The sequence below is a fragment of the Dermacentor variabilis genome, chromosome 6 (genome assembly GCF_050947875.1).
Source record: "Dermacentor variabilis isolate Ectoservices chromosome 6, ASM5094787v1, whole genome shotgun sequence".
Classification (NCBI taxonomy): Eukaryota; Metazoa; Arthropoda; class Arachnida; order Ixodida; family Ixodidae; genus Dermacentor; species Dermacentor variabilis.
In genome coordinates, this window is record NC_134573.1 from 158,113,894 (window position 1) to 158,185,982 (window position 72,089).

At 45.8% G+C, this 72,089-nt stretch overlaps 1 protein-coding gene across 1 annotated transcript; it reads right to left on the reverse strand.

Moving 5' to 3' along the window:
- Positions 1 to 876: 876 nt before the first annotated feature.
- LOC142585560 (uncharacterized) lies at positions 877 to 7,017 on the reverse strand. Its single transcript, XM_075696401.1, has 3 exons — positions 6,641 to 7,017; positions 4,534 to 4,715; positions 877 to 3,264 (listed from the first exon to the last, which is right to left on the reverse strand). Exons 1-3 carry the CDS (start codon positions 6,908 to 6,910, stop codon positions 2,550 to 2,552), a joined length of 1,167 nt encoding a protein of 388 aa, XP_075552516.1. The 5' UTR covers positions 6,911 to 7,017; the 3' UTR covers positions 877 to 2,549.
- Positions 7,018 to 72,089: the final 65,072 nt, after the last annotated feature.

Here is a 72,089-nt window from a genome sequence, read left to right on the forward strand (position 1 = left end):
TGCGCTTTTCAGCCCATTCCTGTAACCGACGACTTCGGAAAGCAGGTCCATTGTCGGAGACAATTACTTTTACATTGTCAACAGTCACAGAAGGAGACCGTTGGAACCGAAGGAGAAAAAGGAACCACAACCTTCGCATGCGAAGGTTGTGGGTTCGGTTCCCACCGGCGGCAAGCTGCTTTTTCATCCACTTTAATTTCCATTAATTTATCATTTCTTTATTTCATTTATTAATCACAAGTAATTTCCCCTATGTTGTCCTTGGCGTCAGTGTTTGTTGGCTTCCTATTATATGACTAATAAAAATCTGGACCCTCAGTTAACGCCTCCCTTCTCGTTCACAATATAGTATATAACTCATGCGAAATTTCAAATCACCGCAGCACAAGTCTCCTATAACAGACTTAACAAGTTAAACTGATTTTACTGTTCTCACAGACATATCTTTATATAGGACTTGCGATTTAACCTCCTAAACAATTAAGGTACACATACCATATAAAAAGGGCTACACTGATGTAAAAAGCAGACCCATATAATGAAGGGCAATAAAAACAATATTCCAGCTTAGACGCTTGCTGGAAGCAACTGGTTGGCAATCAATAATCCAATTTAACACTAAAAACAGCTGTCTTACCTTATGATACTCTTGTTGGCGCTTTCCCAACAGAATTCGTGCATTTTTCTTAGCTTGAGGTGAAAATTGATTTAAAAACGCCACATTAAAAAGTTGTGCATCAATTTTATTCCTTCATACAATGTGCAACAGTGCATAAAAACTTCATAACTGATGATATTACAAAAATGCGGATATATATATATATATATATATATATATATATATATATATATATATATATATATATATATATATATATATATATATATATATATACCAATTGTTTTATTTATGTTGATAAACACATATCTTTAAGGTTATGAATAATAGCTGACAGTGACAATTTGACAGATTGCAATAAGCACTAACACAAAACTTGCCGTAAAGCAAACACGCTGACAAAATATGCAGCATAGGTAGCTGTATTTTGTTACGGCAAATATAGTGCACGAATGATGAGGAGAAGAACCGAAGCAGCACAGGTGATAGCTACACCCAACTACACAAACACAGCTGTAACAATACACATGCTGCATAAAGAGCCAAAAGACGCAAAGTGGAAGACCTGAGGAAGGCTTCTTTTACTCATCACAACTCATCCTGTAAGAGTAGATTATGTACCAGCTTTACTCCAGCCTCAGTAAATAGATGAATATGTAAAACAAGATGCCACATTTACACATCACTCGATCATATTAAGTTCTGATTTTACTAGTTCTGGTTTTTAAATAAGCAAGCACTTACGCAAAGATTTCCTATGGCTTGGCACATAAACTGAAAGAAGTGTTTCTATAAATAATGGAGGTCACCGAATGTTGAGTGACACATAATTTGTTTTGTCTTCGTTTTTGTGATTATTTACCACAGTAGTCTTTTGTACAGGCAAACACATCCACACAATGCACTGAGGGCCACCAAGTGTGAATGCCTGTTCTTGATTTCTACCTTTCTCTGGTGTCCCGTTAAGGTAACATTGGGACAAAAGCTTGACTTCGCATTGTATGTGTTTCCACACAACAGGAGCCGATGATAAGTCACATTAATGGTGTGTGAAATGAAACATTTTCTGTGCTTAACCTTCCACTGCCGCTCCAATCTAGAGTGACTTTTTGTTTTGCTTTGTTATGTACTCTAGCGCAGGTGCTACGCAGTTCACTTGGTGCCCAAAACAACTGTCCTGGAAAGATCTGTCCTGGAACGCCGGCTATGCAGTCGTCACACCATAAGTCGGTCAAGGCACTCTTGAAATATTTGGGTTCGAGTGGCCTATTAGAGAGACTATGGTTCTCACGGACTTTCCCACCCTCCTCAAATTATTTTTACTGCACTTGCTTTTTTTTCTCCGCTGTTCTTTTCCGTCTTTTCTTTCCCCTTACCCTATCCCAAGTGCAGGGTAGCAAACCAGGATCTGTTCCGGTTAACCACCCTGCCTTTCCCACCCCGTTTATCTCTGTCTCTCTTGGCGGGGAGAACTGAATATTATTCACAGGTCGATGCGATTCCGCGTCTCACTATCGTGAATAGCTTTCTGAGGATCTTTCTAGAGCACGTGCTAAACGACAAATGTTTTGCAGGTGTGTGCTATCTAGAGGCTTGCAAAAAAAAAAAGAAAGAACACGGTGCCCGTGACCCGCAGACTTATTTCTGCGTGAATTTTCCTAGGCATTATACAAAGAATTTGCGACCACAAAGTCTTATCATACATTCTCCACACTCAATTATTCAACGTGTTTTTTTTTTTGTCACCCTGCTTGGAGCCAGCGCCGCACACACGTGGCAGTCAGACGCGAAAAGCGGTAACGAGAGCTGCCAAATCTTGCCAGATGCATCTCATTACGTGGCCACCGAGCTGCTGTGTTGCGCCTTACGGTCGTTCACTCACGCCTTTGTATCAGTTGCTGGAGTCGCGGCCCAACCGCCTGGTGCACAATCACTCTGTCGCAGAGGGCCCTTTCTTCATCTGGTCTTCGAGCAGCCTGCCTCTGCGGACCTCGTTGCGCACCTGCTCCTTCAGCAACTTTGCCTCCATTCTTAGCACGGTGGAAAGCTGCTCATAAATAGCTACTCGGAGCTTCTGCTCGGCGCATGCGCACGAGGTGGACATCGTTTCCAGCGCTTGCACGGATTTCGCGGGACTCCCGATGGTCTGACCACCGCATCTCAAACTCGAACGCAAATGCCCCTCGGCCTCGTTGTGTTCGTCGTCACCTCTTTTCGAGCGTCGATCGTCCTCGTCCGATGCGTCATCGTCGCTGTCAACGTGAAATGACTCAACCATGTCGGCTTCCTCGACACACGTGGCTGCCGCACGAGGTTTCTCTGGTCCGCTGGTCTGTTTCTGACTGCCGAACAGGCTCCGGACATGTTGTGATGGGCCTACGTCCACCTCTGGTACTCCAGCTACTTCTGCATCCGATTTAGTGGCACTCACATTAACGGCTGCCGATGATGCTCGAGGGCGAGGCGGATACTCTTCACACAAGATAACATCGGGGGTATACAATGACAAATATTCTGCATGCTCGGTCGCATTGTCGCTGGGCTGCTCCCGTTGGTGGTCACTAGCACCTATGCTGGTACCTTTCGCACCCGGGCTTAGATCTGCAGGCGTGTGTTGACTCGAGAGAGGTTTGTCGTGCGGCGTCCTGCAAAAGAGAGATATTTTACCCCTCGCGTCCGAGTGGATGGAGCCCTCAACAACTCGATGGCGCTAACGAAATCTGACAGGCCGTCACAGAGAGGAATGCGAAACAGGAAATCTTTGAAGTGATTCGTTTACTGCTCACAACTGCTGCGTACGTATAACTTATTTGCGCCTTACTGCCAGCGTCGTTTTGTAACCAAATGTTATATAGGTCAGGCCTAGGTTTGTTTCTGGCTAGTCAGTCTGTCTTAAACGGTCAGCCTGTGTGCTGTCTATCGTACGTGTCCATACTCCTCAGCGCACCATAATAGCTAGTCGTACGAATATATAAAAATTACTGCGTTTCGTACACATACATGGCGCTTTCTTAATTGAAGCCCTCACAATAAATGCAAGTACAGGATTCCCTATTGCCGCCTGCATAGTCAAGAATACTGCGTCACTCTAGCGGGGGACTTTTACTAGACCGCATCATTACAGTTAGTGCTTACCATTTCAGCGCAATGATAGCAGCTTTCTCTCAGAATGTTCCCAAGTTTACGTCTCGCTTCAGAAGCCATTGCATTTTACCTTTCGATACGGATGCATCCGAGATGGACACCGGCAATCATTAAAAAACCTCTTTGAATGCTGAAGTAGTCCCACTGCAGTGGATAAACAGAAGATAAGCATGTCGCTGGTGTAAATACATTTTTTCCCGCTTGTTGCTGCAACATTTCGATTGTTCAGGTCGCGCACGTTGGAGAGATCCATCAAACCGGGTCTTGGATCCCATACGCAGCACTAAATCATTCTTTGACTGCCATTGGCGATGCGTTATGTGAGAGTCGTAGGGGAAACGCATCACGGAATATGTTATCCGGGCCCGTGCACGCCTGAAGAAGTTTGAGGTCACAATACAACTGCTGATGTCAGCTGCACTTGTAAGCGAGCGATCGAGAGATAAATTGTTGCCGCTACAAAGGTGGAAGCTTGTCGAAAAAAGCTTGTCGCAAGCTTGCCGATTCCTTAAAAGCCTTTGGATTGCTAGCTCCTTTTTTTTTTCTTCTTTCTTTACCTCTTGCCTCGCGTACTCGCTGACTAGGTTGCTCCATCTCCGCTCGCTTCTGGAAGTGTTTTGCCATCAGGGGTTTTACAATTTATTCATTCTCGTTTAGATGAGACGAACGAACTGTGCTCTTATCGTGTGTGTGCATAAACTCCCACTATTCAGGCAAATTCCTAGCGTCGCTCAACGTTTGCCCTTATCCAGAGGACAGGAGCAACGCACCTGGCTAGCTCTTCCCGGGCAAATGACTGGCACGTGTGTGTCGTTGGCCCGTGCAGCAGCTGTTCGCCGTCGAGGCTGGTGCGGCACCGTCCAGGGCAGCTGACGTACCGGCAGCGCCAGCACTTGATGTCGCCGACAGTCCTCTCCGGCACGTACAGGAATTCGCCGACCTTTTTCATTACCTGCACGGACACGCGATATAGCTCGGCACTTATGTATCGAGCGCAGAAAGGCGCGCGCATGTAAGCACAGACACACCACCACCACCACCACCACTACAATAATAATAATAATAATAATAATAATAATAATAATAATAATAATAATAATAATAATAATAATAATAATAATAATAATAATAATAATAATCATTATTATTATCATCATCATCAACAACAACAACAACAACAACAAGAACGATCGTCGATTAAGAGGAAGCGTTAGCTCGGGCCCAACTCCAACGCGACCGATTGAAATATTTGTAAAACGCAAAAACGTTTTTCTTACATAACCCCTGGACCGATTTTAACGAAAGTTGTTGCATTTGAAAGAGAAAGGTTAAATTCTGGTGTTTGTTTGAAGCGAAATTTCGATTTTAGGCCTGAATTTTGTTTAAAAGATATTCAAAAATTCTAAAATGTGAGAAATAAAGTAGCACGAAGTTTACAAGTTAATAGCTCTGTTTCAATAACAGAGATCACGGTTATTTAAATCGCATCCATTAGATCTCGCAAAGCGGACAAATGCTATATATCAATTCATACCTTACGTGAAATTGTTAAGTTGTGTACAGGGGTTCTGCAAAAGTTGTATTTCCATATTAGTGATGTTTTCTAGATTCATGTGTAACATATCAATTTTGTCCGCTTTAGATCTACTATCAGATGCAATTCGCAAAATTGTCATATCGTTTTACCTTGCTGAGTTACGGAGTTGTAAATTTCATAGTTTCGTTTTCATAAAATTTTAGATATCCGCCAATTTTTAATAAAATGTTAACTACCTAAATAATATATTCCAAAGCAACAGTCAGTAGATTTTAAGTGTTTCTTTTAAATGCAACAAACCTCGTCAGATTTACTGCAGGGGTTTCCGAGAAAAACGAGTTCTCCTTTTACATGTATTCAGATAGGAGCACCCGAGCTAAAGCTTCCTCTTAAAGAGTCATCGGATGAACGAAAGCAAACTGATCACAACAACCAAAAAAGACAAGACCGGCAGTCATGTGACCAACGGCGACTTCAACGTGACGCATGTGAGATGTGAGTTTTGTTATCCTAAATTGAGTCTCACGAGGACAAGCAGTAAACCCAAAAATTATTAGCAGTCGTTCAAACAGACTGGTAACGATAAGCATACGTTGATTTTCGTGGAATTTGCCACTGTTTGCTGAAGAAGCTTATCTTTCTTTATAGTTCTTTGTGGTTCACTTGTACTGCATGGCACATTCGCAACATTGAGCGCTTTATGTTTACAACTGATCAGTATTATCATGTACTACCTAGAGCGCGTAAATAAGCCTCAACACTTGCTATGATGAGTGTCGCCTAATATAGATTGGGCAATAACAGCAGTTTAGGTATTCTGAGCAATTGTTATCGCTTCTCTGTGACATTCTTTTAAAAAGTTTAATGGTAGAAATCTAATGCGAAATGTTGAACATGCAGCAAAAAATTTGCTTCTTGAAGCTTAGTACGAGCATACCAAACTAACGCTTTTGTTCGAATGAAGAACGACGAAGTTTTGGCTAAGTGAAGCACTGCACATTCTTCCCGCTGAAACGCTGCACTTGTGGCGAACACAGACGATAGAGCCACGTGTAAATATAGTATTCTTAGTATGCTAGTATCATATCCACGTATTCTTTACCGCAATGAGAAACACTGTCGTCAGGCATAAATGCTGCAGTGTCATACATAGTTTCGTTTTGCCGTAGAGGTAGATTAACGTTTAGCAATTTAGTATAAAAAATATATTCGCGCTTTGATCGCGTCGTCCTAGAACTCGACATGTTTTTGCGCAATGGCCAAAAATTTATACATCATTCAAAGTTATTTGGCATTAACGTGTTAGTTTATATGGATCGATATTCCACCTGCGCACTTACCTCACTTCTGAAAGATTTATCGGAGTGCCTCCTTTCTTCGGCAGCGCGGTGTTCATCCTCATCGTGATCCTTGAAGCTGTACAGCACATGCTTCTCACCGAACTTGTCGGTCATGAGTCGCGATGAGCATCTAGACACCGTACAGCGCCACCGATAACGCGTGGAGTCCACGCTCATAAGTCGGAACCGTCGGCGGCGGTAGATGGCTTTGGGCCTGATGCGGTCGCCCTGCACCACTTCGACGTGGTCGACGCCTTTGCTGGAAGCCATGGAGCCGGGTGTCACTCCTCGTTCCGTCGTCGGTTCAGTCGAACAAACTGAGGCGCCGATTAACGTTGGCTACGCTTCGGGCGGGACACCGTGTCGACTGACGAAACGCGCTCGTCGGTTGCGAGTACGCACGTGATGTCCGCCCTTCGCATGTCGCTACGTAATGCATGCACGGAGGAAAGAGTGTTTCCGTTCCTTCACGATAGTCTGTGAATACAACTTCCGTTTTTCGCGGCTCTTCGCGTCTGCCACGACGGCGCGACAGCGCTGCGAGTGGTGTCACCAAACGCGAAGGTCGCGTGTGTCGTCTGCTATACGCATCAGGAGCAGGTGCAAAGACGGCAAGTACTTCCGTTCGTTCCTGCTTGCGAAGCTTTGCTACTGCTCAGGGGTAAGGGTCAGAGTTATCAGGGGTCATGAGTTTTAAGAAGTTCAATTCAAACTGAAATGTGGTGGGCCACTTGGAAAACGTTTTTTTTTTATGGAGTTTTACGTGCCAAAACCACTTTCTGATTATGAGGCACGCCGTAGTGGAGGACTCTGGAAATTTCGACCACCTGGGGTTCTTTAACGTGCACCTAAATCTAAGTACACGGGTGTTTTCGGATTTCGCCTCCATCGAAATGCATCGAAATGCAATATATACAGTGAAGTAGACGCACGTATGAAGCGGTTTATTGACGTTTCGGCCGGGGTCCGGCCTTCGTCAGATTGACCCCGGCCGAAACGTCAATAAACCGTTTCATACGTGCGTCTACTTCACTGTGAATATTTACCCGGACCCAGAACTGCTTTTGTTCTGGTATATATATATATATATATATATATCTTGTTCAGCGAAGGCGCGCTTGAGAGAGCAGCATGATACCACTGCGCAGCGCTCTGTTACGTGGCTTTTTCCAGAATTCATATAACTGAATTATTTATTTAGTTATGGGGAAAACGAAAAATTGCCTGAGTTTCTATAGGCTATTGCGAATAGTATGCGTTTGGTTCAACACGCGTATATATATATATATATATATATATATATATATATATATATATATATATATATATATATATATATATATATATATATATATATATATATATATATATATATATATATATATATATATATATATGTTGTAATAAACACAGACTCCATTTTGTTCTCTCTCACTTCTTTATTCCCTTTTCTACCCCTGCCCCTTGTCTTGTTTAAACTTCGTCTATTTGCAGGCCGTCGTAGGAGTGCTTTATTCACCCCAGCATTGTTTGCATCCCTCGGGGGATGACGCTCTAATATGTTCCCAATAGCAGCGGATTCCATGGTGTCATTGGGACCAATGTACCACATGGTCTTTAAGTCTCCTTGTTGACTTGCCGTCTTGACCACACGAAATGGTCCTTCATATAGGCCGTGTTCAGACTTGGACCTCTTTTTACCAGCACGAAGTCATCGGCGTCGAGTGTTGGTATTTTGCCTCTCATCGAAATTTCTCTTCATTCTTTCACGATACCTTGATCTACTATCTTCAGTTCTTGCTGCTGCTGTGAGCTTTCTGTTCTTGTCAATGCCGAGGCTTATGTCCGCAGGCAGATAAGGTGGTCTCCCAGTTGCAGCGAATAGAGGAAAAGCATCCCAGGCCAGTTGTATACGAGCGGTTGTGGTGAGCTACTGCCGCTTCCAGACAACGCTTCCAACCACCATGGAATGCTGGATACACGCTGTATTGAATGATGTCCCTGATAGCCCTTTCAGCTAGCCCATTTGCTGCGGGATGCTATGGCGCTGTGAACCGTAACATTATGTTACGCTTTTCAGCCCATTCCTATAGCCGACGACTTCGGAAAGCAGGTCGATTGTTGGAGACAATTACTTTTACATTGGCAAACATTTTCGTGTTCAAAAAGAAAATTACGCTTTTAGCATCGTCTTCACCAGGTCTCGCTGCAATCATCCTGGTGCACTCACAATACACAACAGGAAGGCTTGTGTCTTCTTAACTCCTTCAGACTTTTATCGTAGTTCCTCAAAGTCTGGATGAATAACCTCAAATGGCGTGTGAGAATATTGTTGTATAACCATTTTTTGCGTCAGCTGTTTAAATTTTACTTTGTTAATTTTGCAGTTATGACATGATGATACATAGTCTTTTGTTTCTTGCTTCATGCGAGGCCATGAGAACCTTTTTGTCAATTTCATGTAGGTTCTCCAAAAGCCATCATGGCCTACTGGTTCTGGGCTACCATGATACAGGTCGAATATTTTTGGTACCAAGGAAGTAGGAACGGCAACTCGTCCATTTTTAGTAAGTTGCAAAACCTCGGTTCGTTCCCATATCCTTGCAACATTTGCCTCTTCATGATTGTCCGGAAGCATAATTGGTAATCGCGGCACTGCATCCGCGTCCTTCATAGCTTTAATTTTGCACCTTGCAAATATGAAAGGAAGTAGCGGATGGCTTTTAAAACGGCGATAGCTTCTTTTTCTGTCGTGGTATAGCTCAATTCAGTTTTGTTGAATGCGTTGCGGTACTATCATACTACACGAGGCTATGGTGGTCGTGATGAGTCTCTCTGATACAAGACTGATCCCGTGCCATAGTGGTGTGCATCGGTATTCAATTCGAAGGGCACCGCAAAGTCTGATGAGTACAACACAGGTTCAGAAGAAATCATTCGGACCACTTCTCGGTAGGCGTCATCGCATTCATCTGTCCAACAAAAGGGAACATCCTTCTGACTCACGTCTTTTCAGACAGCGACTTTTGAGAGCATAATCTTAAATTAATGCTCTGAAATGGCCCACCAAGCCTAGAAACCCGCGGAGTGAGTGTACATTGTATGACTCTACTAGTTTTGCTATGCGAGCTACCGATTCTTCTGTCGTACTCTTCGTGGTTCCGTCCAGAACTCTGCCACGAAATGTAACCTTAGTTTTGAAGAACTCACTCTTCTTGAAATTAACTTTCAGTTTATAATAGATAACGCAGACAGAATATGACTCAGCTGTTCATTATGAAACTTTTCACTTTTAGAGTATATGATGATGTCGTTCACGTAGACATTGCAGAAGCGTCCAATGCAGCAATTCAAAACTGTGTTCATCATCTTCTTTAAACCGACTAGGTCAGTTTAACCATCCCAAGGAAGGCAGTTATGTTCAGATATGCCAAATGAAGTCATACGGTGTATTCCTTGGTGTATTCTTGCAGTGGCACCTGCCAGAAGCCCTTGCACAAGTCTATGCGAGAAAAGCAGGTACAGCCTTCGGTTTCATCGATGATGGCGTCAACCATTGGCATTGGAAAAGGAATCAACAGGGTTTGGTTATTTACTACTCTGTAATCCGTACATAGCCGCCAGCTGCCGTGTTGTCTTGGAGCAATGGTGATAGGTGAAACAAAGGGAGACACCGACGGGCGAATTACGTTAGCATCTAAAATCTTTTGTAGCTCTTTTAGCCACGCCTTCTTTTCTCTCGTCAAGTTGTATGAATTTTTTCTCACAACTGTTCTGTCGGACAGGTGAAATCGAACTTGAACTTTGTTGTTGCTGGATATCCTCCTAAGCATACCAGTTCGGGTTAGAGTTGAGGAATTACACTGTCTTTCTTCAGCATCCGTGGGTGGTCTTCTTTTGTCAATAAACGAGCGCCTATGATCGCCATGATGTGGTGTGATTTCATTATCAATTACAACGGTTTCCAGTATCACTTCGCGAAGCACACAGACGCCGCTGTTCGTCATCATGTGGTTTGCTTAAATTATCCTTCACAAACAGCTTCCACTGTTACGTATTTACTGCACAAAGTAGGTCGAATACAAATATAGGTCGACCCCTATATATTGAACTCGCCGAGAAATGAAAATTCACAGGGCCTCTTATGTTATCTCTAAGATGACTTGAAGGCGAAAGCCTAAGCACCGATGTATTAAATACGGACACATTGCGTACCTAATTTGCTTAGTGTACTTCGCTCAGTCACCCCTCTTAATTCCAAAGGTCCAGGGTTCGACTCCCACCCAAGGTCACGAGTTCGAGTGCTTTAAATAACTCGATCTTAATTATGCCTTAACTCCACCTTAGCACTAAAGGTCGTGGGTTCGTAGCCTTTTTGTACCTTTCATGTCGTCGACGCGTTTTCGGTCAACGTCGTCTGACTGATCAGACATATAAGGCTTTATGTCGTACAATTCGAATATAGGTCAGCCCATATGCATATTAAGAAAAAAAAAAAACGAAAGACTTTGAGCACGACTCACCTTCATTTACTGTAAGCTCGGCTACTAAGTCAAGCCAGTCGATGCCCCAAGCTGCATCCTCGTCGGAACTGCCCAAACAGGTCTTCTTAATCGGATGTTTCGCAGGTGTCCTTGGCACCCAAAGCGACGTCGTCTCCTTTGCCGTCGAGTTACGTTGGATAGGCAGCATTTCATAAAGCCAGTCTGAAAATAATCCAGAATGTCTCTACGGCGGACGTGACGGAGCAACTGTGTATTATATCGGTAGTTCTGCTAGCCTTGTTCACGAATATTGGTCGAGATTCCTTGGTCACGAATGTAAGTAGATAGCTCATTTTTGGGGAGCATTAAAAAAGAAGACAAATATGCAAATCGAAGGTCCACGTTGGAATCGATGAGAAGCGAAGCTTAAGTGAAGCGGTGAATAAATGCTTTACAACAGCGACGCGTACGATTTGGTGATGAGAAGTGTATGTACAGAAAAGTACGGCACGGATCAAGCAACATTCGGGAATTCCGTACCCATTGTCGACGATTGCACACCCAATGGCGCATACCGAATGGCTAAATCAAAGAAAGCAAAGTAAGTCAAAGAATCTGTGAAGTGAAGTTCACCATTCTGTTGCCCTATCGGTATGCTTTAGACGTACCTGGGAGCCTATATTTTATGTTCAGGTTAGAAAGTTATTTTTTGTTATTCAGAACAGGGAGATGCATATATTTGACCTACCGTGGTGGTTTAGCGGCTTTGGTTCTGCGCTGCTAAGCACGAGGTCGAGGGATGAAATCCTGGCCGCGGCGGCCGAATTTCGATTGCGGTGAAATGCAAAACCGCCAGTGTCCCGAGCATTGGGGGGACGTTAAGGATGCCCTGGTGGTCAAAATTAATCCGTAGGCCTCCACTACGGCGTGCCTCATAATCACATGGTGGTTTTGGAACGTAAAACGCCAGACTTCAATTGAAGATGTACATGTTTCGTCAGAATACAAGAATGCAAAATAAATCAATAAAAGAATTGAATGTTTCCAAGCGACGACAAACAACATTATCTTAGTTCTGTCCAGCTACATGACATTTGTGTATTTTTAAATCTTGGTGCATGATGATTGGGACATCCTGTATATATATCCACAAACGTATTCGTCGAGATAGCCGCCGCGCCACACTGCAGCCTGGCTGCCACGCCTAAGCCGGAAATACAGGCAAGCTTTGCTTTAGAAGACGTTCGACCTAAATTCGAATAAATACGTAATTTGTTGATTGCACAAGTCCTACTGCTCGTCATGCTTCCACTGCTAATAACAACGGCTTTCATTATTAGAAAGGGAGCAAAAAGAAGAGGTCGTCAGGCCAGATCTGTGGCGACAAAAGTACCAGCGCGTATGGCAAGTCAATTCCGCGGAAGCCCGCAAGGTTCGTGAAGAAGAAAATTGTCATCCACCCGGCTGTGGCACAAAGATAGAAAGAACACCCATGCGGGTTTCTCGGAAGGAAAGCTTCGCAGTTGAAGAAAAATTCGTCCTGGTCCGCGCGAGCAACGAACACGGGGCGAATGCCTTTCCGAGCAGCCGCTTTACCATCTGAGCTAACCAGGAATCGAAGTCACGCTGCAATCTGCTTGCCTCCTGAGCTAACCATAGGGGGCAAGCAGATTGCAAACGAGAGGGCGAATTAACCGACAACTCGAGGCACATGCAGGGGGCACCGAATATTGCAAATCAGTTCTGCGGATACCCGTAAGGTGGAGGAAGGCTCACTCTCCATCTGAAGCCGTCAGGCATGGCATGGCAAGAACTTTGTTTTAGTCCAGAGAAACTAGGGTCCGAGGGCACAAGCCCCCAGGCTAAGTCGGTGGCTCCGCCCACGTAGGCACCGGTAGGCCGAAGGCTTTCCCGATGTCGTGAGCTCTCCGGACGGCCAGGAGTTGATCTTGGAGGACTTCGCTGGATATGCGCCGACTCCAGTCCTCCTCACTGTTGAGATCCGAAGCCCTTTGATTGGGGCACAGCCAGAACATATGATCAAACAGACATGGAGAGTGTCCACAACGGGGGAAATGCTTTTAATCTGTTCTACGCGTGCACCACAGCCCGCGATGGACGAACCGGTCAGGAAGCGGATGGAGGAAGAAGTTGACGAAGCCTCTGCAAGCTTCTAGAAATTCCGCTTGCTAAATTCGGGTTAATCTTATCGCCAGCAATAATACCATCTTTCGGTGCGTAAGTTACAGGGTTCAGCCACAGGGACGTGTTTGATGCCATTTGCGGTTACATTTACAATCAACTAAACGAATAACTTATTGAATGTTCTTTGTTCTTTGTTTGTTTTTGTAAGTGTCTTTGGTTTTTCTTGTTTTAATCGAGTATGTAACATTTCAGAACATTAAGTAAAAGTTTCAGCGCAAAATTCTTGGCCAATCCCCCAGTGTGGGTATGAGCCATAATACGAGGCCATCAGCATCGTCGTCGTCGTCGTCGTCATCATCATCATCACTGCAAACGCAGTATGGCCGCCGCCGCTGTTGCGCAAGCCCCGCCCGTGCGCCCGGCGCTTCCCGCCGGACCGCGACGTACCAAGTCGCCGCCGAAGTCACCGCTCAAGCCACCCGCCAAACCAACGGCCAAACCAGCGGCCAAGTCGCCAGCGAAGCAGCCGCGGCCCGTGGTGACTCAGCAACCCGCCGCTGTAACGCTGCCGCCTCCGGTACCCGGTCAGCCAGACGTCAAGCAGCCGGATGCTGCTCCACGGGTACCCCAGCGCGAAGGTTTGGATACACTGATTTGTCTTGAGACTTCCAAACACTCCATGAGCCAACAGCAAAAGCTGCGGCAGTTTCAACATGAGTAACATCGAAGGGACGTAATCTGAGCCTGCGTAGTTTTTGGGACGTATATACAATGATTCATTTGGGAAATAATGGGGTATATAGGGAAAATAGAGGTGGAAGGAGCGAAGGAGCGGGGGCCAGAAGCATGACGCTTGTAACTGTGTCCTTGGCGAGTGCACACCACGGGATCTCCTTGTTACGCGATCTACTCATGTGGGCTGCAGTTGGTGAGGCATATGCCGAAATTGGCGAGAATTTGTCTTCTACGTTTGTCGATTCTTCTCTCGTACTGCGAATTCTAAGAAACGCACGAGAACACTCGGTATATCTATCTCATCATGAGCTAACCACGTACGATTATACCGAAATTCCCAAGGACCTGAGCTAGCATTACTAAACTGCAGGCTTTAGACCCATGATGCATATTTCTTCCTTTCCGACTTGGATCATTGCCCACTGCCTCTAAGCTTCAATGAAATCGTTCCCTGCAACGTCCGTGGCAACGACTATGCTCAATCTTATGATCTATTTGCACTGCAGCTAAAAATATCGAGCTTGGTAACTGAATCGTGGGACGTAACGTCCCGAAACACCATGGTGGGTTATGAGGGACGCGTTAATGGAGGGCTCAGGATTAATTTTGTACAACCTGTGGTCTTTAACGTACCCACGATACACGAGCGTTCTTGCATTCCGCCACCATCGGAATGTACCCTCTGTGACCGGCTTAGAACCCGCCACCTGGTGCTCAGCAGCGCAACGTCTCAGCCTTGACACCACGGGGCTTGGTAATGCGCCGCCATAGTGTGCATCGTTATGCAGTTTTGTGGTTCGGTATCAGTTATATCGAAGACATAGTTTTAAATCCCGTCAACTGCTAGGCAACTTTCTGTACCGTCATAGCTCCCGTTTTTTAGCTCACGTGCCGGGTACACGTCATCCAAATCGTTCCTCAGGAATATGGCTGATTGTCAACTACATTTACTATCCCTGGTAATTTTTTTTCTCCAGCGAACAGCAAAACTAATCACGAAAAAGCGTGTGCCTGTATGTATAATTTGCGACGAGGAGGTCAGTTCATCGACCCCTTCGTGGTGACGCGGAGTATATGTATATTGTTGGAACTCAGTTGCCAATCAGTGCCGTTCCCTACTGCTGCTGTCGCAAGCAACCGCCAATTCTCCTTTTCGTCACACGACGTCGTGTGTATACGGGGGAAAGGGGGCAGGGTATTCTGTAAATATCCAACTAGTGGACTGTCCATTTCGGTCGTCGCTGAATGGCTGAAGCAGTAGGAGCAAGGAGAAGGCAGGCTGAGGGGGCGCCTGCCTCCTTTCCGGTCGTACCCCAGCCCAGTCAATCAGCGCAAGCGTCGGATATAACAGATAACACAGAAGTAATATAAGCTAATATATAGGGAATCAATTGAAAAGTTCGGGTATAGTAAAAACATCGCAACGGTTATAACGAAAAGTTTGCAAAGTCTTGGATATATTTCTGGCAGTTGCTAAACAGACCCCTGTCATAGGCCCTCCGAATGAGGTGAGAACTCGCTTACACATTTTCAAGGGGTGTACGGTAGCGCGATTAAAGGACGGAACAGAAGAAGACACACAGGGTCACACACAGCGCTAGATGCATTACCAACAAGCCCACATTGCAACCCTCGCTTACACAGCTTCGCTGTCTTTTTAAAGGTTACTTAAAAGGTACACAGGCTCATATTATTACGATGGCCCCATCGCGAACTCATTATACCTGCACGTTGGCACCTCTGTCCATATAGGGAGATTTAGAAGTAGCGTACCCAATCGTCTTTGCATACTCAAGGCGCCACGCTCTGCTTGCGTTAGTTTGTACTCCTTTTGCATTTCCTTGTATAAGTTTCTGCGTTTATTTTGTACGCGCGGCGGTTCGCGTCCTTGCAAGTAGTAGATTGTCAGATGGAGGATAAGTGCACTTTGAAAGTATTCATCTCTACCGCCTAACTTGCTCCGTTTCGGTGACACGTAGCTAGCGCGACGCGACTACACAGTAAACGCAGGCTCGGAGATATTCGCTATTGAGGAACGCGGTATGACGGAGATTTCGGAAGCGACGTCGCAGCTGGCGGTACCTATTATACTGTGGGATTATTAGCCTCCGGATCGCAAACTCCTCCCCCCCCCCCCCCACGCGGTGGTCCAAGGTTCGGGACCGTGCCAGAGTAGGATTTTTTTTTTTCCAGCGTGCGGGTGATACTGAGCACTTATCTGCGTTCCAAGGAAACAGATAACGCGTCGTGAACAGGGAATCCGTTGTAAATGTTAAACCGAAGTTTCGTGGGCCCGCGCCCCCACAGTGCCCGAAGGGGTGCATCTCACAGCTCGGCCGAGCATGACGCCAGAGAAGCTGCCGGACTTTGGCGACGTACCGGTGCTGCTCACGTGTCCGCAGTGCTTCCGCCGGGTCACGACCAGGGTTGAGCTCGAGAACGGACGCTTCGCGAAGTGCGTGGCCTGCTGCACCTGCGCCTCCGTTGTGTGGTGAGCGAGGGTGCTACAGAAACGGGATCGAAAACGCGAGAACGCTTTTGTTCTTTCTTCTTTGTTTTTTTGGTAGAAGAAGAACAAAACTTTATTAGTAGAAAGAACTTCGTTGCCCCTAAAACGGGGTAACGCCGTGTGGTCGGGCCCCTATTCCAAGGCACCGCTGGCCCTCGCCATCCTTTCTGCCCTCCGGACAAGCCTGAGCTGATCCCCGAGGGCGGAGCTGGATAGCAATGCCTCCCACCTTGCTCTCGTGTTATTATCTTCTTGTTCTTCTGTGTGAGCTGTGCACTCCCATGTGATGTGGTAGAGCGTTGGTGTGCTCCCACACCACGGGCATATGTCCTTGTATGCCGTTGGGTAGTATATGTGCAATTTATGTAGGTTTATGTATGTGTCCGTTTGGAGCCTGCGTAACGTCGCTGAGTCCACGGCTGAAAGGTTCCTATGCGGGTAAGCTTTCCGAAGAATTCCCTGGCAAACAAACGGCACCCTTGAGGGTCCATCGCTTTTGGAGAGATTGTGCACGTGTAGCATGTTGTACGAAGTGTTTGTTGATGGTGAGCACCTGGATAACGCGAAAAAAAAAGGTAAAGGCAAAAGCAAACTCTAGCTACTCAGCAATGCAGAGAAAACGACGACCATGTGTTCACGCGACGTACATGTAGCGCTATTAGACTGCAAATTTTCAGAAGTTCCTCGGATGATTAAACTGATAAAATAGATCGGGTGTTTCTGCGAAGCCTGTGAGAAATTTAAAAAAAAAATCACGTGTGGCAGAAACAAAATTGTAATCCTTGAGTTTTATTGCTCAAATAGGTGGACACTGTTTCAACGAGAAATTAAAATGCATAATAGACTAAATAAAAAATACTAATGAGATTTTTAGTAGTTACCTTACGGTACGTATCGTAATTTAAAGGTTGTGGCTAGGGAAATCGCAAGGCAGATCCAAACCAATTCTTAGGATGGCACCAGTTTCGAGATATTAATTCTCGAACTTAGTGGAGGAATACAGTGGCGGTTCAGTCACTTTCGTGCTTCGATGCGGAAAACGGTGTTTTGTTTAAAAAAATGTACGTGGAACGACAGTGCGTTTTTACTGCAAGTTTGACGGCGCATATCTCGAAAAGATGTCATCAACAACATTCCTTGCAGGCTCACCGTCTGCATTTTGTAAATTGCAATATGTGCCGTGAAGTAATTCGTTCAAGACATAATAGTGAATGTATTATCATTAATTAACCGGTTATGCATTTCTATTTCTCGTGCAAGTAACGCCCACCTCTTCGAGTAGACCATCTCAAGAACTATAATTATGCTATCTGCCACAGGCGATTTTTAAAAATTACTTAGTATTCGCGGATACACCGAATAGCGGACACCCATTTCTCGCCTATCGTATCGCGGAGCCAGAAAAAGGAATCTTAGAGTAGGAAAGTAAATTACAAAGTAGCAGTCACTGCAAAGACTGGACTGATAGCGCCGTATGGTGGTGTCAAATGTCCCTGTAATCAGTCGATGAACGCAGTAGAATTGCAAGCGGTGCAAAGCCTGCCGTAGGTTGAGGTTCTAGTTAGAGTTCTTGCGCCTGAAGTTGACGAAGCCTCCAAGATCTTCTCCCACATTCTCCCAAAGGCAGGTTACAGGCGAGACCAAGCTTTCGGCCGAGCAGAAACAGCTAAGAAAGCCCGTATACGCCATCTTTCAATGCCGCTATCCGCAACATTAACTGCGGTATGAACGAATGCGGGTCTTGTGCATGACAAGCAATGAATGAATGAATGAATGAATGAATGAATGAATTAATTAATTAATTAATTAATTGTGAGGGCTTCCTAGGTACCTGACTGTGCCTAACTGGCTGGGTGGGGTGGGATGGGCGGGTCTGGTTTTGGCCAGCTAAGCCGATTACGGCTGAAAGCTACGCTAGCCGGCGGTATTCATCAACGCCCAAATGATGAAGGAGACGAAGACTGACTGATGCATTCAGTTTGCGTGAGGGACTAAAATAAAAAAAACGAGCGAGTGGGTAACTGAGATCGAGTGAATGAAATAGTTGGTTTGATTGATTGATTGGTTGGTTCGTTGATTGATTAACTATAATTGGAGCGAGCGAGTGAACAAGTTTATTGTTTTCTTTCTTTTTTTGTGCGGCCCGAATAGAGCGCTGCACGACAAGATGAATGCCTTGCGCAACAATAACTCCCTTTTTTCTGTTGTTGAATCACGATTGAATAAAAGAAGGAACAAGTGTTTGAATTTCACATTACGGCGTGCGCTGTGCTTTCCTCTCTGCTGGCGACAGCTGCTGCTTCTTCTGGGTGCCCCTGTACGCGGACTACTTCAAGGACCTGTACCACGTGTGCCCCCAGTGCTGCGGCATCCTCTACGAGAGGAAGCAGATGGGCTGAATGCGCAAGGGAGGTCCTGCGAGGACTACCACTTTATTTGACAGCTGTCTTCCCGTTTCTTTTACAAGCTTACGTCGTTTGGAAAACAGGCATATATACGCTAACCTCTCGTGTTATCCCTCGTTATGTTAGCAGCCAAGTAGGCTTAGCCAAACTAACTTAAAACACCGAATGTAGGTCGAAAGGTAGTCTATGGAAGCGTAGACAGTGCAGCAGGAAATGCGGATTCTTGTTGGGGCATCAAGAAACGGCAAGCCGCACGAGCTGTAGCTTCAAACAGTTTAAACATTATCGAACGCTACGGGCGATAAGTATCTCAGTGAATTCTTACGTGCCCACAAACGATTTGGCAATAACTCTTAGGTCTGAAATAAACGTACTGCACATAGTTTTGAACTATGATAGAGATTATTGTCGAGACACTTTCGGCATTATTTTCGGGATTACGGTGAAGTACGCGTCCCATGATTTGAGTACACGAGGAAACGTCATTTCGAGCACTAATTGAATTTAGAGACATCATCTGCGCACGTTCAGAACTCTTTTGACGAGACGACATGCCTGTTGCTGACATGTGCTGGATATCCCACCGTGCTGAGACGCGGTTCGAATGAACCGCGCATTTAGGTCGACCGAGATACATCCAGATGGCGCTAGTAGTCACTGCATAGAAATGCTGACAATTCAGGAAAAGAGGGCGCGGAATTTATGGGCGCGTTTATTGCGTAAGCGATGCACCTGCCCGAGCCTGACTGATGCTCACTATTTGACATATGCACTTCGTCACAAAACATCGAAGTACCGTATTCTTCGCTCGTTTCTCGTAATTTTGTTGCACACATCAATGTGGCATGACTTATTTTTAACCTAATGCGCGTTATATGTAGTGAAATCAATCAATCAATCAATCAATCAATCAATCAATCAATCAATCAATCAATCAATCAATCAATCAATCAATCAATCAGCTATACCTTGTTTATGCTTAATTTGTAGCAAGTGAACGCTGGCGTTTTAATCTAGTCTATGAACAATGTTAACCATAGAGAAAAAATTTTACTACTTTGGACAGGTGTACTCCAAGAATCTTGTTAACTAAGTGCAAGACTGAGCACCTGTGATGCTGCAATTCCCGACGTGCATAATGGTGCGCACCAACGTCGAAAGACACTCGCTTGGGGAATGTGGGCTTAAATGCCCCCAAGGCAACCCAGGACAAAACATAGTAATCTGTCGTTAAGTTGTTTGGCTCTGAAGTATGAAATTGAAGCTGCACCTAAAATATCTGGGTTTCTCTGTGCGTTCTCAACAATTGGACACTGGAGAAGAAGTCTTTTCAAATCACCAAAGCTCATCTTTACCCTCTCCTTCAAATTTACATTAAGTTTTCTTGCATGGATATTTTTGCAAGGAGAATATTAGGAAGGAATCAGAACAACTATTCTACGTCTCGACTCGCATTCTTTCCTTAAATATAATTACTTCTGTTATGCTTTCTTTCAACGCACTTAAACTAACGGCAGATGCCATTTTTATAGAGACAAGCATGCACGACAAACTCTTATAGACCCGCCCTGGTTATGGTGTTGGGCTGCTGGGCACGAGGTCACGGAATCGAATCCCGGCCACGGCGGCCGCATTTCGATCGGGGCGAAATGCGAAAACGCTCGTGTACTTAGATTTAGGTGCCCGTTAAAGAACCCCACAGGTGGTCGAAATTTCCGGAGTCCCCCACTATGGCGTGCCTTATAATCAGAAAATGGTTTATGGCACGTAAAACACTATATTAAAAAAAATTTTTATAGCGCATAGGGAGCAACACGGATAAAGCGTTTGAGCTAGAAACCTTGGAAGGCGTGGACCCGCTGATTATAACTAGGCGAGAGCAAAAGAATATAAGACGCCAACATCAGGTAGTTACTCGGTAGTATGAGGATTTATTAACAGAATATTGTTTAGAATTTTACACGAGCAAAAAGAAAGAAAGGAAAGAAGAAAAAGATTCCTTCGCGAAACGCCATTGATAGTATTCTAGAATGGGCTTCTTTACTGCCGACGGTGTAGAATTCGCGCACATAAAGACTTGCTTCGATGCCAGAACCAGCGACGAAGTTGACAAAATCCGCCAGTATCACTGCAGAACAAATTTTCTTTATAAGATATTAAAGTTAGTGTAAAATGCAAATCTATTCTCCTTGAGGATGGCGAGCAGGCATTGTTCCTTTTTTTGAGAGGGGCCGTGTGGGAGCCCGATAAAGCCCGAGCGCATTTCACAAAGAAGGAAAGCTCGTGGAAATCTCAAAATGGTTTTTCCAACAGCTCTCTTGTTGAAGCGGCTCCCTCTCTCTTTGCTTGTAAATAAATGCTAGTGCTTCCGGTGCGTGGAGGGACACATATACAGAAAGGAAGAAATCATCGTAGATTCACTTTCCTTTCAAAAGAAAATGCTCTGCGTCAATCTCGTGAGGTTATAGGGAGGAGTGAGACAGTAAGGCAGAAAGAAAAACAAAAGAAAGGAAGAAAGATAGAAAGAAAGAGAAAAAAAAGATGGGCAATACGTTCCCAGGCACAATCCGGGAACAAGATACCACTCCCACGCACATACGACCTCCGCCCACCGTCTCGCTGCTGTTTTCCTTTCCGCGAGTTCTCCCGATTCCTTCTGACTGTATATGGGTATCGCTTTGCTCCCGAGATCAGTGGGAAGCCGTTTGCGCGTATGAAGAGAACAATCCGGTTGTTCGGCTTTTTTTTTTTTTAACTCTTTCTCAAGAAGCTGCTTGCGAAATGACGTCGGTTTTTGCTTGGGTAGACGCAGAGGCTCGCAAAAAGAAAGAAAGAAAGAAAGAAAGAAAGAAAGAAAGAAAGAAAGAAAGAAAGAAAGAAAGAAAGAAAGAAAGAACAGGAAGCTGTCACCGGAAAAACAGCTAAGCGGTACACAAATACAGGCCACTGAGGAGACAAGGTCCTATCGGTACGCAACTCAATTGTTTTTGAAAAGCCCGCTGAGTGGGGAGGATCAAAGTATAGTTGTTTTTTTCTCCCTTTATACTTCTTCAGTGCTTGTATTCGTATCGCCATTGCTTGCCTCCGCCACCAAGGACGTTTAATACTTTCGGCTAGATTTTCGTGCAGCATGTTACATACCTTCTTTTTTTTCATCTATGATTTTCGATCATGAAACGCTCACAAGCCACGTTATTGAAGCCACAAATACAGACCTGTTATCCATTCGTCAGCCGGTGCTTTTCACCCTGTGCGAACAGAGAGTGAATTTTCGGTAAGTGGGTGTTTCGCAACCTGCGGGAGTTGCTTAGAGACACTTCAGGGAGCGGCGACGTTTACCACTACTTGCCAACCAATGGCTCAGCGCACGACTGCACTGCTTAGTGGGTGCAGGTTGGGCTTAGTGAAGCCTGTGTAGCCTGCGTAGCCTGTGTAGCGAAGCCTGTGCTTAGCGAAGCCTTCGTCTGTGTAGAACCCTCTGTAGTCCCTCCTGGCAGCTTTAGTGGCAGGTGACATGTTTCAGCCACATTTAACTCTGCGGCATGTTTATCCTTACTCAAGTTAAAAGGAGGTGCACAGGCGAAACAATTGCCAGCAATCTCTTACAAGACTACATGCGCCCGCATGCTGCACGCAGACACCATGTTCCTCCTAATCGCACTGACTGGCTGGCCTCGCAGTTAGCCTCCAAACACGACCCCTAATTACCTTTCAGGTAAGAAAGCAGTGCAAATGGAGCTGGTGATCGAGTTGGTGGTATTAATTATGAGCATCGCCTTTAAAAATGGGAAACAATGTGTGGCTTCAGATTAACACCGACGAAGTTATGCGTTTGTATTACTGCTGTTTCTTGGTTCTTACCTCTAGGTACACAACCGCAAAATGATGTTGTAAGTGAACATTCTGCGAGTCTTTTCTCAGTCGCTTACCTGCTTGCCTGTCTGAGTAGGTTAATTAGGAAGTTAGTTTCAACTAGTTATTACGAAGTTAATACGAAGTAATACAGTAAGTAGTTAGTTAATACGGTTAGTGGGTAATATGGTTAATACGAAGTTAATTTTGTATGCAGGTGACACGAATGCATTCTTCTCAGGCGCTGACGTAAGAGAGGTATTTCCTCTAGCTAAACGGATGGATAACAGGTCTGGATTTGTGACTTCAATCTAATAGACTGCAAATAAACATCAGTAAAACGAAGTACTTGCTCTTCCGGCCGCGAGAAACCTACCCGACTGTAAACTTGCATTTAAAATTTCATAACGTTACCATCGAACAATATTTATCAGTTAGATTTTTGGCCAAAACATTTCAAGAAGGCCGTTCATGGACGCCTCACGTTGACACGCTCCGAAGTGACCTCGGGCGAGCTGTTGTAATTTTAAATAAAATGAAATATTATATCCCGTCTGCGGTGAAAAGGCAGATGTACTGTTCGCTTATTAATTCCAGGTTGTGCTACTGTTTTTTAGTAAGGTCAGCAACGACTAAGAATAGCTTAGACTGTCTTCTTTCTTTGAAAAAGCGAGCGGTGCGTGTAATCGGAAATTTAGAACTTTTGGAGGCCCCCCACTACACCCATTTTTAAATCTAATAAAATACTGCGTATTCATAAATTGTGTAAATATAAACTGGTCTTAGAAAGTTCGCACCAGCACCGAACAACTACAACATTTCAAACAAAATATCAAGCGAAACCTGGTCCGTACTACCTACGAAAAAATTTAATACCCAGGCAACGTTCCCGTACAAATATATGGTGATCAAAAACTGAGTTTTATGAAACCAGATCTACTAAACGAATATCCGGAAACAAACAGTTGAAGCAATCGTTGCAGCTACCTCGGTGCAGAAACTCGGGAAAAGGCTCAGGGAATTTTTTTCTTAATACAAACTTAAAATAGTGCTGGGCTGATTTAGTTGGTTTCCGTTTACTCTGCGAGTCCTTGCTTTCATTGCGAAAGTATGAAACATGTTCTTACCCGAACGACTGCTGCTTCGACATACCTACACTTGTATCATATACCTGTACGTACCTGTCTTCAGGTGTTATTGATGTTCAAATTTTTTATTGATGTCTAAATTTTACCCTTTTCCATATTGCCGCATTTCTATTCTATTCTTTTTTGTCATTGCATTATGTGGTTGTGTGACCGCAGCTGCCAAAGGTGGTTCGGCCCAGTCAGGCATGTTCATTGCTTCTTGTCGCGTCCTCCAAGGTTTTTCTGTAAGGAATGTCTTGCATACATGAATAGATAAATAAATAAATAAATAAATAAATAAATAAATAAATAAATAAAGGAAGGAAGGAAGGAAGGAAGGTACGCCTGTATTAGAGTAGGTGCGCTTAAGCAACGAGACCGAACTTTAGCGCTTATATTTTAATTGCTGGCAGTTTATATATATACTGCAATCGCCAGATCAGACGGCGAAGCTTTGATCCCACTGCTTTCCCCCCAGTATCTAGCGAGACTTTAGGAACCGCTTGTCGGTATAAAACTAGCGTTTCCGTGCCATCTGAACATAATTTTGCAAAGTCACCGGGAACGCATCACAGAGTGTGCGAAGGTTTTAATTGCGGCCGTTTCTCAAGCTTCAGTGAAGTATCCGAAAACCGAGTTCACGGTGCGAAACAAAAGCAAGGTGAGTGTTTCATCTTTTATTCTCTTGAATGACACCAAATGCCTCTCCAACTAATTCTTCTGCTTTTCCTACTTCTGCATGCTTGGTCAGAAGTAGGCTTATTATATACGCAAGCCCGCGGTAACTCGGTTTCTGCCGCACCCTGCGAGGAATACAGAGCTGGCCAGGCTAACAGGAGTGCCGCTGAGCATCATTCGCAGTGTTAGAGAGCATATGGGACGTACGAGCATTGCTCGACTGCAGGGCCCCAAAAATATCACAAGACGTATCGAAACAGAGGAAGATTAGGGGAGCCAGCACAAAGAAACTCAAGATCGCTGCATAACGGTGACACAGGACAGAGTAATTTACACGTACGCGCAGAGCAAAAGAAGAAAACGACTGCGAGTACGAATGGATATCAAGAGAAGACAGCGTTAGCGGCAGGGCTCTGACTGCCCCCCCCCCCGCCCCCCCCCACCCCCAATCGCGCACTCTTTCTTTCTGTCCTATACTGCTGTTTGTGCGGCTGTTTGTTGCGTCGCGTGCTGCAGTATTACATTCACTTTCTTTCTTTCTTTCTTTCTTTCTTTCTTGCTTTCTTTCTTTCTCATGTTCGTTGCATGCGAAGCAGTCATGCGGTGAAGCCCAACCTACAGCAGTGACGGAAGCTCGAGGTACATCTCTTCGAGGGTATCAGAAGTTCTGCCGGCGGAAGTGAGCGAAGTGGTTCCGCGTTAGCAGTTCTTGCTCGCCGATTCTTTCCCCTTGTTCCCGCCGCCTTATCGTTTGCCTTCTGGTAGCCTCGGCACTTCTGCCGGCCTCTCGTGATCTCGGTTTATCCTCGCGTGGTGCAGTCTCTCGCGACTGGGCGAAGCCTACAGGAAAGGAGCTAACTCGTTCGGCGTGTATCACGCTGCTGCTGATGAGACGAGATTGCGTCCGCCAGGTGCCCAGAAAAGCAGCAGTAGTGCCTGCGTCTGTTCCTCTTACCATCTCCGGCAGAGATAGATTGGTCTGTCAATCGAAACGCACGCACCAGTGTCACTAGCGCTGTTGCCGTTGCTTGCGTGTTAATAATGTTGGTGCTGACTTCTAAGTCACTCTATCTCGTCTGGCTTTTCCTATTCTTATTCATGCACACGTTTGGCGATCCTTTCTTGGTTTACGCGCCGGGTTACCGATTAGGTGAGACTATAGTAAACGCGCCCCCGCGCCTTCCCGTGAGAATTGTGTAGGCTATCTGCGCTATATATTGAGGATTGGTATTCCATAAAGACATTAATGTATATAAGATGCACTTCCAATTTCTGTATGAATCGAGAGAAATTTCTCATGTAAAACAACGATGGATACCTTATTTCACGCGAATTTTCATCGTGTACTGCGCCAGGTAAATCTTCGAGAAATCGTGGCTTGTTGTTGCGGCATTGCATTATCACTACATTATAGCAGTGGCCTAGGCGAACGAGCCAGAAGGCTAGCTGAACACGCCAAAAAAGACGTTCAGTAGACGTATGTGCAAGCACAAAGTACGATATAAGTCCACAGGGCCAAACTATTGACTTATTGTGCGTGGCGTTTCACTTTCATCAACAAGTGTTAACAAGCACGCGCACTAATCAGCACATACTGTCATCTGCAAAATGTCTAAAGCAGTAGCAAATACACGGGTACTAACGATGCAAAAACCAGCCATGACTTTCGTGGGGTCGGGTGTCAAAACACGCGTGCACAGGAATTTTGGCACATATTTGCGTACCGGTGGATGGCGTCCTCATCGGACACAACGTTTAACGAAATACCCAATAGCCTGTCAATAAATCGTGGCAGGAAGAGAAACGTAAAAGTAAAAAAAAAAAAAAAAACGGCAATAATCGGACAAATCGTCACTCATCAGCACGGGTCAAAGTGGAGGGAAAATTAAGTTGCGCGAGGATCGAGTCAGCTGCAGGTTGTGCTGGTATCAATTATTATTGTTATTAATATTATTAGTATTATTATCTTATACCCGGTTCTCATCTGATTATTTCCTTTTTTCTCCGAACACAAAACGTTTATTTTTAAACTCACACGCCCAAATTGTTAACTCCCTTGTTATCATTATTATTTTTAGGCACCTAATTAAACCGCCCGATTCTTGGCCAATCCCCCACTGTGGGTATGTGCCACGGCCACTCAGGACAACAACAACAACAGCATCATCGACGCAATCGAAACGCTACATGAAAAAAAGAAAGAACGTTCGTTTCGCGTTTTGCTTCTTTTACGAAGGCCACACAACTCGGAATTCCGAACCGCCTTGTTGCAATCAAAAACTGGTACAGCGCAACATAGAAAGGAAGACACAAGCCGAACCGGCCAATAAACAAGTTGGAATAGTCAGCGCTCTGTTCCTTTATCTGGCCGGTTCGGCTTGTTTCTTCCCTTCTATGTTGCGCTGTACCAGTTTTAGAATGCAATACCGACTCGCCCAATCCTCAACCCTAGTGAACTTGTTGCAATCAGCCGTAACGGCGTGCCTGTAACGAGCTTACAGCACGTCACGTAGCAAAGGGACGTGAGGAAGACATGCTCTTCCGGTAGCTGCTCGCTGAGCGCCAATGGTTCAGACTTGTAGGTATACGGCGACCAAGTATACAACGACGGCGTTGGCAGAATGACGACGATGGCGTGGCGACGAAAAGGTTGAAAACAGCGGTATTGCGTCGACAGGGGCACGACCGGCGTCGACAGCAATGACGACACGATGAAAGTTGAGCACGGCCACACCTACTACTAGTTTTAATGAATGAATGTGTGGTGTTCATTGGTGCAAGGGCCAGGCATGGCCAAAGAGCACCAGGTCCGTGGTGACACCTAGTTTCGCCATTACTTTGAGCGATGGTTTGCTTGCTTGCGCTTGCTTGCGCTTATCCACTAAGGGGGATTGGCCAAGAAGCCAGCGGTTAACAGGGAGCGGGGTCAGAGAAAACTTAGAAGTGAAAGTAAGTCAGAGTAAGGGGGCAATTCTTCTTATATTTAGGAAACAGACTTACTTGACAGCGTCATTTCGTAAGGGACATTCCTAATTTACCTGTCGGACACCATTTATTGACCCGTGATAAAAAAAAAATCAAATGGTTAAATTCCGGCGTTGTAATTTTTTGAGTTTTGTGGAATCTTGGAATAGAGGAAAATTTCCTATACACCTAGCCGCAGTGACATAAGCCGAATTGGGCATGATTGACATAACTGGTCCACCGAGGGATATCCGCGCGAGTGTGTCAGCCATTTCGCTTTGAAATATACCACCGTGGCCCATGGAACCAATAGCAATCGCACCAGTCGTGAGTTTGAAGGGTTTAATGGCTCAAATGTATTCGCTACAATATTGTGCGAAGATGAAGTGAGCGATGTGCATACTCAGAGGGAACGGCGCCACCATTGCGTTCCCGCAAATTATAGTTCGTCCTTTCCTTTCTTTCTTTCTTCCTTTTTTTTTTTTTTTTGCACCTGCCATAGATGACGTCTGCTTCTGATTTATTTCGTTCGACACAAGCGTGTATAGTCCCGGCCGTGTGCGGCATTAAACTGGTTCCATTACGAAGTGCCAAATAATAAGGCTGAATTCTTGTGCCAGCGTTCAGTATAGTGTTCTCGCAAAAGTAATAACAATAATAATAAAAAGAAACCACTGACATCCCCATCGCGCCATCATGGGGTGGTCTTGAACTGTCCGGTTATACCTTCCCTTCAACGTGCAATAGAGAACATATTAAACAATATAACTTCAAAAGAAATAGATCAGAAGGAGGAAGATGCCCATTATCCCATATACGCAGGGTCTTCAAATAAGCCATTGCTACTATAGCAAAAATGATATATCATTTTTGCTATAGGAGCAATGGGTTGTAACTATAGTTACAAACTAGCGGCACTTTATCGTGTATCCTTTATCGTCATCAGATGCTTGGTGTGTGGCAATCGAAACACCTCAACTGCCTCAGGGATCTTTCGACTTGTGCAAAAAAAAAATAAATAAATAACCCGCATCGGCACTATGCTAAGAGGAAACTCTTAAATTACTACGTTTGCCGGGTGATAATCATTTTGCCGATAATGAGCACAATCAAAGTAATCACTTCTGATCCCCCTTTTCGGAGCTTTCTATATCTGCTATTTTGTGCCATTTGGAATGGTAGCTCTTGCACTTGTCCTCGTAAAAAAAAATAGCAAGGAAAGAAACTCCAGTCGACATGCAATAAATCTGCGCGATTGGGACGTCGCGTCGCAGGAGAGCTGTAATTACATACCGTACTTAGCCGGCAGAATTAAGGTTCGACCAAATATGACGTGACCCTCGAGCGGGGTTTCAAGAATATCCCAAGTGAATAAATAAAAAGAAACTTACAAGGCAGTTCTCACAGTTGTAACGAGTCAAGTGTAGCTGAACGCTTCTAGTCACAACCCAGCCTGAGCCGTCATCTTCATCGGGTCAAAAAGAGCAGTGTACATAAGGGGTAGGTAAAGACGACGAAAAAGAAAACATAGAAGAAGAAGAAGGAAAAGAAGAAAGACAACACGAGGACGGTGACAACTACACAACCGATACGTTCACAAAGTTGAGGGAAAATCTTCGTGGCCGGATTCACTAAGCTTTCCGTTAGTATAAGTGATGCCATTTGCTATGGCCCAGCCGCCTTTTGCTGATAGTAAATTCAGGGTCAGGATGGTTCAGTTTATTCAGCAAGCTCAGCAGGAGCAGTGAATATCATTTGCTCTCTCTCTCTCTCTCTCTCTCTCTCTCTCTCTCTGTGTGTGTGTATGTGTGTGAAGTCTGTTACCATAAAATTCAACACATCGCATTTTACATAATCGACGGCTGCAGAACTGGCCGCCCTCCGTGCTGTTCTAGAATTGGTAATTGAAGAACCGTCACAGACGTGGTCGATCTTCTGCGACTCCAAGGCCGCTCTCCAGTGCATTATGCGGCCATTTCGTCATGGACCGAAGGAACAAATAATTAGCCGCTGACATTAGACTTCTTCATTACCACGCCATAGAGAAAAAAACACAACATAGTTTACCAGCGGATACCGGGCCATTGCGTTATCTACGAAAACGACCGTGCAGATGAGGCCACTCAACCTGCTCATAATGGCCTCCGCTGTGTAGCTATACTGTTATCCAGAACAGACGCAGTTACAGGGCTTCGTTCGCTCGCTCATGAACTTGCACAGTGGAACTCGACGGAATTTACGAACGCTTGTTTCAACAACTTGGATCGGAATAAACTTGTGGGGTTTTACGTGCCAAAACCACTTTCTGATTATGAGGCACGCCGTAGTGGAGGGCTCCGGAAATTTTGACCATCTGGTGTTCTTTACGTGCACCCAAATATAAGTACATTTTTTGTTAGAGTTGTCTTTATTCATCCTACTTTAATGCCACTTTCATAATTTTGTTCATGCTGGTGTTACTGCTTAACTACACGCTATTATTTTGTGTGCGTCCGTATGCGTACGTGAGCGCTTGTGCCTGTTTCTATTCTCTCCTTAGAATAGTCACTTCTACGTTTCCTCCTTCCGCCAGATACTTCGCCTATGTCCCTTTTGGGTAATACCATTGTCGAGTATAGAGCAGCGTCATTACGTTGCTTGCGCATGCTGTAAGTCTACAGCGGCGTCAAGTGTAGGCCGCCGAATATCGCCAAGGCTACGAAGGAGGGTTTGAACAAAAATATGATAAAGAAGGTGCGTATAGAGGGGTCGAGGATATAAGTCGGGAACAGAACACGTGTCCACTTGCTCCCGCCTCGCTGGGCAACCGTCATGGTCGATTGACGCATCGTCTCTATGGGGACCGTTTATTGTCCTGTCACGATGGGGGGAGGGGGAGGGGGGGGGTGCTTGATGGACGGCCGCTGACTTAGAACACGGGCGTCGACGGTGCTTCTGCAATATGTCCGATATTGCGGGACCGCACTTCGGAAAGCCAGGAATGCCACGCATAACAATAAAAAAAAAAGTGCATTGGTCTATATATTAGGTCAGTCCTCATCCCCCTGTGCTTCCCTCAGCACGTTGCGTCCTCTCATTTGCCATAACCTTCACACCATTTCCCCCCTTTCGTCTGTCTGATCCCCGATTTCCCGAATTTATTGTGAGGGACTTCGCGTAGGGGGAAATACATTCCGATTTCTCCCTGATCGATATTACGACCTCTTAAAATCCCGCTTATTATCGCACCTCTTTCCCATTTTTCTTCATAGCTACAATCAAGGGCACTCGCCGTGCCTTTTCGACAGCGGCGTATATGTAGTATATACGTACACTGGTTCTAGGAAAAGCCCCCAGCGTTAACTGAATAGCCGGCTATACAGCCTTCGTACTTCGACGAACGATTTACGCGGTCGGTTACGACGTCTGTGTGACGAGGCGTGACGACGAGGTGCACGGCTTTTTCTCGACATAGAGTCAACATCTTTTGTAGCTTTCTGATTTGGTTCTGATGCAGGCGTAAGACAAGACCTCTCTGTAGGCGATTATGCAATATGCGCCACTGTTAAAGGAATCACGAAATTAGTATTTCTGGAATGGTCACAGCTCAGTTCTCAGTGGAAGGTTCGATCAAATTAAAAAAATCTTTTTTGCTACTATAGATGTACCTTAACGGATAAAATAAAGCGCTTGTTTTCTACGAATGGATGACCCATTCAGGTTACGCTGGTTTGTACTAATTAAGTGTTCCTTTTAAGGGTGTACGGTACTGTACTGTGTGGGAAAATATTTGCGTTCCCAAGGCGAAAGAAAGAAAAAAAAAGCGGTGATGCTATTACGTATATTGTGGTGTTCTTCCAGGCAGGCAGGAACCACCCAGTTACGGGGAAAGTACGCAAAAGAAATTTATTTATTCCATGGACAAGGTGACTGGCGAGCGCCAGCACAGCTGGGCCGCCTTCTGGGATAAGCTGGGAAGAATTGCGCGGGCTACCCTCGGCGCCGCGGTATATAAGCCCTTATCAAAGGGGCGTGTCGCAGTAGCGCACGTGTCGGTTATAGGTAGACCTGCAGCCACTACATATATATTCCTTGCTTTCCTTGGCTAGCAGCCGCTAAATGGTAACACTTTCATTACGTTTAAGCCATGACATGGCGTCCCCTATACGTATGTGCCAAAAGGATTAACACTTCAGTGACACCTTACGAAGCAATTTCATTACATATAAGCCACGACATGTTGTTACCGATTCATACATGCCAAAAGGATCGGCTCCTCGGCGACACCTTACGAAGCACTTTCAGCACGCGAAAGCCACGCCGCGGTGTTACCTATGCCTACGTGGGAAAATAGTAGACTCTTTGGTAACACCTATACGAAATAGCGTTCTTGTACTTAAGCTGCTTTCGTCAACATAGATGTTGATGCGTTCACACAGCGAAGCGTAATTATTGCTGCGGTCTGTGCTAAGGCTGCCCAGCCGTGTCCCATCGGTTGCCGAACATCATCATCATATCGCCATGACTATGACGAAATAAAATTTAAAAGTTGAAAGAAAAAGAAGCTACCGTGACTGACATTGTCTCTGCGACCTTTGTATAGAGAAAGTGACTCTCCAGTCCACCGCGCGCGACGTCAATATTCCTCCAATTTATTTCCCACCGTTGAGATTGCAGCGAACAAAGGTCATTTTCAGGTCACATGATCACACAAGCGAGCTAATGCCCCAACACACACACACACACACACACACACACACACACACACACACACACACACACACACACACACACACACACACACACACACACACACACACACACACACACACACACACGCACACACACACACACACACACGCACACACACACACGCACACACACACACACACACACACACACACACACACACACACACACACACACACACACACACACACACACACACACACACACACAAAGAAACGCACGCTAAAATCACGATTAAAGTCACTGATCGGACAAAGCTAAAGCTTTCACACATATTTAGTCGGCTAAACGGTGGGTGGTGGTACTGAAACTATTATTACAGCAATCGTTGCGCGGTTCATTCCTGGGTGGTGACCAGAACAAGCACCTTATCATTATAGGAGATCAGTATGGGCTACCTTGAACGCGATCATTTGATTCAAATGCACTGCTTGAAATACTGGTTCAGAGTTTCTGTCCAAGAAGCATGTTTCCTATCAAGCTGCTTATTTCCACAGGCATAAAAAAATTTCAAAAAAAGATCACTACATTCCGGAGATGCTTTATTTCCTACCTCAATTACTGCGAACAGAAATTATGAACTCAAGGCTTACGGGCACATCTAGCGAATCCCACGCAATCTTGAAGAACAAGCAAAAACAACAAACAAACCAATAAAAACGCGATACTTCTTGGAAACTTCCAGAGAAATCGGTGCTAAGCTAATGCACTGGAAGCGCTCGACCAACGTTAAGCTTCCCTTCCCCATATAAGGAACCATAACTCTCGAATGCGGAAGTTGACTTGCGCAGATTGGGTGTATACATGCTCATTGGGGTGCTTACACAGGAACACTAGATGCGTGCTGTCCGCCGCGCCATCCGTGAGGTGGCGCGGCGGACAGTCGTGAGGTGGGACCAGTACTGCGTTCGCCTTGTTGGCAAAAGACGTTTGGAATATCGGGACCACTTAAGTAGCAAGGACTCTTACAGTGATGTTGAGTAATGATTGGTACGTGACGGTGCCCCTTTACAAGGCAGCAATTACCTAGAATTAAAACTTTACAATGAAGCTGTATGTGAGTTTAAACGGTATACAAAAAATTACCACCATCAGTTACTCCTGGCGCAACTATATGGTCAAGTACAACGAAATCTGGCAGCAGCACGTACAACGCAACGCCCCAAGTATAGAGATAGAAACAACTGCGCTGCCTTGTAATGCCCCGTTTGTAGCATTTACGGCTTATGCCCGCATATGTGACCGTTATACCAAAGAAGTCAAAGTATACGTGGAGCCAAAAAAAAAAAGTATAGGAGACCGGTCATTTTCAAGCACAGAAAGCTTCCTTAGATATGTATGTACTACTCTAACATTAACGAAAAGACCGAGAGGGAAACGTCCTGCATGGTTAATGAAGCGAGATTAGAATCCTAGGACTCCTAGCACAGGATTATGGAATCTGCAGCCAATCAACGCTCAAGCGATGAAGTTTTCATGCACTGACGAGCGCGTTTTACATTGGGCCAACAAGTCGCGAAACGAAGAGACAAGCTCAACGAGGACGCGAAAATTTTGAATTCTTGCTCCTGAACCACAAAATTAAACGTGTTCCCCTATATCGCGAGAAACGGAAGTGTGGCAAACCACATTAGGATGAATTAAAAATGGGGCAGGAAGTATGGTATGGTCAGCTGACTCGAGACAGGCCAACGAAAATGGCTAGAAGAAAAGACAACCAGTAACCGCCGCATTATTAAGCGACCCAAATCTGACTCGCGATCCTAAATATTTAAGAAAAGAAGGGCTACAAGCGACCCAAATCTGATTCACGATCCTAAATATTTAAGAAAAGAAGGGCTACAGAAGCCAAAAGGTGAACGAGGAGATTTGACTCACGAATAACATCGCGTAATACAAGAGGGTTTCGCTTATTCATGACATGAATAAGGGTTCACCCGTCGAAACAGTAGTATGAAAAAAAAAGGACGAAAGAACTCTGTACTTTTTACGCGATTGTTCTTCTATTCTTTGGGACTTAGATACATAGCAGTGAATGAAACTGCTCTGGGATTTCGCAAATGAAGGAGACATTTTAGAAAGTGAGCATACAGTTCCTGGGCGCCATATTTTCCCTGAGCAGCGACGCACGCGGCCAGTGAAGGATCCGGGATTTAACTTTGAAACGCGAATCCCGGGCAACAAATCAGGACCGCAGGTGGACAAGAATTCGCCTTGTCGCAAAATCACAAACGCGCAATGACTGGGGCATCGCAAAGATTGATAGTGCCGCTATACGGGAACGAGTCTGTCTTTCTTGGGAGGCTTTTCACGGCCGGGTTTCTCACATTCCTTGCACTCATGGACACGTAGCATATGTATGCATAAGAAGCACAGTAAAGCAATGAAAAGAAGAATGAAAATAACGGCGATCGAAGGACATAGCACGGGTTTTTTTTTTTTTTTTGATCCTCGTGCTCGTAGTTTATAGGCGCCCTTGTGGCTTTCTTTTTCAGCGCTTTATCTTCCTAAATTCCCAAGCACCACAGTTATTATTGCGATAGGAATTACGTAGAAACCCCGAGCGAATTTCCGCCGCCGTCGTCGCCACCGTCGGCGTCCGCGTCGCCGTGATGTTCCACTTAAAGTCCAAGTGCGATAAAATCGCGGCCACGCGCCGTGTGCTGTAGATGCGAGCGAAAGCTTGTGAGGGTGAGCCGATAAGGATGGCGACTTGATGCGGCGGTGTCTTCTTGCGCTAGCAAGGGATCAATGCGAGGGAAATGCGAGCCGTCTTGTCACGCGCCTAAGGGGAGGGGGGGGGTTGAAGCAGGTTAGGGGCGCATCTCTTCTACTCCAGATGCGGCGGCTGAGTGCGTCCTATATTGGAGGCAATCTGCGCTGGGTTGGAAGGATAGCGTACTGGATATCTGACGGCTACGTGTGCACTGCGTTCTCTCGCGCCTAGTTCCTTGTCTAGATTGCGTTGAAGCGAGAGGCAGCACGAAATTGAACTTCCGATATTCGACAGCAGCCACTGCAGAGAAAAAGAACCACGGTAAATTCAGTGTTTCGTAAGTTTTCAACAGTGTGTAACGTGCGCTGAATGCACTGGACCATGCACCGCACGGTCTGATGATTGCAACGCAGGGTTGCGGTCTGGAAAAAGAACAGGTGGCATAGGCTGCCAGGCTCGAACGCGTCGTATCCTGCGCCAGGCGTGTGAAAGTGTTGCGATTGAAGCAGCGTTGTGGAAACTGGAGTTCTGCCGGCCACAACCTATTGCGTGAGCTGACACTATGCTATACCTCAAGATATTTTAAATGTTATCACTCCCCTTAGTTTTTTGCCGCCTTCGATGGTGTTTTCTTTCCTTTGGCACCAATTCTGTAAGTCTTATAGGCCACCGGTTACCTGCTCAAGTTACACGCCCTGATTCCAACCAGAGTATCAGCTACTCCCGTTGAATTTCGAATTCACGCCACTGCCTTACTGTCTCTTAACGTTACTCTAATCAATTTTTCTTTCCATTAGACGTTTGTTAGAATACATAGTCGTTTAGAGCGAAAACAGCACTAGGGAAATAAACCGATTCCCTTTCTTGCCCTTCGGCGTGCGCTACGTTCTTGCTGTTAATCGTTGTTGGGGTCTGCCATTATGCACAACACCACTTTGCACGAACTTACCAATTCAGGACTTTCGTCGCATAGCACGCTAGTGCGAAAGTATAACGGGGCTTATAAACGACCAGCGTGCCAATGACTCGTTCATTGTGGCAGTGTTTCGAACAGGAGTGATTACATGCCACTTACGCCGCATAATGGGGGAGTGGTTTGTAAACGCTCTTCATATTTCACTTTCGCCCGAGGCCATCATTTTTGGGGGGAAGGAGGCAGGTGCGTTGCCTCGAGCGAGAGCCCCTTCGAGAGGGCAGCCCAAGGGGAAACGGAGCGCGACCGCTGAGTTGCGAAACGAGCATCACGTGCCCCGACCTCGTAAATCAACCCGGCGAGCGAGATGAAAAGAAGCACGCCCTCGTTATCTCACCTCATTACTTTCCTGAGGTAAGCGCAGGTTAGAGCCGAGGGTCGAAGTCTCGAGCAACGGAGCGGGAGGCCGTCGTCTTGAAAGTGAACTTCGCGAACTGTGTCTACCGCGTTGAGTCAGCTTTAGCTTATGCGTCAGTACTGCCAACCTCTGGAGCCAGTTTTTCCCTAAAGTGAACAAAGAACCTCCCTAGATTTCCCTAGCCCCCTTGTTTTACAATAGTATTCACTATGCCAATATTTTTACCATAGAGATAAACTTGTTTGTTGAGCTGATAGACTGCGAAAATGTAGTTTCAATTTATTGCCAAGCTCGTTTTTATACATTTCACTAAAGAAGTCGCTGCGTTCCAGCTTAAATTATGATGATGATGATATGTGGTGTTTTGTGGCGCAAGGGCCAGGTTTGGCCAAAGAGCGCCATGACATGTGGTAATGTTGAAGATGTATTATGGAAGATGTGACTTGGCTGTAAAGTGGCCTAAAAATATTCGCTGTAAAGTGCGTAAAATCTACGTGCTATAAAATTATGGCGATGACTTATGATGAATACTATGAAGATTAAAATCCATCGTAGAAGAATGATGCAAATTATAAAATATATAAGATCGTAAAATTACTTGGAGCACTGCTGCCTCGACAGAGCCCTTGAAAGACAAGGGCCTAGAGGCATGTGCTATATTAAAGAGATATCGCAGCGGCATCCTCTGAAGAGAGGACCCGCTACGAAAATGTGGGGCTAAAAACATGCAAGACAACATCTTTCAGAAAACTTAGGACGGCGTTGGTGTCAAATAAAGGTTCTGGGCCGAGTAGCATTGCGGGATGAAGGGGGATGTGATGCCGGTATGCTAAAGGAAAATGTTTCTTTCTTTCATATTCAGCTTCCCGACACTCCAGGAGGACGTGGAGGACGGTCAGCCTCTCCCCGCATCTACCGCAGGTTGGAGGATCATTTTCAGTGAGTAAATAGTTATGCGTGCCGAACGTGTGTCCTATTCTGAGACGACAGAATAGGACATCTGTTCGGCGCGATTTTGTAGTAGACGGCCAAAATCCTAACTGTGGTTTTATCACGTGGAGCTTATTATTTGTTTCCGCGTCCCATAGGCGTTGCCAGTGATTTCGTAGTTTCCTCCGCAAGAAGGGCTTCAGATCTGTGACAGGAACTGCAGCGGTGGGATTAGCAGAATGCCATGCAACTGACGTGGCCATCTCCAGCTTAAATTATGTTGCAGTGCAAGTTTTTGGAGTAGAAAAGATTTTCTTTCCTTCACAAATATACCCTAGGTATAAAAAGTGCTTCATAAACATTACCTAAAATCCCTGGATCTAGGAAAACTTCCCTAGGGTTGGCAGCACTGCTATGCGTGAACGTATTCCGGCGTTTGCGGAATACCGGATTTTACCGGAGACGTGTACAGAAGCAAAAACGCTTGTAACAACATCTGGTGATGCAGCGCCTAACCAGAGAGCACGCAAAATTGACCGCAGTGACTTGCATATTCTACTTTAATGTTATTATATTACGCCGGCAGCGACATAACCATTAACGTACAGTACGTTTACGATTTTCTTTCGACGATAACACTAAGATGGCACAACATTTTTTTCAAACGGTTTGCAGTCGAACAAGTCGCCACAAGTTGTCGCTACTAGTTTTGGTACTGCCGTCTATCGCTCCAGTTACCCGGTCAATCGTAAACGGTGAGAAATCTACGGACGAGATCAAAGTCCCAGTTAGAGAGTTTTAGCTTGCACGCAAACGTATTACGGTTCACAGAAGCGGGTTACCGAAGACGTTGACAGCGTTAGGAACAGTGGCCATGACCTCTTGTGACACTTTGGGACCCCACCGTGCTTGAAACGTTTTGGTTTTGTATGGGTGCTGTCGTCTTAGGAAGGTAAAACGAACTGGATTTTGACGATAACATCATTGTCAACGCTTTATACCATCAGCGAAGTGGAACATGAGATAGTTCCTGCATGCAATGAAGCCAATGTGTCTACTCTGGGTATACTCCGAGCCTCAATATGGCGATGCCAACTCTACTGTTCACGCCTGCGTGTTCGGTAGCCCCGGATTTCAATGAAGTGCAATACGGTAACGGACAGGCTAAATACCCCTAATACAGGGTTTTTTAGCTTGTCCTTAATAATTGGAATCGGATCCATATCAGTTGTATTCTCGGGAGGGTTACGCTTAAATTTTCTTTTGTAACTTTTAACACAAGTCGGCGGAATTCTCGCTGAAACGAACTTCTTGCCTCTAGTCCTGCGTTAAAGGTGAGCCCCTCTTTGGTTTCTGCTGGCGCTTTCTCCAAGCGCTTTACCAAACGAGGTAACTTTTATGAAAAGGAATATTTTCACATCCTTTATAGATACGCTGTGCTCTTGGCCCTAAACAGTAATAAAATGAGCTATATAATGGTAATTTGCCCCAAGTAATGTTAATTCGAGGCCTAAGGTACTGTGAGGCCGAAAGTTTCATGTATTCCGAGTAAAAATCGAACGATCGAAGAGTATGTAATTGCGGCGCGAGGTCTCATGTTACAGGATGGCGCTTGAGACGTAAATTGCCCCTGAACATTTAACAACATCGGTGCTATCTTCGGACGCAACGAAAGATAGGCAAGGCTTCCAGACCCGTGCGGATCTTGGCGTTATTTACGATGAAAGCCCGACCGGTAACCTTGTACTTACAAAAAAAGAATTAGTAAACGTACGTTATCCTGTGTAAAAAGAAATTAATACCACGGTCACTGACAACGTGGGAACGAAGCACTTCCACTCCTCGCTGGCTTTCTTCATGCGCACAACCCATACCCGCTTCTCGTGGGAGCGTGATAGAATCCGTCGTCTTCGGTGAACGGTACGCCGGCTTTGACCTCAAATGCGTATTAATGAATGGCTGAATAGGAGGGGTGGGGGTGCTTAAAGGTGCGTAGTATAAAGGAGCGGGTAAATTAATTTGCGATCGCGCGCCCAGCGTTCGGCGTGCTATATATATATATATATATACTTCTGAAAATATGGGTGCTCATATACGACGGCTCTGGCTTGCTGCAATGGTGGGGGAGAGCACGTGACCTGGCATGACGTTTTCATGTGTACACCACCCCCCTCCCCCGAAAGAAGCTCTCCTCTTCCCCCTTACCGCTATTGTTGCTATCGTATTGAAAAAAATATGAAAGAAGAAAAAATTCACCGACGATTACAATACTCCCTAATGCGAAATGTGAGCGCAGCTTCATACGTGTTTTCATTTCGGGACATATCAAGGCAAGGAATTGGAGAGAGACATGTAGCATAGCCGGCAATTGTCTAAAATCTCAAAAGCGTGGCAGTTTGGGCGAGTTGTTACGTCATGACTTTTTTGGGCTTGTAGCGCAGCTCAGAACGAGCAATAAAGGAAGGTGGAAGGGGCAATGAAAAGAAACGGAGAACAGGGTGAGCGCCCTGTTCTCCGTTCCTTTTCATTACCCCTTCCACCTTCCTTTCTTGCTCGTTCTGAGCTGCGCTACAAGCCCAAAAAAGTCGAATATCTGGTCTGCGGGACAAGCGCGTCGGCTTTTATACATGACTCGTCGAAGGTTCCAGTGCAATCGCTGGTGTCGTGTGGCTTCCAGAAAGTACTACATAATTAGCGTCGCACATACAATCAGATTAGAAAACAATCACAAACCATGGCGATCGAAACAAGCGCGAACGAGACTAAACGAAGCAAGCCAAACAAGCGCGAGGGAGAGCTGACGAGAGCAGACGAATTACGTAACGAGCGGTCTGGCTGAGACCAGCTACGAGTAGGCATGGAGCGGGCGGGCGGGTCCGCATGACAGCGGTTACCCGCGCACACGTCACAGAAGGGGCCGCTCTCATTGGTCCCCGCCGTTCGCGGCTCGCGTCTTTCATCTCCAGCTCCAAGATCACTCTTTCATCTTTTGCTGCACTCGTTGGCTCGGTTATGCCGCCGACGCTGCCACTCAGCACAGGAATGGAAGAGCTGCGCTCTAAATAGAACTTTAGAAGCACGCTGCAGACTCCGCAACGAGCCTTTAAGAGTGGCGTTAAGAGGGAATCCTACGTTCTGGGCAGCTATTGTGAGAATTGTTTGATGTTATTTAAAGTGGAAGTCTCATGCGCTACACTCACGGAATGAAACGCGTCAGTTCAGATCTAACCGACGCCAGTAGTTTCTATCAGTAGATCTTATCAACATCACCTTTAGTGACCAAGGCGCTGAATTCACAAGTCTTTTCGGTCGTAAATGCTTTTTGCCACTCGTCGGCCGCCTTTGCTAATATTAAGAATCATGTTTGTCTTCACAGTATCATCATCACAATAATAAGCACCAGGATAATAAAAATCCTAACAGGACAATAAAACAAAAGGAGACGTGGATGAAGAAGCTCGCAACATATGGCACCAACTAGCCCCAATTGAAGTCTGATTGAGCGTCAGGATTGGCTGAAAACTTCCCTTACAAACAAATCCAGCGCAGGAACTCTTTGTGAAAACGGGTCCTCGTGCGGATGGTCGGAAAGGAACGATCCTGTTACATTCCGATGGCTCTTTCCGATCGCTTGACTCCGGATGAGAGTGCCGAGAGACGCTCCCAGTGTCACCTTCGAAGCAGCCAAGTAATCCGGTCGGTTTCCGATCATGTGACCTCACCCGTTCCCGTGGTTGCGCTGGCGAATAATAACTCTCGCTCCGTCCGCGTTGACTACGGTTATCACGCACGTACGCCGCCTAAACGCAGCCGGAGACAGCGCTGGCACTGTTACCGCAGATTCCCATTGGCTTTCAATACCTTCCCTCTCGCTACTCCGAAGGCAGCCGGCTGTTCGTTCGGCACAACTTATCTCACACATGGACACAAGTGTCACCAGATCCGCTGCGCTCAAATTCGGAGGATTACAGCGACCATCCGACGATGCTGTATGTTTTGCAGTTGGGCGGTGACACGGACCGCACCGCCCGATGACGTGCACCAATCTCTGAAGCTGCAGCTAGTGCACCACGTCGGACACGCCCAGAAAGCGAGGCACCCACTTGACTTGTGCAGAGCGCCACTTCTACAAACAATGACAACTGTGAAGATGATTATGACCCTCTGCAACGGCCCGCACCCATAAAGGGTGTTTGGCCAAGAATCGAGTGGCGGGAGGACACGTAATACAAATGGACATTCTCAGTAGGGAAAGAGACGCCGGCAAATTCGCCCTTTCTTAATATTTACTCCTCCTCCTCCTCCTTGCGCTTCATCTGCCTTGTGAATCCGGCCCCTAATATCGAAGCAGCTGTAGATATCTGGACGGCAGCAGGAAGAGAGGAAAGTACAGCGAAAAACAGCGACACTAAGGCGGCAGAGAGAAAACAGACCACGGTATCTTGTCCGTCGCCGTGCAGTCCGCCGGTTTCCAGTTGCAGCGCCGGCAATAACGCGCTTATTGGTGAGGGCCTCTGACAGCGCTTCGCGTCAACGCCTGTCGGTCAAACTCCGTCGGGGGAGAAAGTGGTGCTATACGTTGCAACGGAATCACATGTGAAGACGCAGGGATAAAAGCGCTGTCGTGATTCTGGGATGGATTCAAGCGTGCTGTCCTCCGACATAGGGTTACGTTGCAGTATGTCTTTGTTGCAGGGATTGCACTGGGCGGTGTCATGTTCGTAGGCGATTTTCTTTTTGTTCTGGTTCTTTCTCTGTGCAACGCGACACGATGTGGTGTCACTACAGAGCCGTGAGAGTGGGAAACACACAGTGATCGCTCAGCAGTCGAAATAGAGCGATATAATGCAAATATAATCGCAAAGAAAAATCACGGAATCAACAAAGGCGTTGGAAACTGCTATAAGGCGCGCCCATAGACATTATTCTATATAGGAATAAAGGGAAAATCAGACATCCACCCGTTCGCAGCAATTGCTACAAAGGAAACCCATACGGGTTCCTCGAAAGAAAAGCCTCATAGTTGAAGAAGAATAGGGTGTCCAAGCTAACGTTAGCCAATCTGTTCAACGAAAAAAAAATTATTAAAATAAAACACGGTGCAAGATTCGATTTTAAGACCGGTTGTCCGCGTTCTGACAACCGAATGCCTTAGGTCATATAATTTTATCTTGCGTCGTGCTTTTTAAATCTTTTTTTTCCATTGAACAGCTTGGCTAACTTTAGCTCTGACACACGGTATGCTGCGTTGTCCTGCAGTGCTGCCGATTGCACTGTCCAAAATATCCACTTCAAGGAATTGACTGACAAATAGAATACTAATTTATTTATTGCTTGACTGAATGACTGGTTGAATATTTAGCTGATTGAATGTCTTAGTGAATAATTGATTGATTGATTGATTGATTGATTGATTGATCCAAAATATCCATTTCAAGGAATTGACTGACAAATAGAATACTGATTTATTTATTGCTTGACTGAATGACTGGTTGAATGATTAGCTGATTGAATGTCTTAGTGGATAAATGATTGATTGATTGATTGATTGATTGATTAATTAATTAATTGATTGATTTCCTGTAGGTAAGACTCGACTAAGAAAGAGTAGAGTCGTCCAGCGTGAGTAAACGAGTGAGTGGGTGACCCACCGATTGATTGACTGACGAATGACTGGGCTGGATGACTGAAATTCAGGTTCTAACCTCCTCGGCTGTGAGAGACTCTGCGTAGTGTGTACTCTCTGACTTTGCTTTTTCCTCCGGTGGTTCTTCAGACATGCCCACCGAACGCCAACAGACACACCGGGACCCTGTTTCCGGTCGCGCATTTGAGTACAGTGCAAGTCGACCGCCGCGTTAACGACGGCGTACGCGTTCGAGAGATCAATACTGCGACTACAGGGGGGGGGGGGGGCGCTGACGTGGACACAACGTGCACACGAACTTGGGAAGAATATATGGAGCGCTAAGTCAGCGTAATTGCGTTCCTGGTCGTTTCCTGGCACCGCCGTAATCGGGAACCCCGCACTCTGAGATGATGACTGCGGGTATACACACACTCGAGGCTCAAGAGTTTAACGAGAAGGTCCGTGCCAGAGATCCCCAGGAATCTACTTCGCAAGCGCGATATTCGTTAACGTGTCCCGTCGTTGAGAGAAGCGTTCATGCCAGCTTTAGCTGCGAGCTCGCAATTCGTAATGCCGACAAAGAACGTGCCTAATCCCACACACCGACGAAATAGGGGCACTTTCTCAAGACGTTCACAGCAGTTGCCGAGTTCCTGGCTACACAAAGCCTAAATGCTGAAAAGAACGCGAGAAAAGGAGGCAGATTATTAAAGAAACCAGCGCTGGGCCTCTTCGGCGACTGGCAAAAATTCTGCGCGCAAGCGGGAACTGAAATCTCCTTGCACACGTCGCAAACACCTCCGCGAACGGCTTTGCTAGATTCAGATCGTCTGACACCTCGGCACCGTTCTTGCTATCGCTTTTTTTTTTCAACGCCGAGAGCCTCGTATTCAAGAATTTTCGAGATCCATTATGCGTTCCGCCCTAGGCAATACCGGACCTAACGTCTTGAAGTACATGCCAGTAATTTTGGATGACAGATGAGACAAGTCACATGAACCTCGAATGGAACGCTGTAAGTCTAAAAAGGAAAAGAAAGAGATATTTCTTGTTACTGCGCCACTTGTACACAGTGCGTGAAATATTGATGAAACAAAGTCTAAATGTATAAAAAAAGCTGATTGCGTCGCGCTTGGAATGTCTTGCGAGGCCCTTCTAACTTCATCGCTAGTTATAGAAGGAGTCTCCGTAACCTGTTCGATACTACTTCGAATGAAGGTACAGTGGCTGCTTAGGGTACTGTACAGGTCAGTATAGAACTCTTCCGCTACTTTTACTATTACTTCAACATTGCTGATGATATAACCCTGCTTATCTTTCAGTGCAGACACCTTGGTTTGTCTGATGCCGAGTTTCCTTCTCACTGGTTTCAGGCTGCGTCCATTTTTTACTCCTTCCTTAGTCTTTCTCACGTTATAATTTCGAACACCCTTGATTTCTGCTTGTTGATTAGTTTTGACAGTTTCGCGAATTCTATCTGATCGCTTGAGTTGGTCACTTTCATTCTTTTTCGTTTCCTTATAAGGTCCTTTGTTATTTGGGAGAGCTTACCTACTGGTTGCCTTGGTGCCTTACCTCCCACTTCAATTGCCACTTCTAAAGTCAGTCTAGTTAAGGTTTCAGTCATTGCCTCTATGTCATCTTCATCTCTTTGTTCTGACGCGTTCTCACCCGTGCTCTTGGGACAAAGGAACGACAACACTGGAGTACAATCAATCACGAGGGTATTTATTGCACATTTCATAAACTAATGCTTGCTAGCCGAATCGCTATCCACAAAGCATACCGATGGGCGCGCGACAAATCGCGGATGTCCGACTCACCGCGACCGGATAACGAGCAAATATATTCGTCCCATGCTGGACACCAACGCCTGGTCGTTCGCGCGTACGGTCACGCGAACGGTGGTACGTTCGAACGATCGTGTTCGTCCATTCAAGGGTAGGCCTCACGATACGGTCTCGCAGAAGCATGGATCGGCGTACGCGCAGAATGTCTGCGCCGCTTGCCGATCCCGAGACAAAGAGGAAGAGCCTTCTCCTTTTTGCCCCCAAGTAACCCCGCCGTTATGCGGCGTTAGCAGAGCAACACTCGCGCCAGCTCTTGTATCACCCTGCAAGCATATTGACTGCGCAGTAAAGCCAGGCGGCGAAGCTAGATTACAGGAGGCGGGAGCTATGCGAGAAAACAACATATCAGGGGACGCGTGAGAGTCGCGCATCCCCACAGTTCTAAGGCTGAATATTGTTTGCGAGTGTCAACCTGAATCGGTCTGCTTATACTCTTACTGCGTCTAGGTTGGCCTGTTTCTTCTTGACCAATTTTACTCTTTCTCCCTTCAAATTGAAGTGAATCCTACACCCCACTAACCTATGATCACTGCACTTCATCCTACCTAACACTTTACATCCTGCACTATGCTGGGATTGGAAGAAAGTATGAAATGAATTTCAGTTCTTGTTTCACATATTACCTGGAAAAGAAATATTGATAAAACAAAGACTAACTGTAAAAAAAAAAAGCTGTTTTTTTGTCGCGCTTGGAATCAAGAAAGCCAAAACTGTAACGATAATAAGGAAATTTGGATGCGTGCTTAATGCGTAAGTTAAATATTGAGGGGTTTTACGGTGCCGAGACGACGACCTGATTACGAGGAACGCCACAGTAGGGGACTGCGGATTATTTTCACAGCCTGGGGTTCTTTAACGTGAGCCCACTGTACGGTACAAGAGCGTTTTTCCGTGCCGCACCCACCGGAATGCGACCGCCACGATAAGTATTGAACCCACGACCTCGTGCTCCGTAAGTTGACCGCGCAAGGTGAATTTGAACTCTCTCGATAATTCAAGGAAACTGCGATTGGCCAAGACATCTTGTTTGCGCCGGCCGCTCTTCAGCCTGAGCTTTGTTTTGCGCCCTTTGAAGACTATACCAGACTGTAAATGCCGCCTTTCTTTCTCTTTTTACTTTCGCCGAACTTCTTATTGACTCGTTTCCGCTCAACGGGGTCCCTTGCGCGGTGTTTGTTCGTTAACGAGTCATCGAGCACGCACCAGGACTGTAATTACAGCGAGGACAATCACAGGAGGCACGTGCTTTACGAGTGGGAGAGGAGGGGGGGGACGAATGAGGGAAAGATTAAACACGGCCTGAGGGAAGCGTTGCGAAATCGCGGGCTCTACAGGGGCCTCCCTCTTCTTTCGCATCGTTGTACCGACTCTTCCCCCGCAGTGGAAATTGGAACCGCCAGATGTGTGATGGCACAATTCTGTTCGCTCCGTGTGTACAGAACTTCAACGACAAGTTCTTGGCGCCTCCAGCCTGGGTTGTGGACGCAAAAAGTTTCTCGAAATGCCCAACACATATATGGCGTACATATTACAAGGCCGATGTGCTATATATAGCAGGAGGTGAGCCCTCCTTACTGAAAAAAAAAAATATTCCAAATGCCCCATATACAGTAATTGAATATGAGCACATGGTGAACCCACAAAGAAACTGTAGGTTCCTATATGTTATATGGAGTATGCCCTATTTGACAATCGAACACGTGGGATATCTACTATATCTTGATATTGCGGCATCGGCGCATCCGTGCACAAACGCTCCGTAACAATATAATCACACGTGACATGCACCGTATGTGGATATGGGTATTTATGGGTTTTGTCGACAGGGCTGCACACATACGAATGGCTAGGTCGGTTGTGCTAAAATTCACAAGATGAACCTTTACTTGCATAGGGGAGAGGTTGCCGTCCATATTAATGGGACCCGAAGCTGCGTGCACAAAGTAAACAGCCGCGAATTCTCCTAAAGAAGAAAAATTGCTCTAGATTTGAAAGCAAATTTGCTTTCTGCTCAGTGGGCAAACCTGGGACATGCGCGATTACGTAAGTGTCCACAGACTAGCGGTTTTAATACTTTTTCGCATGTGCAAACACATGCCGATGGCAAAGAAATATCGGCTTTAAATAAAGATGTGCATAATAGAAGAAAGTAAGTGGAAGCAAACAGATAAAGGTCAATAGTCGTGAGTTTTTCAGTAGTAGTTGAGTGCTGATGGGTATAGAGAGAGAGAGAGAGAGAGAAGGGAAGAAGGAAAGGCAGGGAGATTAACCAGACTGAGTCCAGTTTGCTACCCTACAAGTGGGGAGGGGAATGGGGAGTGAAAGAGAGAGAGAGAGAGAGAGAGAGAACTTAGGTGTAGGATGTCTATAGTCGGGAACTCAAGTCTGTTGCCCTTCAGGTAGTGAAAAAGCGCTCGAACTGCATTCTGGGCTAATCAAATGTGAAGCCAGGCTCCCAAGGACTGATGGGTATAACTAACCCTTACATTTATGACCACAAGTACTCATTGGAAACCCTCAGTGATTCACCGTGATCAGATAAAGAACAGGGCCCGCAAGAATATGTCAGGACTGCTCTATAGGGGCAGACATCCGTCAGTTCTGACGTCGGATATACAATTAGCGAAGACCGCTGGCCTATGGCGAAAAGCCCTTACGAATGAAAGACTTTGGGAGTCTGACCCCTATATAAAATGGCGCGTCTATTTCTGCCGTCTATGTCGTCTGTCTTTGTCGTTTGTGCCATTCACGAGTATGCACTCATTCAACAACTGAACTAGCCGGTAGATTCTTAGCATGAGTGCAGTAAGGTTTGCCTCGGGCGTTCGATGAGAACTGCTTGAATTTTCTGGAAGATGCGCGAGTTTCGATAATTTAATCTATTTGAATATAATTGACTTTATTCGCAAACAGGCACGACACAAGAGGACACACATAAAAGATTAAGGAACTAAAAAGGAGCGAAGCACGATTATAGTGGAACAGAAAATATTTTCCAACACGAGTATATTTGTTTAGTAAAGGGAAGAAAAGTAAACGTTGAGCTTCCTTGCGTTGCTTTTTTTTCTTTGCTTTGTTGCAGCGTAGCGTTTGCGCTCGAGAAAGAGTTTGGGGATAAAGGGAGACGAAGTGTATAGCGACGACTACAAGTGCAGTCAAAGAGTCTCCTACGATGAAGTTTGGTTCAAATATTGACTCGAACGAAGGCGGATCTGGATCGTGGAACTTCAGTTTAAGCTACACAGAATACCTTTGCGATTGATCGTGCAAGAACGGTAAACCTACGTTTCCTCTTATTCTTTTCAAAACCTTCACACTCCTGCACAAGCCAGTAGCTGCGTAAACGAAAGAGACAGAGAGCGACGGATTGACGTTAGGCAGTCAGCGTTTCTTGAACGCTACAAGAAAAAAAAAGAGAGAACTAGCGTGGAAAAGGTTGTTGTACATGTTTTCATTTCTTCAAGCTTAGAACAATGACACGCATAAGAAGATGATCGCATTACCGCATGAAAGAAAAAAAGACGAAGTTGTATTTTTGACAACAAAATTAGGCTTGCGACTCGGTTTGATCACCATTACTTTTGCTGTATCACACAGGCCCAAATACGAAAGAAATACTTTGAAATCCATGACGTCACGCTGACCTAGCAGTGCTGAGGTTTGGCGCGAAGTTCATATAAATGACAGTTTTGCATTAATTCTGACTGCTAATAATAAGCCTATTAACCCGATATTTACAAAAATACAGTTTTAAAAGCATACTGCATCGTCCCAACTTATTTAATGGTTCTCTGTTATATTTCTTGAGATTGTAAATCCATTTTGTTTCACTGTATGGTGTATTGCTAAAACCATCGCCTCAACGGCGCTCTGAAATAGAGAGTCCGGTACTATAGTAAACGGAATCGAAGACAACGGTAATGGTTTCTTTACTAGCAGTAGCAGCAACTAAATTACAAGTCAGGGCTGGACAATTTTAAAAGATGCAAAAGCAACCATTCATTTATAACTACTGTTCACGACCAATCAGTTTATTCTTCGGGCAGCTATAAACAATTTTAACCCTGAAGGCGCAGTTACCAATACGTTAAAGAAATCATGACGCTAAAAAAAGCAAAATTCAGTGGAATGCAACGTTAAAACTATAAGAAGATTAAAAAATAAAACGCACACACACAAATCGACGTCCTGCGAGTCGCTCCGAGACTTCTTAGCGCGCGAGTTTAATTATCCACGACAGCTTTAAAACTCGATTATGAGAGCATAATTTATTTGATATCTATGTGTCTGCGGCCGAAATTTGTATGCCACGAGCGTTCGGGATCTTTATTTCGAGCGTCATTACGTATTCTCAAAACTATCGTGCCGTCTTTGCCACGGCGGTAGCTTGACCAGCAGCAAATGAAAAAAAAAAAAACATATAGACACTGAAACGCGAATAATTTTATGGCGTAATCACATCGTCCCAGTCAATAACACTGTCGTACCTGACGCCTTATACGTTTAATTAAAAGCGAATCTTTCCTTTGGCTCTTCTTCACACTGCGGCTGCCGAGTGCCGTTATCTTGCATTGTATACAATAACTCGGGCCACCGGATATGTTCAACTTGGCATCTGCCGACGGGCATGCGTCCACATAGACGACCCAGTCACTGGGTATGTGTGACCGGGCACCTGGTAATGGGTACGCGAACATTCTTGGCAAATCACCCAGATTGGGCTCGTGGCACTGAGTATACATACGCATGATTAGGTCACCAGAACGAGAGGCAAGAAAAGAAGAATGTCAACAAGAGACAATTTGAGAAGACGCCCTAAAGAGAAGCTAGTAAATCTGCAACAAAAGCAGCCGGATGTAGCGAGAGAGAGAGAGAGAGGGGGGGGAAGGCAGGGAGGTTAAACAGATGGGTAGATCCGGTTTGCTACCCTACGCTGGAGAGAGGGGGGAGGGGAAGGTAAAGTGATATTAAAGTAGAGATAAAGAAAGAAAGGAGCATAGACATACAATCCCAGTCAAATACTGTCTACCGTCACCACACAGCACAATAGCACTTGCAGCACTATGGACATATGTTCACGCTACACTCGCTTGTCCAATTCTGTTGCCCTTAAAGAAGTGCAATAGTGCCCTCGTCGCATTGAGCGCATTGAGCGAGGAGCGGTGAGCGATATAGAAGTGAGGAGGGAGACGTTAGGTGATGACATTTCAGTAAACGTCAAAGTAAGCTTCGCTTATCACCAATTCCCATGTATGCGTGGGATCGGCCGAAAGTTTTTCGCCACGTATAAATGGATAAGGAGGAGTCATTACCGCTCCGCGATCCTTATAAGGTGATATTCATTTTCTATTAGCATAGATTCGTCATTTCTCAAAGCCGCGTAAGCATGCTTTCATCATTATCAATTTCTTTTTTTTCCTCCAGCCTAAGGCTAATCAGTTTGCATAGCTTCCCCTCAATAATCTAATATTATTACGTCTTTTTGATTGGAATTCTCTGGAGTAAATCACTAGCGCGTCATTTATTCGCCTTCCTGTTATCGCAAGTTCGGACCCACTGAGCACCCGGTCTTAATGTTTCACGGGTCATTTATTAAGTTCGTTCTGGCATAGCGCGCATTTCCGTTTCCGCCATTTATTAAAAGTTTACCTCGCAGCTTATTATTATTTTTTTTTGAGACAGAACTGTGCGTGGAGTTCTCCAGATATGTGTATGGAGAGGCGCTTCATTTTTTTGTCACGTAGGCTACAACACATATTCTCCTATCGTGTGCTCCTTCCTACGTAACTGCTATTCGATTCCTTGTGTCGCAGTTCGCTATTATATTTTTCCCTTTTCAGTGCATTGAATATAAATGGAGCACAACCAGTATAGCTTGTGTGATAAAAATAACGAACGTTATCAAACTGCAATCATCGCTCGCACTTCACTGTCAATCAAACATCTTGTCGTTGAAGTGCACAGCAAACGTTTAGCTGTTATTCACTTCCTTCAGCATATGTCTCAACTGTACGATGGGAGAGAAACAAAACAACTAAACGGTAAAGTTCCTTGCCTTATTTCTCATTCATGTGGGCGACAAGTTACGTGCTGTTTCTGGATTATTTCCTGTCTTATCCAGATCGTAGGTCTCTTCAGTCACTAGGCGCTACACACCCATGTCGACCAGAATCAAGAAAAAAAAAAAAACATTGTGTTATATATAACGCAGAACATTGTTGTCTTTTCTTGACGTATTTTATTCTCCCGTTTTCGAAAACCATGCTTATTTCAAAACGAACTAGAAAAAAAAAGAGAGACTGTTCTGGAGCTCGTCAAACAAGCACAAAGAATTGTCAGGGTAAAACAAACGTAGTGACGTGGACAAGCACCGGCTTCTAGTTAAGAGTTATCGAACACTACACATACCGTATGCAGGCCGTCACTGTTCAGGGATCACGTACACGCAAGACCAGCCTTGTAAAAACAACATCAACAACAAATGAAAGTAAATGAAAAGTTCCTTCTTTAAACAAGATTAGTATCTCCCGTCGGTTACTTTGTAAGGTTAATGTTGGGTTTGTATGTTCAAAGCAAATTACACAAAAGGAAAGCAGCGTGGTGGCAGCCTTCTATATACAGCTGTTATCGAATCGACTGTTTACATAAAGAATGTCGCCTTCGTTCTATGTGTTTCACGGAAAAGCCTAAACTACTCAACTTCCTTTAGCTTATTTCCCGCATTCTTCGGCTCTCGGTCTGTGGCAGGGTTTTCGTTTGCGCCAGCACGTTACTGTCTTCGATATTCCTCGCCAATCGATCAAATTTAAGCCGGCCGCCTACGTGAGTTTCCTGTATAGGAGTGGGCTGGACTAGGCTGGTTGGTACATGTTGAAGCGAATCGAACAGCAAAAACAACGAGACGCTTCCCGGGCTTTCAAGCTTCCCTGGTTGCCGGGAAGCGTGACAAGCAGTCGGAGATCTCTGAGTACTATTTCGTTCTACTCTTAAAGGATAAGTTTAAGCGTCGTCCAAATTTTATGCAATACATCGGCTTGTTGGCCCGATGTAGCAGCGCCCGCATGAATATGGCATCTTGTCTTGGCTAGTATGACTCACTACGCTGGTCAACAATTCTAAGTAGCTTTAATTCTAACTCTGACAAAAAGAGAAAGAGAGAGACGAGACAAACGTGTATAAAGGCAGAGAAGTTAACCAGAAATGCAGTTCTGGTTGGATACTCTGGACGATTGGAAGGCGGCAGGGGATATAAAAAGAGGACAGGAGCACAAACAGCGCAAATCGCTTACAATAGAATGGAGCGCAAGCAGAGAGCTATCTCAAATTATATTTTGTACGCCTGTAGACAGCGGGAACTTGAGCAGCGCAGAATATATAGTATAGCCTTCTGTACAGAGTTCCTTTGAAAGCCGCAGCTTTCTGTTTCGATGGGCGTCGATTGTCAAGTCTCACAAGTACTACGCATGTTACTTGCCCTATCGGCCCGATAGCGTGGGCAGACATGTAGCGTTGGTCTCTAATTATATTCGGTCGAAAGGTCTACGGTTGGCCCAGAAAGCTCGTGGGACGCGAGGTTCGCTTATAATGTGCCCGTGAAGACTGGAGACATAGCTTTGAATGAAAAGTTTTCGTGTGTAGCTGCCTTGCCTTTGAGACCTACACAGTGATATCTATAAAACTAGAAGCTTCGTGCGCCAACATAACAGAAATCCACATTTGTCGTGGGACACGCGTGTAGCATAAACCTTTACGACTGAATGTACGCCAATTTTCCCAGAACTTAGGCGCTTAATAAAACAACTACATGTACAGTGCAAGAGATTGTACACTTGCCCAATAACGCCTGATACAGTGAATGGCCACCTCCGCCAAAGAATAGAACTGCAAGTTTTCTAGTGCCGCATATTAGGTTCGCCAAAACAGACAGTTATTTTATATCCCCACACCGCTCCGCCCACCTCATAGAGACGCGGTAGCTCGAAACAGTCACTGGCTTCAGAGGCGTTGCGAGCTCAATAGAGGCTACATTGTTCGGGCAGGAGGGTCCATGATTACCAGACCTCCGTCTCGATGTTTTACGTCCCACGCGCCAATAAATTTGGCTCAGAGGGCCTCGTTTTGGCGGTTCTTCAAGTACCGCTGCGAGTCGACGATTTGGTCTTGATCTTCACGACACCTATATAAAGCCTCCATGGGCTACTGTGCGTGGCGTTCCTATTGTGCTGCAAACCAAGTTTTTATCGCAGAGAGCTCTCTCTCTCCCTCTCTCTGCACTCTGTCTTTTACCATGTCTTCGCTCTTATGGGCGGGAAATTGGCGCCACTTCCTTTGTCCGCGTGCCTTATTGGGAGGCTTTGTCTACACAGAAAAACCACACCAAACATGTGCAGCATCGACAAAGTTGCAGCACTGATACAAGCAAAGGACGCACGGCTAAGTTATCGTGGTTGCTGAGAAGAGACGGTGATAGAGTTAACAAGAAAAGATAGTAGTGCAAGACAGAGGCAAGTGAGTAGACAAAAGAAAGAAAAGCATCCTTTCAGCTGCTCCCCCCAATCAAGTTCCTCAGGACACTCCAATAAATTTCTTGTCACTGTGATCCTTTCGGCTGTGTCCCTGAAGTGACTCTTGGACAGAGCTTCTCGTCTTCGAGAGTGATAGAGAGAAAGTGGAAGAAAAGGCAGTAAGGTAAACCAGGCGCACGTCTGGTTTGCTACCCAACACAGCGAGAAGGTAAGATGAAAAGAAAAAAAATACATGGGAGCAAGTTCCATAGCTGCGCTCTTCTGTTGCCAGGATTGAGAGAGCGCAAATTGCTGCACACATGGCTATTAATATACGGCTCAGTGTAGTCCTGCCCCGACTAACTTGTATTGTGTGGCGCTGTCACATGCACGAGCGCTAGCCACTCGCGTCCGGCTAACATCCGGTTACATCCCTGCTTCACCTTTTTTTTTCTTCCTCCATCATCTCTTGGCTTCATATTGTTGTGATTAACGAAACTCGGGCCCCTCGGTTTCCCTTCCCCGTTCTCGTTCATTTCATAACGAGGGTCTTGACTTCGGCAGGTTTGATGCGTTCATGTAGCATGCGAGGATTTATTGATAACCTATGTGCTCCTAAAGCTCATGTTCCGCGTGATACCATTGGTCAAAGGGTGTACCCGCCGCCATATTTTTGCGTGGCGCTATTTATAACACTAAAGGAGTTAGATATCATCATCAGCAGCAGCAGCAGTAGCAGCAGCAGCAGCTGCTGCTGCTGCTGCTCCCCTGAATATTTTTTGTGAACTCACTGTCGTTCAATCTGCTTAAAGCAGCACGCAATGTCTTTACTGTCTTCTATCATCAGAATAGCAGTATAGAGGGCCTCCTGAAAGTGCACAATGACGTATGGACACCCCGTATGGTGGAGGGCTTCGGACTCATTTTGACCACCTCGATTTCTATAACGTGCACCCAAAGCTGGTAAACGAGTTTTCGTGCATTCCGCCCCTATCGGAATGCGGACGCCGTGGCTAGGAATCGAAGCCGGGACCTCGTGTTCAGCAGTAGAAAGTGCTAACCGCGGAGCCACTACGATGGATGAACGTCATCTAAACCATTAAATTTTTTGTTTGCGCAAGTTCTGAAAGGTGATAGAAAGAGTCGGAGTTTCGCCCAATAGGCGACGCATCGATTGCGACAGCAAATTAATAGAACACCATATGAAGTAAGGATAATAGTTTTATCAGCCGTATAAGCGTGTAATAATTCGCTTTCTAACTAAATTAACGAGCATGATGTCAGCGCGCACAGGCAAACGAGCACATCACACTCGATGACCACCGACCCTCGCTGTCAAAACACTGGCCTGAGGAAGCGCGGCAGCAGCAGCGAGCGAAGTGAACTTCGCGCTGTCTTTCGCTTCAATGCAAACTGAGCGGCGAGAACACAGCCAACACAAAACTACCTAGACTGTTGTTACGGTTGGCGTGTAACACCACGGGCAAAAAGGATGCTCAAAGACCACGCCTAATCGAAACGGAGGATGGATTCCTAATTTGCTGTGGTTGTCTCGAGTGGCTGCTGGCCTGGCAGGCGCCCCGCAGGGATGAAAGGCCCCTTTGTGTGTGTGCGACTCTGGGGGAGAACCCTTTTCACAAACTGTGCGGCTCTAGGAGAGGACCCTTTCCGCGAACTGTCCGATTTTGAAGAAAGCATCAGCTGCCCATCCATGACCAGACTCCGCGTGTTGCCGCCAGAGGCGGCAAGCACGTGAAACATCGCGCAGGAGAGAAGGAGCAGCCGCAAAGCCACGACGGGGACGCGCAACATAGTCCAAAAGAAAAGGAGCAGCCGCAAAGCAACGACGGGGACTCAGTGCATGTCACGTGACGCTGACGTGATCAAGATCTCGCCTACGATTTTAGTGGGTCTATTTAAGGGGCCCCGCAATGTACTTTTCCAATTCATTCATTCATCCTCTTCTTCGATATCCTTCACCAACCGTTGAATAAACAGTGCAAGTTTCGCACAAGAAATCGTCTCGTCCCTGTCTGGTCGCCATGGTCTACCGGACGCCTGCAGCCCGCCGACAACGCCACGCTACCCAATAGAAACGCCGATCGGGGTTCGAGAAACAGGCGTCGCAACACTGTGCCCTCGAGGGAGATCGCTTTTAAGATAAAGCCCGCGCGACCGCGCGCAGCCAGTTGCTGCCGAAGTACGACGCCCTCCCCACCTTACCTTCCCCAGTGCCATGCCCGCGACGGAAGACGGCGCACTTCCTCCCCACTTTTCTCCCTTGAGCGCGCAAGAATGAGCCAAGATTGTCGGCTCACCCTCGCAAGCTTTCACTCACACATGCAGCACACGGCGCGCAGCGCCACTGTTATCGCTCTTGGACTTTGTACGCAACATCACGGCAACGACAAAAATGCGCCAGGAGCGTCCATATAATTGCTGTCGCAATAAATATCTCGCACCAGGAAAGAACGCGACGATACGAGCGCTAACTCAAGTGCATACGGAGAAGCGACTGCTCGAAACATCGAATAGCAAGTCAACGCTATAGTGTCGTTTTCTGTTTCATTCGTGCGCTAGCCACAGCTACGGTAGTCAACTGCATGGGATGCGCATGCACGCGTTGCATCTCGCGGTAGAGTTATATCGTATAACGTATCACGCGAAGGTAAAGTGGTCTATTGTAGTCGTGATAACTGCACTTGGCACGCTCCTCATTTCGTGCAATTCTTGCATGTACATTATCAAATGCATTTCTGCCGAATCTACGGGACGCGTCACCGAGCCAAATAATCGAGCAGACACACAACTATTGTTCCCGGGAGCCCCAGTATGCGCTAACCTAGGAGGAGAAGTTGCCAGGAGACGTGACAACAATCCTGATTAAATTGCTCACCGATGTCTGCGAAGCCGACGCCATTGTTCGCCCGATAGCTTTCGTTTGATAAATGCGGACGTTTAGGAAAGCGTTCCTAACGCATTGTTCATGGTGTTTCAATATGTCGTGTGTCGTACGGCAGGCACCAGCGTGGACAAGCTTGAATTGACACATACGGGCATTGTTGTCAACGCGGAGGAAAGAATGCGCAACAATGATATAAGCACTAATGGTATATTGCTCGTCTCTATAGGCTGAACCAAAGGGTAGACAAACAGGCGCTCGTTCTTATTAGAACAATTAGGAGAGTACCAGACTGCTCTGCTGTGGAACTCCGCACAGAAAGAATGCGTACGCTGACAAACGCAAACGTAAGCGGCGTTCTTGTCCATAGGAAATACGCAAGATCGTGAAGATAGAAAGGAGCATAGAGCAAACGAGGACACGTTAGCAACAAGGTAACAATAGCTTTTTCGAACAATACTTCTAAAGTTAGCAGCACAGTGTGAGCGAGGGGCTTGTCCAGATGGCTACAACAATTTTTTGAAACAGTGCTTCTAAATGCCGCTAGGAAAGACGACAGAATGCATTGATCTCTCGGCATGGTTACAGCGGATATATAACGTGGAGATGCAACATAAGTGCAGTGGACGTAACGTCTCATGCATCAAAGTAACGTATCGCGCAAAGCTAAAAAACTAGTACTACACACACATGAACAGAGAGAGAGAGAGAGAGAGAGAGAGAGAGAGAGAGAGAGAAGGAGATCACCTAAATCGGCTAAATATTTTTTTCAGAAAGGTTTACCTCGCAATCATTGACCGGATGTCTCTGCGAGCATCACATGTGTCGCTTAGTATAGCCAGTGTCCTTCAATACTTTCTATCTTGTCACGGAACCTCCGCGTAATACTACGGGAGAGCTTCGCATAGCGCCCGCAGTGGATGCACTGCAGCACTGGCACAAATTCATAGAAGGGGGTCTGGAGCAGACGCCTAACGGACGCCACAGGTGCTTTTGTGGGTACGCTCGCCATTGCACAAGGGTCGACTGCCGGCATCGGCGTGTGAATAATATTGCCGACGCAACGCGCAAATTGCCGCCCTGTTTCTGTGCAGTGTCCAGAAACTTAAGTGCGAACAATTTTGAAACAACTAGAACACCTTGTCTCATTTCCATATTCAACTGCGTTCGCAACAGCGGCTTAATTCCTCATTCAGATGTACTTTTCAACTGCTGCATCGTTAGAAACCGATTACAGAGCAAGTCAACGTCACACTTTTATGTAATTGCGCATAAAAAAACCTGTTTCAAGCAAAAAAAAATTTGCGAACTGATTAACTAACCAAACAAATAGATAATTACTAAAGTAAGAAAGCTAGCCAACTGATTACTAAGCTGTTATATAACTAAATAGCAGGTTACTAAACTTACCACTAATTACCAACTAATAACTAAACCAGCAAAGCTAGCTAACTGATTAACTAACCAGACAAATAGGTAATTACTAAGCTAAGTATCAGACCAATAACTAACATAACTTGCTAAATATTCTAACTACTAACTAAACTCAATAATAGGTAGTGTAACAAAATACAGTAACAAAACTAACTCAACCAATAAACTAATTACATAGTAATAACTAAGTAATACACCAGCCAAACTTACTAGATAGATATGGTAACTAAGAAAACCAATTAAATCATAAAGCTACCAAGCTAACCAATTGACTAACTAGGTTATCTAACTGAAATAATAAAATTATTCACTAATAAGCTACCTAACTATAATAACGGAGCAAATATAATTAACTTATAACTAATCAACTAATACCTAACTCACGGAACTAGCTAACCAAATATAACTGACATCCAACTAACTAAACAAAGTGCAAATAGAGACAGCCGAACGAAACAGTCTGTGCGAGGAAATCTACTAAGGGGGAAGGGGCGACATCAATCATAAGACGTTGCTATGTATAATTTAAACACGAAAGCATAGCACATTAAAATATTTTGCCAGAGTTCCCGTTGCATGTCCGCTTGCAAACATGCTGAAATAAATGTGGTAGAGGCGCCTTTTCTCGTAAAAAATTTCCATGATCGCGTAGCCCGGCCATCTGGCGCGGCAGATTGTTCACCTTGTACTTACGCCAGCGCCTCTGGTGCCACCTTCTGTTCCTATATGAAACTTTCGAGGAAGTTTCATGACCATGTATTGCCATTCAATTATGCAGCTCGTCGCCTTTGATTTGTTCAGGCCCTCCGCGTGCGTGCGCGAGCTCACCATGCGCGGGGGGAAGGAGTTGAGTAGGGAGAGAGAGAGAGAGAGAGCGAGACCGTGCAGCGAAGTCAACCAGATGTCTGTACCTTTCTCTCTCGCGCTAGCTTGCTCCCTATCCTGCCTTCAGTATAATCTTCCAGGATACGAAACCGTGGGATGCCACGAGATCCTGATATACCATATATGGGGGGGGGGGGGGGGGCAGGGAGGGGTCCTAGGGCCACAGCGGAGTAGACGTTAAGGTTGTTTGTTATCTCTATCGATCTGTGTTTCTTTCTTCTCTCTCTCTCCTTCTGATAAAAAAGAACGTATCTACTCATTTTCCCCAAGCTGCTTTAGTATCCAGTCGCTGACCATTTAACGAGTGATAATGAGAAATCCTTTAAAGCTTGACTCCCATTGCAGAGTTCTTGCCTTCGGTCCTGTGCTGCACAACTGTGCATACACTTGCGAGACCACTTGCGGGCTTCGTTGCCACCAATAGCAAGGTCAATTTGCATCACTGAGGCTGACCTCGCTTTTGAAACACCGTTTTTTTTTTTCTTTTCGCAACGCCGCTTCGTCAGAATTGCGTTGCCAAACGTCCGCACCGCTGCTCGAAAGCCTGCCCTGCCCCCCTTTGATTGCCTTCGGGCACATCAGCAATCACATGGGACTAGTAAGTTTCCCACTGTTTCTGATTGACCAAGCGCGCCGCGAGCAGGCTGGTGAAAAAGTCAAGAGCAAAGTGGAGAAGGCGCATCGATTTGGTTCTTCTAGCTCCCTTGACATGTACCCATAGGAGTGTATAGTTCTCTTGGCATGGTAGTTGCTGCGCAACTTCGTACGAAGCTTTGGAATGATTGAAAGTGTCACTGGATAAGTTAGTTTGAAGTTCGAAACGGAAAACAGAGACAGGGGCAGAATGAAGGAAAGGTAGGGAGGTTAACCACATGCACGTCCAGTTTGCTACTCAGCACTGGAGGAGAGGGAACATAAGAACGAAAAGAGAGAAAGAATGGAAAAGGGAGAGAGAGAGAGCGCGCAGTTTAAAGTTCATATAGCGTTTACGATATGGATTACACAATATAATTTTACGGCATCTGAGAGCCAACAATAAACGAAATTCAGTAAAGCAAACAGTAAACCAAAGTGTATAAAACAGCAACCGGACCAATCACAATACGAACAATGACTATAATATGTAATGGGAATGCTAAATGAGGGTTATAGACTTTTTTCTAATGAAGATCGAAGAATGTTTACATCAATTAATAGTGCTTGTTTATAATTTCATAGAAGTTATATCAATTGCAAATATTGCAAAAAATTGACGAAGAGAAGTTTGTAGACCTCTGCCACGACAACAACGTCGACAGCAGTAAAAATGTTTAACTTCTTTCTTCTGGCGTAACCATGCAGACAGATTTTCAGACATGCGCTGTATTAGCCGATGTGCAATTTACCAGTCCATTTCACACTGCCCATATAGGCTGCGAAAGAGAGAGAGAGAAAAAAATTCTTTCTCGACACCATGCAGAGGGAAAATTTTTTTTCACGATTTCTCCTATTATCCTACATAGATAGATAGATAGATAGATAGATAGATAGATAGATAGATAGATAGATAGATAGATAGATAGATAGATAGATAGATAGATAGATAGATAGATAGATAGATAGATAGATAGATAGATAGATAGATAGATAGATAGATAGATAGATAGATAGATAGATAGATAGATAGATAGATAGATAGATAGATAGATTTTAAAGGAGCAGAGCTTGACAGGGAAGTGCGATATATATCACCTCTGACTCCCTGCTGGGGTAAACCTAGTTTAGAAATACGAGCATACAAATAGTGGAGGTAAATGAGTGCTGTTGGGGCAGTGAAAATAGTTCATACATATACGATCAACAATAATGAAACCATAAGGCGCCATTGGTGAACGTAATTTTATCTGGTTTATATTACAGGGCTACCTTTTATACCAGTGGGGTGGCAGAGTAAGCTTCGGACTATTTCTGACCAGCACCAAATTCTGATCGCGCATCTTGCTAAACGGTCACGCGGCCCCGTTCGGGCCCATATATCAGACTCGCGCCCCTTCTGGCTTCTGATCCACAGCCACCAGCGGACGCCAGCTGTAGTGGCGCCAGTTACGCTGGGAAAAAGGACGCCATAATGCGTAAGCAACGGTGCACAGATCAAGAAGAACAAACCGCCCAATTAAATGTGCGCTGGCTTTCCCGCAACAATTACCCGCTCTTCTCATCGACCTTGTATGGTTTTATCTCCATGCGCAGCCCTCGTTTTTTTCTTTTTATATATCTCTCTCCATCTTCTCTGGTATGACACTTTCTCCCTTTTTCCCCAGCTTTCTCCAATGCAGTTTCGAAACGATACAGTTGTCTCATATGTAACACAGCGTCCACACATACCATACTTCCCCAGTTAACAGCTGTCCTACTATATTTTTTTTTTCAAATTTAGTGCTCAATACAATGAACAAAACACAATGGAAACGACACGCGAGCGACGTTCCCGTCTGCCTTATTCATTGCTTCGGCGCTAAGAATTTTGATCACGGAATACCAGCTAGCCTGATCGTTGCTGCTCTATTTATGCGCCTTTCTCTTTCACGTGCTTGTTCTCTCGCCCATATAAAGCTGTCTCGACGCACAGGTATACGACCCTCTCCGAGAGAAAGTCCTTGATGCAGTGATAAGATGATATCGAGGAGAAAGAGTATGGCTTATGAGTGCTTCCGTCTCGGTATGGTTTGCGTGTTGCTTCTGCAGGAAAGATACAACAATCCTCACGCCGTTCCCTTCTTTCATTTAGTCTTGCACGCGCCGATTCCATATGAGTAATGTGATGCCGGAAGTATCTTGTAGGCGCGCTAATCTGGATATTCGCCGTATATTCCTGGCTGCTCGTCGGGCCTGCCTTTCCGGACTGAGTGAGTCTCCGTATAAGCTGTGTATATATGCGAGACAGGCGCCACAACATGTCACGCGTAATGCACATGATGCGTTGCTTTTCTTTATTATTCTGTGCTTGTTTCAATGCGCACTCACTGAGAGACGAAGAAGCACTTGCCGGCGTGTCGGCGGTGCAGGTCGTCGTTTACGTAATCGAGCGACGCTACTTTTGACGCAAGTCGGTATGTCTTCGGCGTGTATTGGTGCTGCTAACGTTACTATATGAACACGGACAGAAAACGCGAAAGATGTGTCTATTGCGTGTGTGCGTATACGGGCACGTTCGTCTCGCCCGCTGGCCTTTGCCACTGGCGCGAGTGTCTGTTACGATCAGTAGACGGCGTTCATGCTGGCACTAGCTGTGTCGCTCCTACGGTGCTGCTAACTAACACCTCGCTGATATACATGTTAACTAACTCGCTGATATACATGGCCCGCCAAACTCGGCGGGCAAAACCTATATCCGTCAACACAAACACAATATCCGTCACCACCGCGCTTCCATGGACGCGCAGTTTCGTAACGAAGGCTCCTTAGCAAACAACACATCACATAATGATCTTTCTTTTCAACTTGTTATTCGGGAGTTGAGTCGGCGAGAAATGGGGTGGAACTGTTCCCCCAAGTAGCGCGGCACGACAGAAATGTTTGGTGTCGTGTCTCGAGCGTTCTTAATTTGAACTCTGCGTTATCCTTCGATGCAAAGTGTCCAAGAAACCCGCGGTCAAACGCATTGAATTATACTTCAGGAAATGTGGGAGCGTTGAGATGCGAGTGAACCATGACAGCGAGTTTGAAGAGGTATCTGTTCACTCCGGAAGAAGCTAACCGAATGACCGAATAAATTATCGGCCCTCACTAAGTGTCAACAAACTCCACTTAGGTTGCAAGGTTACTCCCCGACTTGCGTAAATGCGTGGGGTTGCTTTTTACGTTTCTTCAACTTAGCAGGCAATTAGGCTGCGCTAAATCGAGTGTCTTGATCCCCCTGAGATTTTCGTACGCCTCGCTTAATCCGCTTTGCCTCGGGAACTTAACGTGCACTCTTTGTGTTGATTCTGAAGCCAAAAACAGCAGCTTTTCACAGGCCGTTCTAACAGCCTAATCTCATGCATGCACGATCAGCGTCATTAGTGATTTACTTCGAGCACACTAGGTGACCATAATTTCGCACGTCGTTTTCCTTTTTTCATTTTTCTTGTAGATACTGTGACTCAAAAGATAATTTGTTTCGTTTTCCTTAACTGCGAAGAGAGAATATTCTTCCTCGTATCGTGGAAATGGTCGTTGAAATATAAGAAACAAAACAACGTTCAATAGAGTTGTTTCAACTATTTGACCATCACTCGGACGCATCACCTTCTGCCGACGTAGTTGAATTTCGAGGTTGGCTGTCTCTTTATTGAGCCACGCGTATCGAGATGAGGGTCCTTGCTTTTAAATCGGTGCGCTTCTCTTTTAACTGGACAAATGTGCATAACAGGAAAGACTTCGCCCTTTGAGAGTGCGTTTAACGGAAAGTGAATCCAGTCTCGTTACTGTGAGTTGCCAATGTTGTCGGAAAAAAAAAGAGGCAGGCATAATTTATCGATTCTATGAAATTATTTTCCATCTCGCACGTCATCAGTGGTGCGATCTGCGCGCCGCTTTTGTTATCAACGCCATCTTCTTGCCGTGAAATGTGGATGATAAGGAAAAGAATAGAATCGAACGAGAGGAATCCTTACCTGATACCAACCCCAAAAAAGCCTGTCGACCCACCTTTGTATACAACTCTAGAAATCACACGTGATGGTATGTCATAGGATTTTAATTTTCTTCAATGCACCTGCCCTGCTTATGTTTTTCTTAATAAGAAGGGAATACCAGTTCGCGTGTTATCTGAGCAGCGAATCGTAACGATGACAAAGATTGTAGTGCGCTGAGGACTGGAATTACATTCAGCCTATTCCCGATCAATAGCTATTTCGGGCGCGCTTCTCCACTTCAGCGTCATCCATCATAGAAAGGCTGAAAAATATTGGAGATTCGAGCGTAAAGTTTCCTCTAAAGATCCTTCAGTGTTGCGTTGTTGCTTTACTACGGAGAGAACTTCACAAAGGCAAATGCCATGGCAGTGTCACCGAACGGTCTGATATTTATGCAAGTGCTCCATCCGCGTCACCAGCTGGCATTTAACCGACTTTGAGGCCGCGTTTCGGGTATTCAACGTTAGATCCGTCTGCGCTTTTATCGGTTGACCTTCCCTTATCTGCCAACTGCGCCTTCTACTAAACCATTTCTTGTTGTTTATTGAGATTGCTAGAACATAATGCATAGAGTTCGAATGAAATGTAGTCTTCTTTTTTCTTTCTTTCCTTTTTTCTTTTTTTCAGCAACTCGAAAACGTTATGACTTTTCAGACTGCATAGATGTAAGCATCACGGCCTCTTAGCATACACCTTGTTTTGAAGGGGTGGGTGCAGATATTTCGCCATGTGAGACCTCTGCGTAGCGTAAACAATCTCACAGCTCCTAAAAGTTACACTGAAACCGCAGGCAACTCCAGCGTTTCTGGCATTAGCATCTTCATCCTGTCTATCCTTCGGAGAAGAACCAACGGAAGAAAATCAGCTGAAAGAGGATTCAACAGAAGAAGAACCAACGAAAGAAGCAATCTTGAGGTGCATTGATAAAAGAAAGAAAGATGCATCGAGGAGGGAAAGCCTGTCGCTCTCGTTCAAGAGACGTCCCGCGCACGGCGGTCGAAAGACCGAGTACCAGCAGCTCTCCATCTTAATCCATCAGGCGTGGATTTCAGCTTATGCGTCATTTCAAGGCTCGTTGCCTTCTCCCTGTGACAACTGCGCGGAGATCCGTCTTACTCGCCGTTTCGCCGCAGCAGGATGACGACTCTTAAGGAGCGCCAAGAGTGGATGATCTCGTACATCTTCGCTTCGAAATACAGTTTGTTGAATTGTTGTTCGTTTAGCGCGGAGTGCACTAGCGCTTAGTAATACGCTCGCGGTGGTAAAATAGCCAGAGCGAGAAAGGACCAGATGAGTTGGATCTCGGTGTCTTAAAAGCTTTCCTTCTATGAAAGCACTTCGGCAGCGTATTCTGCCGCAGTCTGCCAGCCCTCCTGATAAAAGATACTGAATTCAATACAACAGTGTCAGAAAAGTTTGATGACGTGGACTTACCAACAAGGCACTTCGTATTTCGAAGCCGAATCATCAAAGCTTTTCGTTCACGAGTTAATTTGCCTTTCATGGCTCGCCTATATTCCCAGAATTATAGGGTACATTGGCATTTGCTCTTACTGCCATTTCTAATGTAACATCTTTTTTTGTGTGTGTGAACACAGGACCTGAAATACAGTACAAAGAGCTTAAAGAATGAGCATCAAAGAACTTTTTCGCCCTCATTGAAGTGAAGGCATTATCAGCGCTATCGTATATGATTGCTGAGGAGTTAGCTTGTCACCTGCTGAATGCTTCGCTTCTCATCTCTTGACAGAACAAAATATCAAATATTACTTCGACCCCTGATGTCACAGAGAAAGCCAATAAGGTGCACATATCTGTGTGACAAAAGTCTCTGTCACGTGCAGAAGAAACGAAACAATAAAAACATTCTGTGAAATAGATGTAAACATAGGCATGCATACGCATGCTCATAACACAACATGGGCAACATGAAGTAGACATATTCGTCAGTAGTAAACAAGCTGCATTTTCTTCCAGAATAGTTAAACTTATGCGCGTTTTAGTTCATCTCGCATGTTCCCCGAAAATGAATACCTTTCTTTTGTTAAGCTCGCAGGTACAGTAGCCTGAAAAATAAGGCTGAAAAACGCTAACGCACGTGCAAATACAGGCTGAGGTGTTCTCGGCTCCCCCGGAAAGTTTAAACTGGCATTCCGTAAACGAATATACAGATGAAAATTGAAATAATCTCATTTTTACCTTCAGTCTAACAATATTGGAAACGTTGCTTACGACGTACGCATTAACCGCAATCTCCCGGCACATAGAAACAAGTTATAAAGGTCCCTTGTCGAAAAGCAGCTTTTGCAACACTGCTTGCAAGACTTTATTCTGTCCAAGATAGCACGAATAGAAGAAAACTGTCGTTCATTTGAAAAAAAGAAAGATTAATGTGCTACGGATAACGAGCAAAAGAAATTAATGTGCTTAAAAAATGTGTCAATAATACTCGTCAGCGAGCGGTTTGACAGATCGGGATTAATGTAGGCAATAAAACACTCGTTCCCCGTCTCCACGCGGTAAAACTAACATGGCCCCCGTATCGTAAAACCAGTGTCTTCATATCAACCGAGCTCAAGGTCGTCCCCTTGGACTAAGCGAAGGCGACGTCGGCCACAGGACCGTGGAACAAACACTATGCAGTATATGGCGCGCCTGTCTTATACAGTCCTGGCTAACAGCTCCATGTCGCAAAAGTAACCCCGATTTCACAGATTCAGAGTTCTCTTAACTGCACACATTCACGCCTAAAGAATTCTCGTCTGCCATCGAGTCCATACTTACGGACCACTCCGCGAGCTATACGCACATGCGATGCCCAAATTGCGACGCGGTCGTAAAATGTTCGCGACGTGCTGGCGTAACGTGCCGATCGCAAGTAATCGTTTCATGGGCAGGCTTACAAAATGGCCGCCGAACTCAGTTATGTGCGGCGTATTGGCGATTTCCTCGGCATGACTTACGCTTTCTTTATCCAGCGCCGCAGCCCGCGAAGTCGGTCTCATCGACATTTCTCGCCTCGTCGCTTGCTGCCGTACGGCCGGTTTACGATTCTTGGCTTGAAGACTCTAGGCGTTGAATGCCGCGGACGAAACAGTAGTACAAATTGGAACGTCAGTACGCTTAACCAGTAAATTTGAAGGGGCACATTGTTGGGAAGCCGCAACTAAACGCAGTTATTTTTTTCTGGTTCAATATATCATTTCAGTACTGCTCGGCTCCAACTCCGCTATAGGGGCACCAATTTTAACCGAATTTGTGCAAGAGACGGGCTCACAGGCAGATGGAAGTTTCAAGGGATCAACAGTGGTGAAACAAGGAAGCTAGCTTGAGAAATCGCTTGCTCGACTATTGCCAACCACTTCAAGTGAATTGGAAAATTGTTTGTTACGCTCTTACATATATCGGCTAACCTCTCACTGCGATCTGTTGTGATAGTAGAGTGCCCGACTCATAAGACAAGCCGCGTGTCCCGCTCGAAATTTCCTATGACAATTTGAACTGTAGAGACAAGGAATACACTGTTGTGTTGATAAGAGTTAAGTGAGCGCGGCGATAAGTGATTAAGGGCTCAAGACACTGGCGAAAGACCTGTCGTCACTGCGAACTAGCGTATATTTGAGCCAGCGTCTCGGGTGGATCAGTCAAAGGCTACGGCGTACATGCTGAGTATCGGAGGTCGCAAGTTCGACTCCATGCCACAGCAGCCGCAATGAAAAAACGCAGGATGCCAAAACACTCGTGTACAAATGTTTAGGCACAGATTACATACAACAGGTGGTAAAAATAAATCTGGAGTACTCCACTACGTTTCCAAAGAGCCTGTCGCTGTACAGAGCTTTGAAACGTAAAATGCGTTCTTTTATCCTCCTTCCTTACCCCTGCACAGTGTATGCAGCCGGTCTTTGTACTGACCGACCTGCATGTTTCATTAGATCTCTTCCTCCTCTCTCTCTCCTATAAATAAAAAACATCATGGACATTCCACTTTGTGACAAGCGAAGATGTTTATCACACGACACAGAGGCGACAAACAATTTTGAACAAAGGTACGAACACATTTATTGTCCTGATCGGTGGCCATCGTTGCGATAGATACAAACACACATTCTCGTATCACCACTGTTACTAAATGCGTAAGCATTTCTATGCTTACACAACGATTGATTGAAAACATCTTTATTTGTGGGATATTCGTAGAACTCGTGGGTGGGCCGCCTATTCCGGTAGCCCACTGGTTACTACTGCTGCGTTGGCCCTCCCCACCAGCCAGTGCTGACGGTCAGGATCATCGCTGAGCAGAATAGCCTCCCACTGCTCTTTTGAGGGATTTGGAATGGGGTCAACTATGGGATTAAATTGGCAAGCCCACACCATGTGGTAAAGGTTAGCTACCTCTCCACAGTGTGGGCATTGCGGGGAGTACAGTGTAGGGTACCACTGGTGTAACTTAGCTGGCGTTGGGTATGTATTAGTTTGGAGTCTCCTAAGAGTGTTCTCTTCCAACTTATCGAGGGATTTATGTGGTGTTGGGTACTCCTTCCTGGCTGTTCTGTATGGTGCGAGATGGTCAGCATACACTGCTAAAGCAGTTAGGTCCCAGCACTCTTCACGGTCATCAGGGGGAGACGCCCGGTATAGAAGAGCTCGGGCATGCCTGTGAGCGGCTTCGTTTCCTCCTGGTAGTTCCAGGTGACCGGGAAACCAGATGACTGAGGCTTGGCTGGGTGGATGCTTAGTCAGCAATGACAACCCTGACCTGTGAATGAATCCATTATTGAAGTTGCGACAGGCGTTCTGGGAGTCAGTGAGCACAACGGCGTTGGGGTTAGATGCTATAGCTAATGCAATAGCTGCTTCCTCTGCGTGAGTGGGGTTGGATGTTTTCATCGAGGCGCAATTCACCATCAATCCTGAAGGCGTTGAGACCACAATAGTCATCACTCCATTCTTTGGCCCTGCGGCGTCCACATAGAAGGTGTTAGGTCGCTCGTCCCATTTCTTCTGCAGGGCTTCCCCTCTTGCTTTTCTCCTTTCGATGTTATATGCGGGATGCATGTTCCGCGGAATGGGGTACACGTTGATGCGTCTCCTCACATCACGTGGTACCTCTTCCCTTTGGTCTATCGTATAGGGCAGATTAATGTGGATCTTTTCGAGGAGATCTCTACCTGGTTTTGTGAGTGCGAGCCTATTGAGTTGTGAGAGGTATTGTGCTTCCCACATCTCTTTGAGGGTATTATGTACTCCTAGAGCCATGAGCTTTGCCGTTGGCGTGGAGTTTGGTAGCCCCAGTGCCGTCTTGTAGGCCTTCCGGATCAGTGCCTCCAACTTTTCAATTTCCGACTTGGAGAGGTTAAGGAATGCCGTCCCGTACAGTATCCGAGAAATCACGAAAGCCTGCACCAAGCGGATGGCGTCCCTTTCCTTCATGCCATGGTGCTTATTTCTGATACGATGCATCATCCGGAGGATTTGCTCGGTGGATGTTGTAAGCTTCTTCATAGTGCTGGTATTCTGTCGCCCCTGCGGGATATACAGCCCTAGGATCTTGATCTCCGTGGGTTTCGGTACTGAGTGGTTGTCTATATACACCGTGATGTTCTGTGCCAGGGGTGTCCTCGGGTTCTTCAGGATGAGCAACTCGGACTTTTCCGGCGCACACTGGAGGCCTCTTTCCCTGGCGTACTGGTCCACCGTGTCCGCTGCTGCTTGAAGACGCTCCTCGATCTCGGCGTCACTCCCAGAGTTGCACCAGACAGTTATATCATCCGCATACAATGTGTGTTTGATACCCGGGATTTCGGAGAGAAGGCCTGGTAGATCTTTCATAGCCAAATTGAACAAAAGGGGTGACAGTACCGCCCCTTGCGGAGTTCCTCTAGGGCCTAGAGTGATGGGATCTGATTTTATTCCACCGAAGTTTATAGTGGCTTGCCTTGCTGATAAGAAGTTTTTGACATAGTTGTAGGTTCTGGCGCCACAGTTGGTGTCGGCGAGGCTTTGAAGAATATTTTTATGCAGAACGTTGTCAAACGCTCCTTTCAAATCAAGTGCCAGGATGGCCCTTGTCTGTGACTTGGGTGGTGTCTCAAGGAGATCCTTGTACAGGTACAAGAGGGCGTCCTGGGTCGATAGGTGAGGGCGAAAGCCGAATTGAGTGTTAGGTAGGAGGTTGTTCTCTTCTAAGTATCTACTGAGTCTCGTGTTGATGACTCTCTCTATGAGCTTGCCCAAACACGAGGTCAGCGATATCGGTCTAAGATTATCCAGTTTAAGGGGTTTGTTCGGCTTCGGAATGAAGCGAACCTCGGCCGTCTTCCAGGATATTGGTAGCGTTCCTGTAGCCCAATGCTGCTCGTTGAAGCATTCCACCAGCGAGGTGATGGTGTCATCGCTGAGTTTAAATAAGAGATTTGCTGTTATTTGATCTGGACCTGGAGCTGCATTTTTTCTCATGGCCGCAATTTCTGCTTTGATCTCTTCTTTCGTGAGTGGGATGTCCAGCTTAGCATTCGGCAGCCCAGAATACTCCGGTTGTTCCACGACTGGGTCCGTGCACAGATACCTGGTCTTGAGCTTTTCCATCAACTCTGTGTCCGTACCCGGGATGGTGTGTACAATCTTCGTGAGCCTGTCTTTAGTGGCCGACTTGCTGCTGCTGGGGTCGATGAGGACACGCAGGAGCATCCAAGTCTTTGACACACCTAGCTTCCCCTGAATACCATCGCAGAGCGTATTCCAGTTCTGTCTGGCCAAGGATATGGCGTAGGATTCTGCCTTTTTGTTTATCTCATCTATTTTTTTCCTTAGTTTGCGGTTAAGCCGCTGTCTTCGCCATCTCTTTGTCAATGAGTGTCTTGCTTCCCATAAATGTAGAAGGTGCGGATCGACCGCTGGGCAATCTTCTGTCGTGCAGACCTCTTTCGTAAAGGCTTTCAAAGCTTGCACTTCACCCTTAACCCATTCCTCTAGGTTTGTAATAGGGTTTGCAGTAGATGCTCGGGCCTGTCTCCACCTGTCCCAGTTCGTAATTCTTGCGATACCTATTTTGCGTTTGCACGCGTTTGTGCTTATCTCCAGAGAGAGGATGAAGTGATCGCTTCCCAGGTGCTGTTCGGTATTCTTCCAAATCGCGCTGTTTATGTTCTTGGTGAACGTCAGGTCCGGACACGTATCTCTACTAACACTGTTTCCCAGCCTCGTAGGGTAAGTGGGATCGGTGAGGATCGATAGCCCTTCTTGCGTCACTACTTCTTCCAGTTTTCTGCCTTTTGCTGTCGCCGCCGGGTAGCCCCAGGAAGGGTGCGGTGCGTTGAAGTCGCCCCCAATCACGCAGGGGGCATGGCCCGCTAAGCTCAGAAAATTCTTTATGAGGGAACCCAATCTTGCGTGCCTGTCTTTGGGAGGGCTGTAAACATTCAATACATGCGTGCTTGTTGCTCCTCTTTGGAGAGGAAGAATAGTAATATAGCAGTGCGCAATATCCGGCTCGAAAGGGTCGTGCAGTATGGCAGTGTAGAGTTTGTGCACTAACGTGGCAGTTAACTGGTCTTGCTGATAAGTCACATAGTCTTGGAGTTTGATAGGTATTAGGTGGGGTTCTTGAATTAGGATAGCTGCCGGTGGGTCAGACGAGAAATTTGTCCGTCACGTAAGACAATGAATGGCTCATGCCATCTCAAGCAATGGCTCATACCCCCGTAAGCAAGCAAGCAAGCAAGCAAGCAAGCAAAAAAAAAAAAATTATCTACGTGAGAGTCTACTGATCTTGAAAATTGTGCCTATTGATAACAAATCTACTGAAAATGCATATCCAAGTGATGAGACGTATGAGCTTTTGCATAGAATGAAGCGATTTCGCATCAGATACGGGAGGCGAGTTTTTGCACACTCGTATTTGTTGAGGGACACGAAAAATCCACGGAAGCGTAACCACAAAACAGCTTCGCTGTAAGAAGAAGAGTAGGACACAATTTTCTTTCTCAAGCACACGCTGATGGCTTTGTTCGTACACCTGCATACTTAACGGGGCCGGAGCGCGAACTTACTTGCGGTTGCCCAAGAGCGACGAACACACACCGTCTTTCCCAATATGGCCCTAAGAGGGCACTTTGCTTAGACGCTACGCCAGCCCGCCGACAGGCGCACTGCCTGCGCGAAGCGCCAGCGTTGCGAGCGTAAGCGAGCATCCGGCGTGAATGACCGCCTTTCGGAAAGCTGTCAGTTGCAGCGTCCCCATCTTTGGGTTATATTGTATGGCCTCAGTGTGTGGCGGGTCTCCGATGCTCCGTTAGGATCTCGGGCAACGTCTCAGGAAAGCAGCCACGGACCACTTACACCGGCGCTATATGTTGGCACGGCCTACTTTCGGAAACTGCTCGACGTGCTTGCCCTTATAACAAACTAACGAATGCCACCCCATAGCTTCGAGGCTTGCCCCCAGCGCCACTCCTTTCAGTGAGTCCCTATGGGCTGTCGAGGGCATGCACAAGCCCCGAGACCGTAGCCCTTAGACCACAGCGGGCCATATTGAGGAAAAAAAAATGTTGGGCAACTGTGGTTTGGAAATGCCCGTGAACACGCCAATCAATTCCTTAGGCACCAGCACTAAGGGTGTAATTCAACGCTATATTTTTTTACTTTCACGACCTCCGCGCGGATAGAACAACAGATGGTTTGCATTGACGTCATCGGGGCCGTCATATTGGGGTACCAGCACGGTGAGAAGCACAGCAGGTATAAAGTAGCGATTCCTCTCACTCGATTTATGCTTCTCTTATGATCCGACATTCACAGCCGGCTGAACCCGGGCGGAGCACCACTCTGAGATTCACTCTCACCACTGACCGCCATGCTCGGGTACTCGTACGGTAAGATGCTCCGTTCATGACGTCACGTGAAAGCTATCTTTAGCGCGCTTGTGACGTGGCGTCGCAGCCAATCGGAATTTAGGTGCCGTTTTGCTGCTACAGACTACAGATTC

What these genes read in the sequence shown, in the direction of transcription:
- LOC142585560 (XM_075696401.1), bottom strand. Translation starts at nt 6,910, where the DNA reads ATGGCTTCCAGCAAAGGCGTCGACCACGTCGAAGTGGTGCAGGGCGAC. An exon ending in ATAAATCTTTCAGAAGTGAG is followed by an intron (nt 4,716 to 6,640) that starts GTAAGTGCGCAG and finishes GTGTCCGTGCAG; the next exon opens with GTAATGAAAAAGGTCGGCGA. An exon ending in GCCCGGGAAGAGCTAGCCAG is followed by an intron (nt 3,265 to 4,533) that starts GTGCGTTGCTCC and finishes TCTCTTTTGCAG; the next exon opens with GACGCCGCACGACAAACCTC.